The following is a 60,948-nucleotide window of genomic DNA, read 5'->3' as shown; positions in this document are numbered from 1 at the left end:
AGCGCTCATTCACAAAACGCCCCAGGATGTTTCACGTACAGAGTCTTAATACAGTTTGTATGGAAACAATTGAAAAAGTTGTAAAATACTCTCCAAGTCAGAAAGGGGGATTCACAGCCCTGTTTCAAGCCTTTGTGTTCCCAAATATTGTCCTCCCTTGATCAATTTCATATCCTTCCCCAGAAGAAGGTTATGGAATTGCTGGCCACATCCCTCCCCCATCAGGTACAGAAACAAATGATAGTAAACTTAAGAAAAGAACTATACTTCAAGGTAGCCATAGGTCTTTGCGTGAATCAACATGTACGTATCTAGAAAGACTGGTTGTAACATTACTAGTTTTTAAAAGCTAACAAATGAGCAAAGTTACAATATCAACACTTTAACCCAATTTCTGTTTAAAACCTGTTGAAGTAACTTGCCTCTAACACTTCTCTACGTGTTTTACAAAACACTTCCAAAAGATTTCAGGGTTTGTTTTTGCTTTTTTTTTTTTTTTAGTAACTGACAAGGTGAACTGAAGAATTAAAAGCAGTCAAGTGAGCTGCTTCAAGTGACAGTTTAGAGCACATCTACAATTTAAAAAAAAAATTACTTTGGGCACAGTTTTTCTCCCTCCAACCCCAGCAAGACTGGAAACCAATCCTCCTAACCTATGGTTTTTTCAGCCAACTGAAAGGGCTATTGCCCCCCTTTCGACCACGTATTTTTTATAAACTGTAGTGAGATTCACAGTTTCCACGAAGGAGACGTGCACAGTTGCCCCTTCTCTACATCAATCATTTGCTTCAGATCTGTAGTAGTGTAACCCCAGCCAAGATGCCACCACGGGCAACGTTTGTGTCTCTGAGCGAGCAGGCCAGTTTCACAGGAAAGGCAGCCGCACAGTCAGAGGCCCCACTTGAGCGGGCTCTCAACATCTGCTGAACAGGAATGTCAACTCCAGGGAAACAAGGCGTATGTAGATTTACAGCACTATTTTGCAAGGCATAGGCTGTCGGGCATACTTGCAAGGCTTCAGAAACGCTCGATGCAAATGGGCAAAACCTTCAGTTAAGGTCTTTACAGTAGCTTGTCAGGTCTGACGATGATACGCAGCGCTGCACCTCTGAAACAGCACTAACCTCCAGCTGCAACGCACACACAGCCTGTAAACCAGAAGATGCATGCGAATATGGGTCAATGGTAAAAGGTGGGGAAAAAACAAGTCAATTAACTGCAGTGGGTCTTGGTTATACAGCGACAGCACTACGAACGATCGCAACACATCGAGAGAGTTGTAGCAGCATTGTGTGTCCCATGATGCAGCTAACGTCAGATCCAGGCACACGGTTTAGGCAAAGAGCACAGAAGTCCTGAAACGGGTCCCAATATCAGGAACTTCACATTATTTGAATCTGAACAGCCACTTGGTTTCTAGGTTGAAAGCTAACCACCCAGTGCAGCTGCAGCAGGACGCAGTGAATTTAACAGCCCCTGTACTTACACCTGGGCGTTACCGCGTGTGTAGGCTCAGGACCGAATTCAGTCATTAAACTCAGATGAACGCAGCTCTTAATGTGAAACAAGAAGTCTTCTCTTCATTTTGCCATTTGAAATGTTGAGAACAACTGTACTCATCCAAGGGATCCCAAGTCAACTTGGTCTCAAGTAAGTAACACAAATATCGCTGTCACGCAGCAGAAAGGGACGCGCCTCGCTTGCTATTCCATCTTCATGAATGTAATGTCTTCGAACCCACAAATGTAAGGCAAAAATTCGACTGCTGAATTCATTTAGCTGAACGCATGTTTTCTGGCAATCAAACATTTTCTGGTTTACAGTGATACACAACAGTTTTTTTTGGATGCTGGAGATAAAGTCCATGAGCGATACTACTGAAATTTTGGCAAAAATTCTAAAATCAGATTTGTAAACATAATGCTTCCCTTTTTGATTGGCAGCATTTTGAAAAGACAAACACAGTAAGACACACAAAGATTTTGCTCAATTTTGACCACATAACCTGTGTTTTCACATGATAAAGTAAGCAATGGTTTACATCAAAATAAACCAAACTGCATGAAATGAAAGTTTGTGCTGTTTGGTGATCACAGTATTATATAGTTAAATACATCTGTTCTTTGTTATATTCCTGGCACCCAGGACAAAAATCTTTAAATATATATTTCATGTAGGCAATAGCTTCTTTGCATATCTCTCTTCAAAAAATACTTTATAGCAGTATATAAATAGGTAACCTACATGTTTAATTTTATAATCTTGCCCAAAAACTATATATCTGTTTCATTTTTGTAAAGTATCAATTTCCCCAATATTATTAAAGCTGACAAACTATTGAAATGGAAATGCTCTCATCTTCCACAATAGAAGTAGCAATTTTATAGGAAAAACCTACAGCAACACTCGTCAGTTGTTTTAACCTGAGCGTTTGGCCTACTTAGAGTAGCAGCTTTTTTTTTTCCCCATCACGCACGCTCACACCCACACATTCTTGCACACAGACAGTACAAGCACACACTTCCAGACACTGGTAGGCCACGTAGTGCTTCCCAGGTGCTTCAGCAAAGTGGGAGGCAGTGTAGCTAATAATTTAACTACACTAAATACACACAAGCAAACACCTTAAGGCAACCACTGCAATGGGGGGTTTAAGTTGCAGGGGTGAGTTTCTGTTGTAACAAAATGGGCTGTATACAGTACGTATACATGCCTCTGTAACCCTCCAAAACAATGTGATTTTTTTTTTCATTTTGTGCAAATTTCTAAACCTTCTACCATTTAAGGCAAAGAGTTTGCATTAACAAGAAAGGTCAGAAAACAGCCTTATATTTATCCAAAAGCATTTCAATTTGCTACAATATTTTCTTAAAATGTGCACAACTTCATAGTAAAGGTACTGGGTCCCCAGCATTTACTGATAAAATTATTTCAATGGACAAACATAAGTCTTGAAGAAAAGAAGGGACCAGAAAAAGCAGCTTCAAATATGCATATAAGCAACATCAACAACAACAAAAGTAGTTAACTTAAGTCTGCTAATACTGAAACTTCCGTAATGCAAAAGTTTGATACTAATTTTTAGAACCTTGGAGCAACTAATCTTAAGTTTTAAATAAATAAGCTTCAGTTCATTCACATGTCCTGGTCAAAGCAGAAGACTAGTGCCATGACTCTGCTTGCCGTTGGTCAAATTCCCCTATTAGTCTCTTAATATGCGACAGCTTGTTGTGGAGATACTCGCATCTATACTTCTCTTCATAGTAGTTGGGGCTAGACTGTAAAGATAAGATCAAAAGAAAATTAGGGCATGAAAACATTATGCAGAGTTTAGTATTTCATGTCCTTTGCTTAAAAATAGCCCTGAGCCAGTCCTGGAGATTACTGCCTCCCACAAATCTGGTGTTACGCATACCTGTTTTATCTTTCGATACTCTTCTAAGACTTCCTCATGAAGGATCTTCAAGAAAAAAAACATGAAGACAATATGAAGAGCATTTCACTATTATTAGAAAATGCAAGTTTATGTAAAACACTAAAAATACACTCAGTTTTACTCAAGATATTTTCTTATCCATGAGCCACACCACTCTCCTGCATTACAAAAAAAACCCAGCCTCCCATATCACCCAAAATCTGCAATTAAACTGTAAACAGGCAACAAAAGGAGCACGTGTTTGAAGATGCCTTTGAGAAGTCGCTCATGCTGCTGTGCATCCACGGACAGCTCAAACAGGTGGCGTTTGAGGGCTGAACAACTTTTTACAGGGTTTTGTCAAGCTACAAAAATCAGAGCTAGCCGATGCAGGGTCTGAGCACGTATGCAAATTCTGCAAGGTTTCCCTTTGTCTGACTGAGCAGCACCAGGGATTTTAAAATACTCCTGCTCACAAATACATTTACAATCTGGCCAAAAACTAAATAAAAGCAACCAAAAATCCTCAGGGTGCACACAGAATTAAAGAATTCTGATACTGAACATGTAGAATTTGTATGTCCAGAGAAGTCCAGGCTGGAAAGCCAGAATATTAGGTGTTTAAAACACACCTTCTCTGCTAAAACCACCGTTAGGATCAGCCATCTGGAAGATGAGCAAGTTGTGGCTGTAGGCTTACTTAGGTGTATAAAATCACGGGAAGTAGAGGGTCAGGAAAGCCTTGGGATTACAGCCACTGGCTTCCACGTGCTTCCCATCTCCTCCCCGACCCGTGTAAGAACACCCCCTCACCTCGCCAGGACGCTGAGGCGGTCAGCAAAGCCTGAGCCAGTCTGGTACCTCCAGCTATGAGACCGGTTACTCAGTCTCAGACACTGAACCTGGCAAGTCTTTTAAAACCAGGTCAATATCATTTAATAGATAAATACACTGAAGAGTCTCAGCCCGTGCTGAAAACATGGACTTTTGGAAGGGGTAAGAGGGAGATGAAACACAATCTTCACAGTTTTATCCTTCTTTACCTGATATTCTTTGGACCCTGGAGACAGAAGCTTCCGTTGTGCATCAAGCTTCATGAATCTCCTGGTGATACTCTCTATCCGAGCATGCAAGATCCTGTATTCATCATACTCTGCATTGAAGTCATCCTTGTAACTCTGGCGTTGCTCGTTTGAGACTATCGCTATGTATTTTCTAATGGAAAAATAAGCACACATGCAATTTTTCACCAAGGACATTTCACAGTGAATATCGAGCGTAGACACCCAAGCTTTAGGTCACTTAACTATGTGACTGACTTTGCTTCCACATGTAAGCACATGTGCTCCAAGAGAATGCATCTAGGTAATTACAGAAATACAGCATATTTTTGTGACCATTATTTGCTAGTATTTTACTTTTTAAAGTTTTTATTCAAAAGCTGTGTGAAAAGAAGCGTAGCATACTTAGAAAACATTAGCAATCATTCAAATATATTCAAATAAACACATCAGCTTCAGTAAGAGAAGAGAAACTGCTAAATTATAAACTCTTTCTATGAAGGGACAGGTTAATTAAGTTATATTTGCTTTTGAAAATTAATTTTCATTACATTTTTGGAAGGCACTGCATTTACGGAGTTGGATGCAGTTCAGTTTTTTGGCTATATTTGTGCCTATCTAACAGCAAAGCATAGCTAATGATAAAATTTGAATTATTTTTGTGAACACCAGTTCAATTACTGTGCATTCAACTAAGGCAGTTGCAATACAGCAACAAAAACAAACCGCAGAGAAGTCCGAGACTAAAACCAGCCCACCACATCACCTCCTAAGGAGGGCAAACCCCATAAATGCTTAAAGCCACTGATGCAATTGAAACTCTCTTCATTGCCCTTTCCCTCAAATCAACATGAGTGGATTTAACAAGCTCATTATACAAATCCAAGATGAAGTGGCAATGCGAGTGACAGATACCATCCCACCACTCTCACACCAATACCTCTGGTCCTCCTAGCCTAAAGACCTGATTCTCTTTGGATGACACAGGCACTTCCACATGGGAACGAATCCTTCAAACCACCCTTAGATTAATTTTAACAAGGAGTAAAAATTTAACAAGTTGAAAGTCTGTACTAACACAGATGACAACTTCTGTTGGTGAGGTAATCCCAAGCCAGATGCACCTCATTAGAGTACTAGACAGTTTTTAAAAGAAAACCAAAGATGCCCTCCAACGTTTTGGGAGGTACCTGTGAAACGACAGTGTGGAGTACTGGCTTATGCACAGCTACATCCCACAGCAAGAGTCCTAGCACAGGACAAGAGCCCAGCAAAGCACTCGCAACGTAAGTGTGTGGAGCGGGAAGAAATGAGAGCAGAAGCTGGGAGAAATGTGAATCCGTTTTGTTTTTCTAGCTTTTCCTTAAACTTTGCTTGAAAAGCTTGAGTTTCTTTACTCTCATAATCTTTATATTAAGACGGAAAGTATCTTTATGCTAAAGCTGTGATTATACTCGTGAATTACATAGTACTTGAAGATAGGAAGAGAAGCTGGAATAAACTATCAAAGTCCTTTAAATGGAATCACATTGCAAGTGCTCTCAGGTTTCAATCTTCCTGTAACGTTCAGGCAGATGTCTGAAACAGCACGACCTAATTTTTTTCCAGGACACCATGGCCAGTAGATTATCTGTGAGATTGTTCCAGAGGTTGTTCCTCTCACAGAGAATTCTTCATTAAAGTTTTTACTCCCAATCAGAACTAAACCAACTTTATAAAATCTTGCACAAAGGCTTTTGTTCTGTTTTTTTTTTTTAAACTTTTAGCAATAGCTACTGGCATCCAACTTTAATATTAGAGTACATCAAATAACCTTACTTCTCAGTATCACTGCTCTCAGCTCGTTGGGAAGCAGACAGTGAAGAGATGAATTTGCCTTGTTTTCACCCAGCAGAGGCTGGAAATTAAATGTAGGTTTGAGTTCTCAGCCTAACACATGAAGCCAGACTTACTTTCAGTCTTTCCATGAAGCATCACGTCCTGTACTAAACACAATGCAGGGCGCTACCATGCCATCTGCTACCAGACGGAAGATGCACCAAAGCTGAAGTGTTACGGGGAGGCCTGACCTCCCTTCCTGACGTTACTGCTCTGACATAAGTTGGTGAACCTGGCAATTTGCAGTGTTTTAGCAGACTTCTCCCTCCCCTCCTGCACTGCAAATACGACAAGGGGGCTCAGCGCCACAGTCGCACTACTAGGAAGTGTCAGGCTCATCCCGGCTTTACCTATCGCGGTGCTCATTTCAGCTGTGAGCATTGAAGGGCCATCAAAACCTTCTCAAACTCATCCTTCCAGCTGAGGAGAGCTTTAGATTGCTCCGCACTGTGCCCATCCCCCCACAAAAAAAGCATTTTGTTAGAAATTCAGGTCGCACTGACCAAGTTATCCCAGTTATTCCACTGCAGCCTCCTTCGCCTTTCACATTTTTAAATAAAGGCCATCAATAAAACAGTGGGGGAAAAGCCCAGACACTGGGCATTTGCAGAAGCTATTTCTCTGGTTTACAACAGTAGAGAACAATCCTCTTGATAGAAAAGTTTTAATACTCGAAAAAAGTATTTAGGCAACCAAATGATTCTGTTATTACAACTATTTAATTTTAAAGCAAGTTCTTTAATACTTGTCACGGATGAAAAACTTTTTATATAGCGGGTAAATTTTAACTTTAACTTGATTTTTAAATTTTAACTTTAATCTGATGTGTGACAACTTGTTAAGGAGCTAAAATTAAACTTACTTATAAAATTAAACTGTAATTTTATAGGCTGCAATATGCCAGTCATTGTAGGTATGCAGGTTTAATGCATTTTTATCTTGCTTTGTAGCCAAAATTAAGCAGCTAAAATTTAAAATTTGAATTGAGGTTTTTCTATTTTCTCTAGCTCTTTGGTCTGCAATTCTATGGTGAAATTGGATATTTTGCTGTAGCTTCAAGCTAGTCAGTGCCCATTTTACATCAAAGCTTTAGAAATAACTTTGATGATTAACTCCTGTTAGCTCCTATACAGGCTTTGTAATGCTAAACTTTAAAGCCTACTATCTTCCCTTCCCACCTTTCTAGCCTACATGCACTAAGCAGTGAAAACACAGGAAAGATGTTCAAATTTACGTATTCAGTGTTTTAGTATTCAGCTTTCCTCCCGTATTGCCTCACCTCTAAAAAGAAAACAGTGCACATTCATATTCCTTTTTTATTGTGTTCTTGAAGAAGAATGCAATTAAATGTTTTAAGTCTTCTTCTAAAGTATATTAAAAATTCTTTTTAACACTTCTTTTCCCCCGCAATAATTAAGGGACAACCTCAGAGTTTAAAATTGCAGGTACTCAAATACGGCAACTGCTTGACTTAAAGGAACTTGTCATTATTCTAAAATTACATTTTGGTAAATTTTCAATTTTGTAGCTAAATGAGAGGTTTTTATAGGTGATTTTTCAATTGCTTCAATGAGTGGCAAGAGACTCTGAATCATTATTTTACTCACATGAAGTAGTCTGGTTGTTCACTTGTTGATGAAGGACGATCTGTGCAGGCAGTGCAAGTTTCTTTAACTCCTACAGAAAAGCAGAATTTTGACACTTGTGATAAACAGATTTTTAATATAGCCAAACAATACCAACCTGATGGGCTTGAAAAAATCCTTTAGAGTTTTATTCTCACAGTAGATTACTTATAGAGCTTATTCTAAGTTAATAATAGGGCTCACACGACCTTCTCCACAGTAGGCAGTGCCGGGGTTTAGAAAGAGGGGACGGCTACTTTATTCTACAGGTTCTGCGCTACCGCAGTATTAACCCGAGGTCAGCTTTTATTATTTGAAGACATGGTGTGGCATCTGCACAGCAATTCGAGTTATACAGCAACAGATGTAGCTGCACAAAAGAAAACAGCTTCATATCTATCTACCTATCTATCTATATATCTCTCAACATCCAGGTTCCAGCAAGAAATAGAGTAGAAAACTGAAGTTCTTTTCATGCCGTGTTTTTATCCCTCCTTCCCTGCCAATTACAAATATCCAACGTTAGATTTAATTTCAGAGCTCTTCTAAGCAGGAAAGTCAATAGCATTGTATATGGGTTACTGGCTTTCAGGCTTCAATAACCTGCAACAAAGAGTTTCTCCTCATTAAGGTGGCAATACAGGGTTTGAAAGTTATTTGCACTTGTAAATTGTTCTTTTGCTCTTTTAAATGGCATTATAAAAGCACAGTACACTTAATCTCTAATCCCTCTTTTTAAAGGAATATTTCAAGAGCCCCCTATCTTTTTGATAAATAAGAAAAATAGCCACAATAAAGAAAAGTTAGCTGGAACAAGAAGGAACACTCAGTATCTTGGTAATCTCTCTCTGCTTTTCATTTGGGGTTTTATGGCAAGCTTAAAAAACACACAATCCTTGATATTCATTATTGTCTTACATTGCCACTGTTTAAACACAGTATTTCTGCTCAGCCATTCTTAGCAATCTCTAAGCTATCTGAGCTTTAAGTCATGGGCGGGAGAAAAGAGCTATCATGCAATGTTCTAGTCTATTCTTTTGCTTTTAATATTAAAATTATTACGTGGTATAGCAGGAGTATAAAAAGCAGTATAAAAGTGGGAACAAGATTTGAGAGAAATGCAAACAGTCATATTCACAGTCACAGTATGTACTATACAACTTATGTGAACAGTTTTGCTGTAAGCATTTCATTTCCAAAAATTCAAGTGCATTTGTTGGCATGGCTCGGTCCATTTGAAAGCGTCAATGTAAGCACCAACTTGACACGTAGTACAGATTTTTCCTTCCCTAGCTGTTCAGAATTTTGTTACTGGCTTCTGAAGAAAGATACTCACATGTTTATAAATTCAAGGATGAATATTTTCAAAGCAATCCCAAGCCACGTGCGCACTGTGTGGCACGTCCAGGGTAAATGTGAAAAGACTGTCTCAAAGCACCCTTATCTACCAGCACACCACCACTTCAAAGAGGCACCCTGCATACTCTAAAGACGCCCGGGTTGTGATAGGAAAGGGCTAAACCCGACTTCTAATTTGCGAGTCAAACCTCTGAAAATAGACAACACACAGATTTAACAAAGGACCTGAACTCTGCCCTATTTTCTGTGTGTGTATTCAAGCATTCTTTGTGCGCTTCTGTTTAGCTTTTTAAATGTGTACCATTTCTACATCTTTTGAAGTCATTAAGTTCTGCATCTAAGATGAAGAGGAGCTTACAGCACAGTTCAAACCAAAATTCTAGTAAATCACATGCCAGTTTATGTAGGTTTTAGACTTTCTGTGAAAAGGCAGAGCTCAATGAACGTTGCGTTGTGATACATGGTAAAATACATTTATGTCTGATCTATGTGTTTCAGTAAACTAGTATGCAATAAGTACATGTGGCAGGTTTTTATTTTCAGTGTGCAGACTTCAAATTTGCTGATGGAAAAAGTGGAATAAGTTTCAGTAAACAGTCAGTTTACTGGAAATCCAGCAAAAAAAAAAAAAAATCCATTCCTTGTGTTTTTCTAGTACCTAGCTCTTCCTTCTAACCAGTTTCTGCCCAACAGCAATCCATTTAAGATTTCTTTGTTCTAATGATTTGTGTACTACAGACTGAGAATTCCTAAAAATGAACCTAATTTAAGCTAAGGTTAGAGCAGAACAAGTCCAGCTTCTGGTTTTTGTTGTGGTTGTTTTTTTTTTTTTTTTTAAAACTAACAGTTACAATGTAATGCAATAGCAGAAAAAAAAAAATTATTTTTCACAACCAGAAAACAGGTATAATGGCAAGGCACTTAATATACAGCAAGTAAAAAACCAGACCATTTGCATTTCCAGCTCCTGCTTTTATTGGTCGCTTTTCACCAGGGTTACCCATATAATAGGAAAGGCAGCGTATTAATACCTTCACCTGAATCCAAATGGGAGGATGTTTTCAGCTTGGCAGTTTCTTCTTTCCTAAGGTCTTTCTCCTCCTCGCTCGCACTAGTAGTGTCCTGCATTTTGCTTTCGTCCTTCTCCTTATGCTCTTTTACCTTCTTGGGCTTTTGGTGCAACACTGCATGCTTCTCACCGGTGGACTTGGGAGGCTCCACCTGCACCGCGGCAGGCGCTGGGATTCCCAGCGGAGTCTGAGAGGTATATTTTTGTTGCTGGTCCTCATAGATGCTACTGCTATTTTGACTGAAGCTGTCCACCGGCAGGTCTTGTGTCCCCCGCCCCTCAGGGGTGCTGGGGGAGCTGGAGCTGGCAGTTTGAGGAGGGTTGGAAGTGGGAAGGAGTGTGGGAGGCAGCGGCAGAGGAGCAGGAGTGGCGGCGGCGGGGGGCGGGGGAGGCAGTGGAGGGGCAGCAGCGGCTTTCTCGCTAGAGGCGGGCAAGTGGCCACCGAATGATGGCTGGACTCGACTGGTCAGGTGAGATATCCTCTGCTTTTTGTTCATCAGAGGATTGATAAAATCAGAATTCAAAAGCCGTTTCTGTAATAAATAAAAAAAATTACAAAAACTCAGCAGAATTAAGTTTTGCTCCCATTCTGAAAAAGGAGCGTTTCTGAACAGGCAACTGTTGAAAACACGTCTTTCCTATCTAAAAATAGCTGTCAAACAAGGAACTACTGCAGCTAAATACATGGTTTATTTCATTCTTAGTTTCTAATCTTATGATTTAGCGAGTTGCTCTTCAAATCTACAGCTAAAAGGCTTTGGGAGAAACACGCTCTCTTCAGCAGCGCTATCAAAGGCTTCACCAAAAGGAGGTCAGGTCAGTATCGTTTAGGTACCGATTTCGGTTCGGGCATGCCGGGCCAGGAGTCAGCCATCGCTGTCACACAGCCACGCGATTCACTACAGCAGCCCCGAGGAGCAGGCAGCAGTGTGCTTATCAGAGCGCGAGAAGTGCAACGCTGGTAAGAACAGGTGAAACCCCCAGCTTTGCTCCAGCGGTCGTTCCAGCTGTTCCCCAGCTGAAATGCTGGTTCACACCCTCTTCTCTGGCAAGCACACGCTGCTCCTGTTGATGTACAAGCAGCAGCTTGGACCAGGAGTGCCAGGCACGGCTCTGTGCCAGCCTGTTGAAATAAATCCAGACTCTGTGTGTGCAGAGGCAGGTCCCTGGGACCTGCACCGTTTCACCCTCTGACTGGAAGAAAGTTAGGGAAAAAGAGGTGTGCTGTCCCTCCTCCATTTAAACATAAATATCTCTGTGGTGAAAGACTTTCCATACTTACCAGTTTATCGCTGTACACACACAAGTTCTCGTGTTCTTCAGATTTCAACTGCATTTACTGAAGTGCAGTTTTAGTCACAGAAAGTGTCAAACTTTTCCTTAAAGTAATGCCTTTTATGCAGAATTTTCCAAGCTGCTTCTAAAAGGGTTTGCATTGTTCCCTTGTATTGATAAGAGGACAGGACATATGCATTTTAAGTCTGAAAAGGCTGGGGGAAGGCAGATGTACTGCCTGCTGATTCAGATCTGCCTTTTCACACCTGAGCTACCCTGAATCAAATGGGTGCTTAAATGATGCCTATAGGAAAAAAAAATTCCTCCACATGGATCACTGCTGTAATCTGTCCTTATTCTAGACTTCCCTAAGCTTTATATTTAAACAGCAGTGCAAGGATGTTTGTGCATATTTTATGTATTATAACTACAATACCACAAAGAACCTTGAACACATGCAACCATGTAACAAGAAAAAAATACATAACTTGTCTTTAGACCACCTTCCTACGCACCAACATAAGCAAGTTATGTGGCAACACAAAACGGTTTTAAGTATTTAACCGGAAAGTACAGGGTTGTGTAACAATAATGGGTAACCAAGAAGTTCAGCAGGCGAGTTTAGGCTTCTGCAAGGTCAACGCGCTATGGATGGACAGTTAGGATTTAGGCCAATGTGTTGGCTGTTCAAACATAACAGGGGTGGTCTCTGTCAGAGATGTAGGTGTATTTACAAAATGCTGTATAGAACGGCATTGTTTATTTTTCTGAATATTTTAATACACATTCTGAAATGCAGAACACTAAATATAGCAGCCCTTAAGCTATGTAATCGTACGTTTTTTGCAGTCTTTGACAGTGCAACCATCTTTAAAAAAATATAATAATCCAATTACAAATAAATGCTTCAGTTTTTCATGTGCTAAAGACAACATTAGTGCTTCACAGCTTTTACACTAATATAAAGTGTGATAAACCTTAATATACTGTAAATAATATAAAAAAAACCCCAAAATACCTGACAAGAAGTTGATGGAGCATCTTTATTAGAAGTTACAGGAGATTCCAAATGGCTGGTGCTGGTGGCATTCTGAGATGAATTTAGTTTTCTGTAAGGATGACCCAACATTTCAGGTTACAAGGCAAAAAGGTCTATGTCATAGTTCTCTCATTATAGGGAAGACAGACATTCATTTCCCAGAAAAAGTTTTTTAAATGGCTATTTTCTTTCCCCTAGAGACTGAACTTACCTAGAAAGTATTAACTCCAATGACTGTTTATCTATTTCATTGTATCCCGGCCAATCTTTCTGAATTTCTTTAAATACATAATCCTTCAGAGTGTAAGAATTATCCTTTGGATTCAGGTTGGCTACCTACAGGCAGACATTTAAGAAAATAAATGTTCATTATACCTAAATGCAAACTACAGAAATAAGATTGGTACTGCAAAGCTAAATCAAAGCTGAAAACGAAGTCATGCACCAGTTTTCCGGGTTTTTTAGATGTGAAGATCAAAGTAGCTCTCATGTAATGAGCACCAATTTTAGAAAATGTGGTCAATTTGGGATGTAGAAATTTGGATGTAAGAAAATCCCAAACTGCTGCAAGCATGTATGAAATGTTCTCTGTGAAAACCTCCCTCTGCACCATGTATCTGGTTTTTTGTCTTTAGTACAGCACTCAGAATCAAGGCAAACTATGCAAAACTTTAAATCTTCACTGCATGAAATACATTGAGAGGCCTAGTTATTACTTTTATTCATTTTTCCTTTTTAAGAACGGAAGAACACTGTCTCCACATACAAATGCAGAGTTGTTCAACTTCAGGAGGACACCTGCTGTTCTTTTGTCTCACACCGCTATGCTGCGATGGCAGAGCACAGACTGTGCCTGGAACAATGCATGTTTTCCATCATCACATTAGCGACCACAGTATGTCGTCATTTGTCTTGACAAACAGAATCGCTTTTCTTTCTCAAGTGCCTGAGCCACCAGAAACTATAGCTTTCTACCGAACAGTTGTATGCAATAACTTAACTGGCACTGAATGACTTCTTTTAGTACAAAGGTGAATTATTTATCTATCCCATTAGTTTTAAGCCATATCAAAGTTTTACCGATTGGGAAAAAAGTAACTATACTCATATCTAACAAGCTATAACCTGAAAACAAGATTTAGTGCTAAAACGGTTAAGGAGAGGTGTACAGGCCCAGATGCGCGCTTCATTTTGCAGACACAGGGTTCATTACAGCAAACCATTGTCATGAGAAGGTTGTATACAGCTGTATATACAGCATGCCTTGCTGTATACCTTTGAAAATAAAATGGATTTATAACTTCCTTAAGAAAAATACAAAGTATACTCAAAAAGTTAAAATGAGCTAGTACAACCTTGACACCTAAAGTGCTGTTTTAGACTTCGTCACCTGACATCGGTTCAGAGTTTCAGAGAAAACCTCAAAGAAAAACAGCCTCCATCAATTTGCCTGATATCAAATGCTGACTAACTCATCAACACATCACTATCACTCTTTGCAGCTTTGCCTATTTTTCCTCCTAATCATGACAGATAAATACTGCTAATTCATGCGTATGTGCATGTCTGTCTGCCCCCAGCTTAAAAAAAATTAAAAGCAACAAAGATAGCCAGAAACAGTAATTCACTTGTTAAAAACAGAATTAAAGCTGTATTCCAAGAAAGCAAATCTGTGCATATTAGATCTTAGCCAGTTCAGGCTGCTGATTTTAGATTTGTACAAAAAAAACTAATTATGAAGCTAAGAAAAAGATAGCAAGGCTTTTCAGGATGTAGTGCTGCTAACGTGACCATTTCTGAACGCAAATCATACCTTGAGGTTCACATCACATACAGGAAACAGACTCCAAGAAAGTCTCCTTAAACATTGTTAAGCATAATGGGACAGGAGAAAATTTTTGCACCTTTTATCCTCTAGGGAGTTTTGGAATTTTATAATCCATTTGAAGTATAAATCGACTACTTCAATTTGTATGTAAGAACATGACTCTCATTAAATTGTGTATGTCTTCAGGGTGAAAAAAACTACCATTGCACTGGGCAAACAAAGCAACAACACTTAACAAGGAATGAGTTTTTAAAATTCAGTGTAGGACCAACCAAAGCTGTATAAATGTTGAATTCTACTCACTTTAATAGTTTCCAAAACACTTTTTTTCTAGATAAATAGGAAATATGCCTAACTTTACATAGTAATACATAATTCAGCCACAGTATATGGGTGTACAGGGAGTATTTAAAAAGTAAGGGAGGAACCACTGCATCTTACGATACCTTAAGAAGCCTTTTCTGAACTGCTTTAGTAGAAAATTAACATGACACTCTTCAACACAGCACTTAAGTTTCACCTATAACATTATAGGCTTACCAATAATTTTGATGGCTATGATAAAGAAATACAAGTGGAACTTAACTCAAAGAAGCACTGGAAAAGCTCCTGAATAAAAAAAGGTTTCAAGTAAGATAAAGACACAATCCACACGATGGCAAAGAAACACTATGCTCAAAATCGATCACCACCTTTTTCATTTACAATTCGGCTGGAACACCCTTCCCTGGATTGCAATTTTAACAGATCCCAAGAGAAGCCAAATACCATTTACAGGACACCAACTACGTTCAAGTGAAATACTAACCTATATGATTACCAGAGTTCTCTCCTCATAAACTCGTCACAAGAAATATTAAGTACTGTGACAAATTATTTCACACAATTGAGGGAACGCATGGTCAGTTTCTTTCAATTAAGCCATTAAGCAGTTCAAGTAAAAGAGAGAGGAAAAAATAAGACATTAGGAGCAACAAAGCTAGAAATAGTTAATTATTGCCTGCCATTCTAGCAAAACAAAACCACTCCCCAAAAATTTTTTAATATTTCTTTCCTTTCCTCATGTTGAATTACAGTTTGGGGCATCTGTATAAAGTTGATTGAAAAACTTAAACAAGGAGCATTATGCAAGTTGTTTATTATTTTCTAATTTAAATACAGGAGTAACACACCTCAAAACCATGATTAAAAGAATAGCAGGAGAGAAAAGTTGCTGGCACAAACATGATCTCACCTGCTGAAGGATAGTTCCAAGGGAATTCTTGTCTTTTTGGTTGACACCGTCTCTCTGCAAGCGAGCAAGTAACTCTGGTTTCTTGTAACTCTTTAATGCCAGTAAGTGAATCACCCTGTCCCTGTACGGTCGCTGAGAGACAGCGTTGTGTGTGTGAGTCCTCCGTATTGTGTTTGCAAGGTTCATGGGTGTCGACCTCTTCCTCTCAGGCACAGCATCTGGAATGCTTTGTGGTGCTCTTCTGACCTGCACTCTTTTTCCTAAAGCAAGGGTAAAAAAAGGAAGAAAAAAAACCAAGAGTGACATGGGAGGTTGGGAGAAGACAAGAAAGTTGATTTAAAAGAATCTACTAAGCCGGATAAACTCTAAAACCTGTTTTTAGTTAGCATTTCAAGATCTCTAAGAATATAGAGGTAGTAACGATGCATTAGCTAGGCATTAACAAAGAAATATTCAATATAAAAAAAGGCTGGTAAATGAGTGATACCAGTAGGAAGACTTTACCAATTATTTATATAGATAGTGCTTTTATTATTTTTCCAGTTTATAAGCTCAAGCACTGAATACCCAAAACCAGGCTTTTTTTTTTTTTTTTAGAAGAGTACTCTAAAGTGTGATGCAAAGGTCTTCCATATAATTAAAAAATTCCCCACTAATGCCTAGGGAGACCAAGACTACACAATTAACTGCATTGCTGCTTAAAGAAACTACCAACCCTTGGTGTTAATCACTTGAGTTACCGTAAGCTACACCACATTTTAAGCTGACATGTTCCCTTATTAAATAAGCCCAGGTTTGTCAGAAACAATACACCAAAAATTTAATAGTTCTTGGGACCAAGGCCAGAGAACTTTTAAAACATGGCCTGCACAGCATTTTAACTCTATAAAAAGACATGTTTCTCAACTGGAGGAACAATGCAAGTGTTTGCAAGCGATGCATCCAGAATTTAAAAATAACACCACTCAACCTGAATCTCAGTTTTCCAGAAAAAGACCCAAAATTCTGTACTCTGTGTTTTTAAATAGCATTTGATATCAGACAGGAAAAAAAAAGATTTATCAAAACTTTACAGAAAATCATTGTAGTAAACGTTGTTTGCAACCCAACAGAGGATGTGACTCAAACTAGGCATTTTTCTGAAACCAAAGACTCATGTTTGGTACATGAGGGAGACTTAATGAGTATTAGTGAGAAAATCCGGAGCTTGCTCTCTTCTATCAGACACACAGAGAGTTGTGCTTACGTACTGCTTGTCCTCAGGAATAGCAAAAATTTGTTTCCATTTTGCAGTGGAGGCCAAACCTTTACAACCTTTCCACCCTGCACGTTTCCTGGACTTTGCCCTTCTGGTTTTCAAGAACAAATCCAATCGTGCAAACACACAGGTTACATTTTTAGAACAGCATGAACTTGCCAGTTGTTTATTGAACGCATTACAAACGTTTTGACAAGTTAAATTCAATGTAGATACACAAATTCCTGGCATAGTGGATAGTATAAGCAGCATTCAAACAAAACACCTCCTGAAGTCATGTCTCTGAATCACTTAAAAAAAAAACCTAAACTGAACACATAACCAAGCATTAACATGATTAACAACCCCAGCTGTACTGCATGAAGCATGTTGCAAAGTCACCCCCATGCCCTACCAGCAAGTAGACCTGTCCTACCTGAGCCTCCTCAATGCCAGTCTCAAACAAAAGTATCCCCAAACGCCGTAATGTCCTACTGCCAGTCTTCAGACCCCATTTATTTGATGTTAAACATTCACTTAAGTTCTACTCAAACAACTAACAAGAATCACGCAGATCATTCACATGTAAAACAGAATTTCCCCAGAAAGAAGTTTAGAAATAGATGAAAGTGGCTCCTCTCATTGCCGTTGAAGAGCAGTTTAGACAATACGGGGAAGCAGTCCCCACTCCACTGGCCTGGCATTAACCCGTGCCCAGCTCCCTTAGCGTCAAGGCCACACACGGGTAGTTCTGTATCTCCAAAAAGCCATGCCGACGCTGGCTTAAAACGCTCTGCAGGCAGTTAGGGCAGAGCAAGCGTTGCACCATCACCGTCGGGGACGTCCGTGCTGGCGGAGGACTGCAGCCCAAGCCAAGAGAGAGCCTGTTTTACTCTGTGCGGGCAGCCGGTACCACTGGTGCCTACGAGGTGGTGCTCACCTTGCACCTATTGCAGCTGGCTCCTCGGGGAATCGGTACTCAGAACAGTTTAATAATGAACGATACCACCTAAACGCTTTTTGTTTCGTGGAAAATGATGAAATCCATGGGGAGATGCCAATGCTACCTTATTTTAACATTTTTTTTTTTAAAAAAAAAACAAACCATGGTCTTGTGGTAACAGTTGCTTATTAATGAGCAAGACACAAAATAAATAAATTTAATCAGCATTAGCAAGTGTGAAAAGCAAAGTTTTTCATATTAAGGTTATGAATTTGTATATGGACTTCCTCAATGTTAATTGTTTTAGATTACAAATTCAGGTTAATGGTTTAGCACAGTATTTAGGTACTCAAAAGTGCTGTTACAAAACCAAAACATTAGCTACTAAACCAGAGAATTTAAGTGCATGGAGTGGTAAAAACCTTCACCTCAATGGTCAAAATTTCAACCAGTCAAGCAATATGGGAACAAGGAAGGACTGGAGGCTTTCTGGGGGAAAAAAAAAAGGCTGATGTCTGAATGCAGCAACAGGACACCGCAGATTAATATGAGGGTAAGCTACCTACACCCGAGACCTCTGAACACACCACCTCTCCCAAGAATACGCTGAAAAGACGAATTACTGAGTTTGAAAACTTACAGACATCTAGTAGAAAATGAAATACAACCATACCTAAAAATGGTCCACCAGGTTTAATAACCTTTGCACTTCGATTGCGCGACTCCTCTTCTGCCTGGGTCATGCGCTCTCTGGTCGTCAGATAGGAATCACTTGTTGCACATACTGTAATTTTATTCTGTATAAGTCCCAGGCAACTGAGTTGCGAGGCTCCAGAACTATAAAAACATTGAAAAAGGTTGAGCCCAAGCACCAGTTCAGGTTTAGAAGTATGGTTGTATCAGGAGCTTTAAAACCTGTCTTAACAGGTGAAGAAAAACGTTTTCCAGTTCTGACAGCTGGCTAGGGCGTAAATATATTTCGAATTGTCTCTACACATCCGAACTGTACCAGTTTTACTTGTCGGTGTAGTTGCTTTTCCTCACATAACTGTACTTGGCAGGCAGGCTGAGGGCAGCGTTGGTGGCTCAGGGCTAGTGCTGCAATGGCAGTGACAGGGACAGCCCGGGCGGTTACACTGGCACCCTAATGGCGGGCGGCTGCCCCGGCGCCTTCCCGCCGGCCGCCCGGCTCTCAGCTCAGCACACCTCTCCTCTCCTCTCCTCCGCCCGAGGTGGCCCACGGCGGCCCCAGCCCTGCGAGGCCCAGGGAGGGGCAGCCAGCCTGCCCTCGCGGCCCGCGCGCAGCCTGCGTCCCCGCTCTCCCCTCACCCTCCTTTCAAAGACGTCCACCCTCCTCGTCGCCTGCTCTGTGCGTCTGACAGCGCTGAGGCGTGCTTGCGCTTCCCCTGCCTGCTGCTCTGAGGATTCACGTCGGAGGGAGGCACCCGGAGCCCACCCCGCACGCGGGGAGGGACCACGAGGTCCCCTCCATAGCGTCAGGGCGGGCGCTGGCTTCAGGCGGCGTTTCTGGAGGGGCCCGGCCCTCCACGGTCACCCCCTGCCCTGCACTGCGCCCAGCCGGGCACCTCGACCGACGAACAGCGGCTTCGTTTAAACTGGCCCAACTACCGCCGCTCCTAACGAGTACGCTGTGCGGCACCCGCCACTGCGACGGCTCTGACCAGAGAAAGGGCACCGTCTTTAGCCAACCCGAAACACTTTAACCACCCTACAGCTCCCCACCAAGGCTCCAGGAAGGGCCAAGAATCTCGCATCTCAACTTACCACACCGTTTCTGACAGTCACAAGCTGGACCAAGCCACTGACCAATATTTCAAGATGATACAGCTACAGTTTTGTCCACAGCCTAGCAGTACGTATTGACTCCTTGTGCCAAAATCAGCGCATTTACAACAGAAAAAAAAGGTCCTTCTTGCCATTTAAAGCACAGCTTTCACCCGTTGCCCATTTCCTTGAACGTCGTGGCCTTTGTGCGCTTTTTCACCACAGGAGCAGCCGAGCACTGACCGAGACGCTGCGTATCCCCTCCTCGGGCCAGGCGTTTTCAAAATCTGAGCCAGTTTTGAAGCTAGACCTGCCTTGAGCGCAAAATTAGACTAGATAGCCTGCAGAGGTCCTTCCTGGTTTTAGTTTTCTAAACGACTCTGCGTGTAACACTACACAAGTTTTGCATTGACTTTGCAGGCAGTTTGCACAAACCGAGAGCTGGCTACAAAGGACCTCGCGAAAGCGAGTCTGAATTAGGTTTTGAAGTAGATTAGTAAAACCACTTTGAAACTACCTAGGCATGCTATTCAGAGCTAAAGCAGCTTAAATATAATCTTCCTTATAAAATGATTCCAGTTTAATTTAACGGAAGGCGCTCCTTCCCAAAGAAGAAAGTGCCCTCGGAGATGCTCGGGAGAGGCAAGCCAGGCGCGGAGGCAGGACCTCTCACTGCCGGCACGCACTCCTGCCGCTTGCTTTGTGCCAGCCTCGGCAGCTGTCTGGCCCCTTTCAGATAAGAGTTTAATAAAAAAAAAAACCAAACCAACCCCAAAAAGCCCACACTGCCCCAGGCTCCCCCAGGTCTGCCACTAAACCATTTGGCTTTTTGCCAATCCCATCTGTTAAGCGAGTTCACTGAAAGTGAAGAGACCAAACACAAGGGCAGGAAGAGGAGGATGAGGAGGCTGAGAGATCTCCTGTTAGGCAGAGAGCTATTAAATCAGCTCATTTTCTCATTGCTCCCCAAACCTGCTATCTAGACAAGTCTCTGTTTTGAAATGGAGGGCAGAAGCCCTCCTGTGACTGAGAGCCTTTTGCAGACGTGTCGGTGTGCCTGTTTGCTATCAGCTTCCCAGATCAACACAGAAACTCTGCCTGCGATGTCCTAGTTAATCAAATGGGACAAACAGTTATTCAACACCACTGGACTACCTCGACACTACACTGAACATAATATTCTAGAAGCTGAAGCAAACTTAATGTAAAAGCAAGTATTTTCTTGCCTTTTCGGTATACGTTAACACTGTTCACTTTGACTCAAATGACCAGGACAAGGCGCTGCTGTATTGCATTTGGGTCTGAAACACCATCGTCATGCAATTATGGATAAGGTCACCGATTTATGTGGTTCTTAAAAATAAGACAACTATCCATCATGGCCAGCAGGCTAGCATGCTGCCAGCCATAATCATATTTACATATGGTTGTAGAATGGATCTGGTCTAGCTTGGACGATGCTGAACTCCAAATGCTTTTAAAAATAGCACTAAGAGGTGAGAAAGTACTCAAAAGGTTACTTTTTTAAGAGCAAAAGCAAAAAGAATTCTATGTACAAGCAAGTATTTATAATTAGCCAGAAATCATGCTATTGCTAGGAATTAATTTTCTACTGCTTCATCACTAGGAGCATGCTTCTGTTAAAGGTTTTCGCCATATGCTCAAAGCCACAGAATCTACTTAAATTTGCCATGAAAGAAAACGTTAAGTAAAACTTACCTTGAGTCCGTTTGCTGGACACAGTCAAAGCTTCCCTGAGGATTATCTTTGCCAACATTTGACAAGTAGAAGTTAAATCTATGCACTTCATTTGGCAGATCAACTTTGGGAATTTTAATAAGCTAAAAGGAAAAAAAAAGTTTATGTAAAAACTTCAATCTACACTCCTTTGCTTGCGATTAACTAGGACTGTAATTTTAAATGAGAAACTGCATTTTGAAAGTTGTGATACGATTTCAGTCATGTCGCTGAACAGGCTGCTTTGGCACTATTCTCCCTCTGAAAGCAGCGCTGGCGATGTGTCTGTCGCAGCAGTAACTGCACTGGAAAGGCTACGGTTGCTCAGCCTCTAACGCAGCAAAGCATTCAAGTGGCAAGTCGTCCTCTCCCATTTAGAGGAATTAATGTGCACGTGCTTAACTTTAAATGCAAGCGCCTGAATATAATCAGACAGACTGAAGCTCAGCTAACAAAACAGATGAGAGCAATTCACACAGACCACATCAGACACTGCCCTGACTTCGTGATTTATTCGGTCCTAATGAAGCACATACGGGAGTCAGCTCCAATTAGAAAAAAACCAGCAACACCCAAATTACAAGAGTAAAACTTCTTAAACTATAAAAGATGAATTTCAACTCCAACAGGCGCTAAAAGCCTTTTTCTTTTACTCAGCTCTAGATGCAATTATTTGCATAAATGTGAAATGTAAATAGCTTTTTGTAAGTTTAGTCAGATGTAACAAAACTTGATTTCCTTGGCTGAACTAACCATTTAGTACAGAATGTGCCGCATTCTACTGGAGCTTAAAAATGTAAATATGAGAAATCGTTAAAACGTTTATTGGCATAAGCACATTTTTCAATGTGCTGCTATACAAAACAATACTGAAGCACAAAAAACTACAGCCATCCAACTACTTTATTCTGAAGGTAAAATTAGCTTGAATAAATCTAAGAAACTGTTCGTCTGAAATTTGCTTGAATTTTTAATGGAATATTAAATACAACTGACAAAGAAAGATATTTAAAAGCAATATTCAGCAGTCTCTTAGAAATCTTTCTCTCAATATTTTGCTTTGAGATTGGCCAGTCTTCATAAATGTCAATATCATTTGCACAAAGTGCTACTATGAAACAACTCCATTACCATTTATATTTTAATCATCAGTACTGGCAGAGCTTACCAACAGCTTGGGACAGTGACTGGACATGAAGGAGAAAGACAAGTCACCTGAATACCATATTCTTTTACTTAAGCTTAAAGTACTAGTGTGCTTAAAAGAGCAATCTGTGCATTTTATATAAGAATGGAAGTCGGCTAAGTTACCAAACACATAATCTTGGATTATATATGCAACTTTACCTTTTAACGATTATGAAGATTAACCATCAGCCTAAGAAGATGGTAGGAGCCCAAATGATAGGAAAATTGATCTACATTCTATACAATTAACTACCACTGATTGAATGTTTCAGCATACTGGTTTTACTATAAATACAGCAGGTGTATGTATATGAATTTGACAACATGAATTCAACCCGCTGTAGAAGAGGTAATGTTTCTTAGCCTGATATCCTTTTTGGAAAACCAACAAATATATACTATGATCAATCTAAGGCTGGCCCTCAAGACATACAGCTGAGCAGAGGGAAGCAGGTAACTGTTACTGTGTATGTTTGGACTTTATTCTCAAAGTTTATTTTGAGCAAATCTTTATTTTCCATTGATCAGCCTAAAGAATGTATATGCATGCAATCACCTTAAACATTAGGAATTTCTGTACCCTAATATTTATATTTAAAATTCTGGAAGAATTGCCATGGGTATTAAATCACAGAGTGGCTCAATGTGTTTTGATGCAGTAACGTGAAGACAGAAGCTGGCCTTAGAGCACATTTAAAAACATGTTCGTTGCTGTTCCACGCTCTTCAGTGAGGTCTTATTTCTCCCAAATATTGAAAAAGACACTGATAAAGTATGGAGAAAAACAAGTCTGCCTCCATTCAGGCAGATGCCTATGAAGTTTATCACCAACAATGATTTCCCAGGAGCAAATTCCAATGGAAACACTAAATATTTTAAAGCTCCCCCCCCGCCACATACAAACTCTGTAAGGAAGACACCGATGATGATGAGGGAAACAGCTACTGCAACCATTGTGACAGGTTTCTTTGCATGAGCAAAGAAAAGGTCTAGAAATTTACTTTCACTCTCAAATTTGTAGGATATATTTTTCACAAATTTCAGAAGAACTAGATGACCATTCCTCAGGGCATTCATTAATTTGGATGAAAAGACAACAAGAAGGGTGGGAGAATATTTCTCTGCTAGAAGATTTCAAATGTGGCAGTGCAACTAAGCTGAGAATAAAAATTTAACTCTCGTCCTCAGTTCCAAATTTTTATTATTTAATCTGTAATGCAACAGACACAAGCCTTTCATTTTTGTTAACTTTTTTTTTTATCCATTCAGAAGCAAATTTAGTGAAGTCTGTCATAATTCAGATAACTTTAATAAACTTGGGACAAGCTCTGAGGGAAAAAATGCATTTTAAGTTATAGCAAATGCAATTAAATCAGCCAAGCTTATTTCCCATATTATGGTTCAAAAGTGAAAGCCCAAACATTTATGAAACGGAATGAAGAATAATTATTGAATCTGCAGGTAATGCAAAGCTGGCAGGGACAAAACGCATGAGGATGGAGTTAAAACTCAAAGCGGTCTTGAAAAACTGGAACGGAGGTCTGCGTATACTACCCTTCAAAAGAGGCTGTGCGAGGTACCTCGTTCTGAAGTAGAAACCCAACACGGGGCGGCAGCTGTACAGGAAACCATCTGCCGGTTACAGCTGAACTCCCAACCGACAAGCCCGCAGTATCACGCCTTCGCGATACTGGGGCGCACCGACGTGACTGCAGCAACACGAAACAGCCGGCTGAACTGCAGGACGGTGACGTGAGACTTGCGCGGGGGAGCTGCCGCTCTCGATCCGCTTTCCGGCTCGCCAGAGGTTTCCACCACGTCCGCCCCCTCCCACCACCACGTCGCACACCACTGCTCCAGGGAAGCACGACGCTTCAGCAGCCAGCCGTGCAGCGCAAATCCCAGCCTCTGTCCTCTACCAAATGCCACCCACCAGCTTTGTCCTGAAGAGATTTCAAGGCCCCCTCCTTGCTTCTTTGCAAAGACGACCTCATGCCCTGACAAATCAAGTAAACATATCTTACAGGGGCACACTTCTAAAGCATGGGGTTCTTGCTAGGCAATATGCAGTCTAGAAAGTATTCCTAGGACATTAACGCATTTTCAGCAACCTAGGGAAAGCAATACTTGAAGCGGATAAACTTGCCGACAACACCTAGGTTTGCAAAAAAGACTGTCACCTCAAACACTTAGGATCAAGTTTTACTGCTGTTGACATATTTGCCATTTCTTTCTGTACCTTGCAAGACAAAATAACACTTTGAAATAGTTTATAGACTCAGCAACTTCTGCAAATAACCTTACTGTTTTGAATAAACAGTCCTGTTTTTACACTCTAAATTTGTATTATATGGTTCTGAAAAGTTCAATAGGCAGTTCAAGGATTTTTGGCTTAATCAGAATTAAGATACTGCATTTGGCTTGAGATAAGCATAGAGGCAAAAAGTTTGTTTTTCCTATTTGAGCGATACTTGCAGAAGAAGGTCAAGGAGCCTCTATTAAGAAAGTACACGTGGCAATCACATTAATCCATAACAGAGAATAAACTTTTGTTTGCATCAGAAAGCAGCACTGCAAGCCCGTTGTTAGCACGTTTGTTTCAGAGAAGCTGCCAGACAGGGCAATGAAAGGAGACGAGAAAGCTCTGAAGAGAAGCTGCATGTTTGCACACCTTACCCAAAGAGGACAAGGGAAGAGGCCACTCTAAAACCAGGTGTATACGGGCAGAGTTCACAACAATCTCTTCCCTTGGTTTAGGCACCATCCTAACAAAGCGAGGCATGCGTCTTTCCCCTACCATGGCCCAAATTCAAACCTGTTAACTAGTGTGAGTTGGCAAGTCCGCAGCCTATACACTTCCCAGAATATGTACTAGCACGGAAGGTAGGGCGTCATTTTCTTCTCACGCCCAAACACATTTATCCTTGCACATATTTCTTTCCCCATTTATGTGAGAAGCCCGTCACGTGAAACACTCTCTCCACCACCCGAAGACGCGACACATAGGACGCCCGTGCTAAGCCTTGTGCCAGCTCCCCCGTACATCCCACCCAACACGTGCAGCCCTCACTGCTCTTCCCACTGCCGCTTTGCGTGCAGCAGTCTTCAGGCAAGTGACCCAGTTCCAGCTAACACCAAGCTCAGGTCTTAATACCCGTCTTACTTGCTACCTTCTAGCCAAGCCCACAACTGATAAACACTCGAAGAATATCACCAGTCTGTTTCACAAGGTAACTTAACACAGATAAGTTGTGATGGACGAGGATTTACAAAGCGGTAGATAACACCTCCTCGTGCCTAAAAGTCTTCGCATCCCCTCGATGCTATCAGTACCACCCACACGTGCTTCTCCTGCACGGTCAGGAAACAGTATCGGGGGAATGCAGGCACTGAAGGGGAAAAAAAAACAAGCTAAAATGCACCTAAGGCATGGACAGGTGAACACTCAACAGTTTTCCCCACCAGGTTTGAACAAATTTTCTGCTCTCTGGTGACAAGCTGTTTGTTTCAAACCCCTCCCTTCTACATTTCCTCTTCACTTTATTTCACAAGTGCCTTCTCACACCTCTTCACTATCTGTACCATCACCCTCCTTTTCTCCTGCTCAGGAAAAAAATTTAGAAAAACCCTGTCTTTAGTGAATCCACTGATTAACAGACTTTGTCAAAGGTGATGTGTGAAAAAGGTGGTGTCAGAAGCCACTGCAGAAGAGTTATTTTCCAGTTCTGGAAACTGAGGAATTGCTTGTTTAGCCTACAGAATTTGCATTATTTTAACAGAAGCATGCAGGAATGACCATTAATGTCAAATGCATCTCTCTAACGGAGATGCAGAAAGCCTGTTTTCTAGATCCACACTGAAAAGACAGGAGTGGCTGAGCCGATCGTTCTTAAATGATGGCAGCTGCAGAAAATTTGCTCCTTCTGCCTCTGCTCTAAGCTTCCATAAAGAAAAACAATTTCAACTATGTTTATATACAATTCAAAGACAAGTTTAATCAACCCCTAGAATCTTCTCTCACTGGCAGATTTTCACCTGTTATGTAGTGGATGATGGGATAAGGGACATCCTGCTTTCAAGTGCCTGAATCTCCAGCACTGATGTGACTTTTTAGGACACAAATACTAGGCGAGACTTCAACAACACTAGTCTCAGTTCAGTATGACAAGGTGTGCTCTTAAAACACAGTGAAGCCAACCTAAAAGGTGGCTGCCAGCAAGAAGCCTGGCTCCGCGACCATGTTCCTGGTGCTTCTCCTGGGCCAGCCAGGGCATTTGACTGTGCCAGTCCCGCATGGATGCGGAGAACTAGCTTTGCAGAAAGCTACAGAAGAAATTAAAAAAAAAAAAAACCAAGAAAAGAAAAAAGTTTTCTTCTAGGCCATCTTCATGAACAACATCACTGCAGTAAACGCACAGCGATGGCATTCGCGGAAGGATCCTCCTTTCCTAGAGCATCGCTAGCTAAAACACAACTGCTTTGGGGCAGTTAGATTGAGCACCAGAGAGCAAAGAGAAGTCTGAGTACAGCAGTGCACAGGACAGTAAGGGTACCAAACCTATTTATCTATACACACTGAAACTTAGGAAGATTCTAGCTTGGATATGCAAAGGAAATCCCAGGAAGGCTGGACCGTGTTGGTACAGGGTCCTCTTGAATTTTTTTTTAAAAAAAAAAAAAAAGGTCTTAGCGCACGATACAGAAACAAAAGTGGAAGAACAGATGTTATGTAGAGGGTAAGCCTTAAAATTTTTATGCTTTTGAAATTTGAGACTTCAGGATAAAATGGTGAAGTTTTCTTAATTTAAGCTGTTTGGAAACAAAAGGATGCAGAGAGCACTTCTAAATCTTCTCAAATGAAAATAAGCTGTTTAAGTGACCAAAAAAAAAGTCAAGAGTTAAACCAAACTTGGATGAACTCTGGCAAACTCAGATTAAGCGGCTGTGCGACCTGGGGAAAGCCAGGCAGATGAGGGCATCAACAGAAGCATGCTTTGTGGCACACAGGGGTACCCTGTTCCTGCTTTTCACCCCTCTGCAGGGGGAGTTTTCCCAGCAAAACCCACGGCTGCAGACCCTTGCGCGTGCACCAGCACACCGGTCTGACACACACGTGGAGCAGCGTGCTGTGGTTTGCCCTGGCCCCAGTATCACCACTGGCCAGGCTGGAGCACTTCAGGACGAGTGTTGAGCGCTCTTGACCCTCTGTAGCCTACTTTAAAATGTCATTTTACATTCTACATCCTCAAACTGGCTTGCAATTTCTTGCCATCTAATGGATTTAGTAATAGAGAATATCCACTAGAACAACTCAGACCCTTGACTTTAATCCCTTCCTCTTGGTAACTGATTTCCGGATCTATCATTACCCCCTCTCGCTCTGACATATCATCCTTGTTGGCTCTCTAACTTAAGAGCAGTTTGCATAATTTCCTCCTGAAGCTCCTGTGTGGACTCACTCCAATTTCGTTGGCTCATAGCTTTTTGTCACTCCCCTTTTCCAACATTCCTGCTGATACTATGTGCTGTTTTAGTACCCTCAATTCAGGCCAGACGTATTTTGCTGTCCAAGCCTGAGTCACTGAATCTCTTCCCTTTCTGAACACATCTACTCACACTCTCCTCTTGTTCTTCCACAGTACAGCATCAGATTGACATGAGCACCATATTTTTAGGTGCTTCCAGCAGATGTGTTCAAGTCCTCTCCCTCCTTTGTCTCTTCTCAGAATCGTTCCAACCTTACCATCTCACCAGTGGTTTTCCCCCAAAGCCTTACTTTTAAGGATAAGATTTGGTAGCTCACGAGCCGGAGCTGGAATCTGCTTCCTGCCCTGTGCAGGCATCCACACCAGCGCCCAGCTCACACCGTAAGCCTCTACAACAGGATTAAAGGATTTAAAAACTAACAGTTGCAGGGCCCCCAAAGTTAGGCGTCTATTATTTTTTTGAGAGACATTTCCAGTTAATCCATTTTCTAAGCTGAAGTTTACTCACAGCTTCTTTAGAGCAACGCTTCATTTGCCAAGAGGCAAACCCCTGCTACTGGGGAAGGGCACAACTCTGCTCAGCAGGGACATTCTGCTGTGTTTCATCTGATTTCCACTTTTACAAATCCCAAGAGGGACAATTTTTGCCATAGCATCATTTGGATCTTTGCTACAGTGGCTTCTGCCCAGGTAAGCTTGCTCCCAAGCTTAAAACTTTGCTCCTTTGTCTGCATTAATGCAGACATCCAGCCTGCACCTTCAAGGAGACAAAAATGCTCCAGAAACCTACTTGACCAATTTGAAACTTCAAAAAGCTGCTCTTAAACATGAGAAAAATCTCAGCACTGACTTCTTTTGTCTTCGTTTTAATACTAGGAGTCTTTTTGCAAAATGCTGTTTTCCTCAAGTACTAAACCTCCTCCTCCTTCGTTATAGCTACGCTACAGAACATAAGCAGCAAGTGCCCCTTTCAAAAAGGAAATGGAGATGCCTTTCTACAGCAATAATGTGACTACACATTATTGCAAAAAAATTTAAATATTTTACTACATAAAAGCCATTTCAAATGTATACATTTTACTGATTACGCTGACCTGGAGAAAAATGGATAACCTTAAGGGAGAAGACTTTCTTTGACTTTTAGCCTTCCCGCCCTCTCCTTCCTTTTTTCCCTCTGGCCTTTTTTCCTAAGAGCTTCATATTTGCTCCCCCAAATCCACGCAGTTCACCTTTATGCACCCGTCTGAACCCCAGCGCTGGGCACCGTGCTGGTTTCATTGCCACCCAGCAGGAATTTGTCACCAACCTGCTGCAGAAAAGCTCCTCGCTCGGGAGCTGCAACCGCTGTCCCCGACACCCACGCTGCTGCACCCTCCTCCGGCACAAGGACCAAAGGGTTGCACAGGGCCAGAGAGCAAGGCAGGCAACAACTGCCCCTAAGCGGAGCCGGAGGGTTCAGCTTGCTGCTCAATGCCCCCCAAAGAGGCGACTCACGGGAGGCGGGCGAGATCGCGCTGGCTGCCCCCACGGCAGCCGGAGGCACGTGCATCGCGGCAGGAGACGGAGGACGTCGCCAGCTGCGGGTACGGTGCACGCTTCGCAAATTTTGTCTCTATGTAAGAAATGTATTTGCAAGTTGCAGGACACGGCAGAGAAAGCTAAAAATACAGGCGGGAAGCCATAGCAAGGAAAGCCTGCTTGTTTAAAACTTATTATCACTACGGGAAGTACACTGGACTATAAACAGACTTTTTTTTTTCTTTAAACATATTCCTGCTGTGTTACAAGTCAATTGCCAATATTCACATTCCTCAGGGCTATTGTATCTAGCACAGCACAGCTGCTACATTTTCCAGGCTGCCTAGGTGTACTCCAAAATGTTTAATTACAAGGTATTTCTTAAAAATTAATCTGTATCACCATAATGATCCATTTCTTGCAGTCCCTCAGTATCCTGCAGATATCTCAGACACCACCTGATGTTACCGTCTGGACTGTTTGGGAGTAAGATGTTCCAGGAGGAAAAGTTCTCCCTCCGAGGGGCCAACTTCTGCTTTGGTGCAAAAGTTTGTTTTAACAATCATAGGTATTTTATTAATTCACAAATCACAGAGTTCTTAGCTGTGTTTTGTGCAAACTGTTCCCACGCTGTTTCAGTGGTTCTTGTACTGATGAGCATCTAGAGACTAACTATGCAGCACGCACAGATGATGTATTATCACTCCGAATGCGAACCATCTTACTGCATCACTGGATTTGCTCTTGCGCCTTCTGACACCATCTATATACTTTCAACACTTTTCAGATCCCTTCAGAGCAACTCTACTGTACAACAGAAAAAAAATTAAGCTTGCTTTTTTCTTTTTTTTGGCAAAGTAACTGCAGAACGCCTTTGACACCAATCTTAGCTTCTTGTTAAACATACAGATGAAATAAAAGCCCCTCCCTTGCCTCTTCTAGCGTAAGCCTCGTCTTCTCAATTCCCACATCTGACGCAACTCTAGACCACCCCAAGTCAGAAAGCTCCTTTTATTTCTCCACACCAGCCTTTCCCATCATCCACAGAGGACTGGGACTAGAATGTGTGTAACTAGAGATGGAATATTTAAAAAAAAAAAAGCTTTTTTTTTTTTTTAATGCCAGTATTTTGTCCTCAGCTAGGAGTTAGACAGTTGCCTGAATTGCAGAGGAAGTACTCTCAAGAGACAAATAAAATCACTATTTGTTTTCAGAGGCATTTAAGGAAACATCTCGCTGTCGTAGGTAACCTGCAACGCCTTGGCACTGACGAACGCACCTCGAGCGCTCTTCGCCCCAGAGACCTCCAGCTAGAAACCAGTGAAGAAGAGGAAGGCAGGCCTTCAAAGAGCCAGGGCAGTCCTCCGCCATGCAATTGGGGTACTCTGGAAACACTCAGAACACAGCTGCACAACGTATAGACACAACGAGCTAACCATTCCCTCCCACTAGTAAATGTCCTGTTTTAACTTACCATCTGCCTTAATGACCTTAAATTTCTGTCCCTGTTGCAGAGACTTAGGATCTAGGAATCTCCTGCAATAAATTCCTTACTTTGCATTTCCTTAATTATGGACAGATTTGAAAGTACCGTAAAAGATTATTGGTTCTGCAGCAAGCAGCAGAGTCCCTGCAGATCCTTCCATCTCAGAGTGTGGCAGCAGACCTTACTGTTGAGTTTCATAATGAAAAAGCACATACCTGGACTAACATTTTAACAGAAACACGGCTGACACCATTGTAAGTTATCATCTGGCTCTTCAGCAGTCTTGTGACCCCCGGATTTTGACAGCTTTCAATAAAACGCCCTGGTTTTTTTACAGCTGAGAAATAAAGTCTCCCCCAGCCTAGTAACATCTCAAACCTCACCTGCTACTGCTTTCAAGCTGTTCCTAGAGAACATGGGAGAAAGCAGCACGTTGACTTTTGCAGAGAAAGGGAGGCTGCAGGGTAGATAAAGCTGGTAATTTTTCTTTCACAGCGTACTACTTGCAGAACTTCACGCCAACAGCTAGGTTAATTATTTATATTCCGAGAGCTTATTTTGAACTCAGCTCCTGCTCCATCCCTTCCAGCGCTCATGCGCCTGCTGCCACGGCCGATCGGTGGGGCCGGCCGGTCCTTTTTACTGGATTACTTCCCAGCCAAATTAGCAAGTACGACTTCCCTCTCGATGGCAGCATGAATTCAAGTCGATCTCTGCTCCCAGCCGCTCTCTCCCGGTACAATTATTTTGGCTGACCATCTTAACTAAGATGGTTATTCATTCTAGCAAGGCAATTCTTTTGCCGGTACGGTTTAAATATTTGCCAGTGTAGTTTAAATTGCGAATAAGCTATAAGAAAAAAGGATTTTCTTAGAAGCGCAGTGTTAAGAGGCTTTTGTCTGCACAAGTAGCTTTGCTATAGATACGACTCTCTCAGCAGCTGAGTACTGTTCAGCCAAACTGACGCTGGACCAGGACTGCAGTCTCACGCTTTTGGGCAGCAGTGCCTCCTCACACCAGCGTAAGGACCTTACCCATCCTTCTCTCATCCCTTCCCGGCTACCTCTACCCAAGCACCGCACAGCTACATGGAAAACTGGATCAGTTAATGGATCTGAATTAAGGCTAACAGCATAAAAGGCACAATCCATACTTCAGTCTTTAAAAATGAGTCTTTAGCCATCCCTTAAAGTTCAAATATTAAACCCAAAACCTTAAAACGTTCTACTTGGAGATGATAGCCTGTAATTTTGCCTTCAGCTTTAGTTCTCCAATTTGCACCACTGATTGATTGTTTAACAGGACCTGTGGCCTTTAGGAGGCCACATTTCCTCATATTTTCCTTCAAGAGGCCTGAAATATTCCGTTTCATTAGAGTTTCAGAAAAAGGTCAGGAACCATCAGTAGTCTGTGGTATACAAAACCCCACCCCTCAAAACTGCAGTTCTGCTTCACACCTTGAAACCAACCAAAGTCCATTTTAAAATACAAAACTTGCACTGCTCAGTTGATGACTTACAAGTTATTCCTATTGCTTTCAAATTTAGGCTAAAAGGTGACAAAAGCAAGATAAAAAAAAAGCATACCTAAAGCACGATTCTCTTCCACTTTCAGCTACAACTCTTAAGTAAATATACAATGAAACATATCTGTTACTAAGCGGATCTTAAGAATGTCTGTAGGAATTTTTTTTTTTTTAAATAAGTGAAAGTGGTTAATCTACATTGCATTTATTTTCCAATATAACAAGAGAACAAATACTTACCCCTTGGGATCCTTGAAACTGAATTGAAGGTTGAGAAGAAACACGATCCTACAAGAGAAAGAAAAGTAGAATGTAAGCAAAATGAGAAACCTCTGCGCTCCGGCAGAAGTTACTTCGCTGCAGAAAGAGAAGGTGGATGTGCCCACAGCAAACCGGAGGGCTCCTCGCGCCCGAACCATGATGCAGACCCCGCCGGCAGCAGCGGCCAGGGCTCCGGCAGCAGCACCCAGCGTTTCCTCCGCTCAGCACCGAGGAGCCCGAGAGCTGGTGCTTTATCGCGCCCCGCAAGGACACCAGAGCGCCAGGGGGAGTCCGAGAAAACGCTGGAAGCGGTACAACAGTATTTGCTGGCACGGAAAGGAAAAACAACCCCTCCTCTGCCCGAAGTACCACCGAACATGGGAGTCCAAAACAGCGTGCCTTCCCCCTCCCAAACGCTGCCCTGCTGTCCTGCTCGCTTACGGATTGGGATTGGCTTCTTTTCTGAACAGACTATTCAACGACAGCATTTTTACACGTACTTGAGTTCTGGATATCAGCTCGAGTTGCGTGATTAACACAGGCAACCTGCCTACTCGAAAAGGTCTTGATAATGATGGCTTTTCTCGTTAGGACAACGCTCAGGCCCCCATCGCTTCCCACTGTCACAGATGACCTGCTCTTTGCCCGGACCCCCAGGCACGCACCAGTACTGCCAGGAGCACTTGCAGTGCTGGAAACCAGGCCCCCCACCACAGCACCTTCCGTGCTGCTCCCAGCAGTGCGGACAGCCCGGCTCTCCCCCGGCAGGCAGGGAACAGCACCCCTCTTCTGCACTTACACCTCAGCTAGCACGTGTCTTAAAGACAAAAAGAGATTCGGTACAATCAAACTGGCTCCAAAAAACTTCTGAGCTCCCCCAAACTATCCTTGCTTCTTCAAATACATATCTGCCAAGGGAAATAGGCAATATGGCCAAAAATAACAAAAGCCACCTGCACCTTGTCTCTATAATTTCACAGCGGCAAGCGCAGCCTGTTCCTGACCTGCGAGGATGGAAGTGTCCTGCACTGCTTCTGTGCTGACACCGCAGTCCATGAAGACTTGCAAATGTTAAGGGGGGAAAAAAAAAATTTAAAAAATCAAGGAGCTTGCTAGTTGGAAACTACTTTTCTCTGTTGCAAGCTGGCTTCTGGTCAGATCTGCTCCTCGGCGCAGCCCAAACAGCAACACCACCAGTGCCAGCAGGAGCCCACTGATAAGAATATCCCATTTTAGCAGCAATGCTGACTTTGCTCAGCTTTACTGAATCCTGAAATTACGCTGCTGGACACAAAAACGTAGGGCAGCTATGCTGACTAGCTCAATTTGCTAGACTTTGTCCACAGGGTGTTACAGTTTGCCAAACCACTGCAAACTCTTCTGCTAAACAAGTTGCACCAAAGGATGAAATCCTAATGAATACAGACTTTATTCCAGGAAAAGCAAGTGCTTACGGACTTAAAATTTACGTGCCCTTCAGGAGCATTCAGGACTCAGCATCACTGGAAAGGCGAGTTAGCTCTGCCTCCTGTCCTCTCCTCCCTCCAGCCACAGGTTCCTCCTCCTCCACTTGCACTTGTCTTGCCCTTTTGCAACAAAATCCATCTCACTCATCCAGCAGAAAACTCCCCACACCGGGCTTGGCGATGAGCTGATGCTGCTCACGCAGGTGCCAGCGAGTGCTGGAGCTGCGGCGGGCAGGCAGCAGGAGCCTGCGACTAAGCTGAGCCTCACCGGTGCTCAACATCGCCTGTGAGCATCACCCAACGCCGCGAAATCCTGGAAAGCGGCTCAGGCAGAAATAATACTGCTGGAGAGCTGGAGTTTCCACACAAGTGGCCGCAGGGTCTTAAAAATGACTATGCTTGTTTTTCCACGATCGGAAGCTTATACACTATCTCAAGTTACCCATATACAACCTTAAGCCCTGAAACGGCTTGCTGCAAATTTGTCTGCTCCACGAGCCTTACAACTTAAAGCTGGAAAATTTTAGAAGTGACCCGAGATTATTAATGTACCTGTCTGTTTATCCAGCACATACAAGTAAACTCATTTGAAAAATGCAGTGGGTTACATATGCAAAGTCCAGTGCACAATTATGAATCCTAACCCTTGTCTGAGGTTTTCCAGAATGAAGCTTAGTGCTCTACACAGAAATTAACATATGAAGACACTTCACAAAACACAGGCGATGTTTGTGAAGCCGGACAGGTGATGCGATGATTGCATACGACCATGCAGCAGCCATCACCTTCTTATAGTGGCTCACAGAATTTGACACGAGCTGGCTTTCGATCCGGAGAAACCGTGCTGGCTTCACCAGCCACCTCCTCTACTGCAGCACAAGGAAATGCCATAAAGAAAATACAAATTTAGCAGGGCATCAAGCAGAAAGGTCTCACCTACCCGCTGGCAGGTGGTCTGGAGCAGCAGGCGGCTGCGGCAGGGACCTTGGCCCTCCAGCCAAACCCTCTGTCCCCTCCCCGTGTCCAACGAGCCGACTGCTTTGAACAGCCACCACATGGACCTCAGGCTCCAGGAACAGAGGTGGGAACCGCTTCTCCAAACCCCGCTTCCCTCTGATCCCCCAGGATCAGCCAGTTTTCCTGCGTTTCTTTTCTTGCAGAGAAGAGCATGAAGTTTTGCAGAAGCGGCTTTCTGCGGGAGCCCAGGAGTCCCACCACGCTCCCATGCCCATTCCCCTCCCACTCCCCACCACCCGCCTTGTTAGGAGTGTTACAGCGTGCGTCCCCCATAAGCCCTGTTCCGCATCCATTCACACACTTGCTGTCCACGAATTAGTCTGGTCCCTGTCTGAACCGCCGGAGTTGCCTGCCCCCAGCCTCCTATGACAGCAAAGTGCCGTAGTGCACCATCCAACAGGTGAACAGACCCACCTGCTTTACTTTTATCTGCTGGTTCCATCAAGTGCCCTCTCGCTCCCGTCTTGCAAGATACGAGCAGCATCAGCTCTACCGTCACGTCACCTACAATTCCCCGAGCCGCAGCCCTGTACCCGTCACTCCCCAGCCTCCACGGACTCTGCTTGCACGGCAGCTGCTACAGCTGGAGACAGCAAGCAGAGGACAGCTCTCGCATCCCTCACAAACCAGGATTGCACAGGGGACTTGGAACGTGGGTGCCCGAGAGCTTTACACAGCACCAAAGGGACCTTCTGCATCACCCTTAATGCCCTCCCAGATGGTGCCCAGCTCTTTGCTAGATTTTCTGGCTGCTGATGCACACTAAACGAATGCTTTCTGAGGACTGGAAATTGCGACTCCAAGATCTCTCATTTTGTAGTTGCAACTGCCTAATCCAAGTTTCACGTCACGCAGAGCTGATTTTTCCCCTACATGTTACTTTGCCTATCGTGAAAGCCGTATGTCACCTTTTTTGCCACTGATCCAGATTGGTGAGGTCTTTCCAGAGCTCCTCAGCATCACTTTCTGATCACCTGAAAAACCCGAGTATCACTTCCAAGCTTTGACATCTCACTATCTTCTCCAGGCCATCACTGAATACGGTAAGTGAAACTGGCTCCAGGACTGACACCTGGGAAACCTCCCTGAAGAGCCACCACTAAGCCAGACCCATTTCTGCACATCGTTCCTCCGGTGCCGATCTGACCAGCATCACCTCTCACCTCACACGTGAGCTGACCCCTGCTCCCAGCCCGCCCTCGCCAGTTTGGCCGGTTCAGCCCAAAACTTCTGGAACAGCACAAACTTGAAAACCCCATGATCCCACACCCGGGCATAAACTCCAGAGTCCCGCCTAGTTAATCCAAGGAAGTGATCCTGGAAAAACTGTCAGCGCCCCAAACAGCTGGGGCCCATCGCCTCTCTAAAGAGTAGGAATAATCAAGCACCAACACAGCTGAAAACCAAGCTACAAACAGCTCCAGGCACACTTCACTTAAGTAATTACTCTTTATTTGCATCTGAAGCTTTTATTTAAGATAAGGAATAAGTTCTCCACAGGACTGGTTAAAAATAATTAACTAGAGGAGCTGTGACATTCGGGTCTTAAATCTCTAATTTGGGGGGCAAAAACTCAAGAACTAGCTGGCTTGTCTTCTCTAGTTTCACTATTTTGCTTAATAGTCTTTAGGCAGGGACTGTGTCTGCTCGCAAGACTCAAGATCTGCGCACACACATGGCACACTGCAAATAACTCAGATACTTATAAGGCACCACCCTTGTATATGAAGCTAATTATCTACTGTTTTTCAGGCATGTTGACTCAGTGAGCAGAAGATGCCTTCATATCATTAGAGATTGTAATGTATAATAAAATTTTTCGTATACTTCGATAATTTTTAAAGAGCTATGTATTACGTAGAAAGAGGCTAGGACAAGATATCGGTGCTCTCTAGCAATGTCAGCCTAAGGATTTCCCCGATCCCCTCCTCCTCCTTTCGGCAGGTTGTCTTCGCTGCTTCGGGGCTTACAGCGGCCCACCGAGCCCAAAAAAGTTATTTGTCAATTCAGAGCATAGCCATGTATCAGCACAACTTATTCTGAGGAATTGCAGAGGTCTCCTCGCAAGGCGAAGAAAAAGCATTTGGAAGGAAAGGCTACCTGCACGGATAAAGTCCACTGAATTACTACAGACGGCGTATCACTGCCACGGAGGATCCCTCCTGACGTACACACTCCATCGAGCACATCAGCCACATCACGCTTCCCAACGGCTGCAAGGACCGAGGAACCGAAGCAGCCAGCCAGGCTGCACTTAACCAAGTTCAGATCGCCAGCTCTGGTCTCCAAACGTGTAATATATTGAAACAACCACGTTGTGGGGTGGCAGAGCCGTTTTGATACATGGATATGGAGATACAACAGGAATTTAGCCTCCTTTGCTGTATCCATTCCAATTAGTTTTGGAGTTGCATTGTTTTGTTGGTGGTTTTTTTTAAATATACAGTACGTTCACAAGATCTGGACAGTACTCAGTAAGCAGGAAAACCCAAAACATTTAAAAAACCTTAGCACACGGCTCTATGACTTGGTTACTATACAAACCCTGAGACAGCACTCGTCATTACACCAAGAGTACTTCACAAATACTGGTGCATTTACCCTCCTATTTGCCATAAGCCGGCTTTACTACCATTTTACAAGCAGTAACAGAAAGAGGTGATTACGATCTGCATTACCTGGTAATTTGGGGTGTCAGATGTGAAAAATCCAAGTCCTGATTTTCACTGAGACTCGCTGGCACTCGATATTCCCACCCATAGCTCCTGGTTCCCTTCACGGTACCCGTGACCGGTGCACAGCAGCGGCAGTCTACACGAGGGATGCTGCCAAAGGGAGCACTGCACTGTCCAGTGCCAAAAGCAGACTGGCACCGGGACAAGGTAAGGAGAAGCAGCGTGCGGATGCAGAGGGGAACGGGCCTCCCTGGTGCACCTCCTCAGCTCGCCCCATCTCCCGGAGCCACAGCACTGATGTTGCAGCCAGACCCTGCAGCAGCCTCGGGAGAAGGAAAGCGGTGGAGGTGCCGGCTCAGAAGGTAGGGCTGCCCTTCCTAGGGAAGCTGACAAATAGATCTACTTGGCTGTATTGGAAAACAAAGTTGTATTCTTGCTGCATGGTTCAACAGCCCACGGTGCCTAAAAGAGGAAGGTCTGGCTCCTTTCTCTACCCGTTCCCTCCAGCACTTGCAGGTCTCTTCTATAACCTCATTCAACCTGCTAACCTAGAAGAAGACATCCCCCCAAAATAGTTAAACGGGTAGTTTTCTCCAACGGAAAGAAGTGGAATAGGACTTTCCCCTTTCAGGAGTCATAAACCTCAAATCAGTTCAAGCCATCTCAAAATTTCACTCTGGACGTTCAGCTCCGTTGTGCCTCTAGTGATCAGCTGTGCAGGGTACAGGCAAGGCACTGCGACCAAGCCATCACGTTTGCTAGGACAGTGTTTAACTGCCCTAAGTTCTTCCTGCAGTCCCATGTCTCATCAGCCAAAACCTTCTGACATCTGAAACAGGATACACATCTTAGTCACCTCATACCAGACCTGTGATTTATCCAGGGCACAGTCCTGTGCGCTAGATGAGGTAGGAATTCTGCGGGAAGGTAATGCATCAATACCACTGGAGGAACTACAGCTACCACCCAGCTACTCCAAAGCAACTGTAGGGATTAAGATTTTTTTCCCCACTAACAGATTTGTTTGAAATTGGACTCAGAAGTTAGCAACAACACAAAAACACGCAGTAACATCACCCAGGCCTTGCTGCCACAAGAAAACAGGTTCAAAAGAGCTTGCCATCAACCAGTCATTGATGAAAATGCAATTATAATGAATACTTGCACTGCTCAAATCGATTAACTCTGCATATCAGATACATCATATATTAAGATACATGCAATCTTAGATTTCAAGAAATCAAACAAAAATAGACACACAACTTATTATCAACTCTCCATCAGTATATTTAGACAGGCAACTTGGAGGCAAAACCACATAGGTCACATAGGCACATCCCTTCTTTTGCACAGAAGTGAACATCACTCCCCTGCAGTTTGGGTATTGGTGGCAAACACGCTAGTTGCAGATTCTCATTTATATGCCGACGGCAGAACGGAGCGACCTGGGCTCTCCCAGCTCCACTGCAGGCTCTGGAAGTGTCCTGCAGGAACCAGACTCTCCTGCACACTGCTGTTCCTAGGATGATCTTCAGTCTCTTCCCTCAAGCTCTTCCAGCCGTGCTTTTGCTCACTGCTAGCTCATGTCACCCCATTCCCTTCCCTGGGAGACGGGAGGGATGGCAACCAGCCGATCTCAGCCCTTGGCTGCCCACTCAGAGCTCCTAATAATTCTTGCTCCCAGTCCTCTCCATCACTCCCAGTTAACCCCAGTCTGCTTTTCTCTTTTCCTAGGGCTTATCTTCCCAGTCTTCTTGTGTCATCACCTTTAGTTCCCCCTCCAGCCAAGTCCCACATCACTTACTCCCCAGCTGCTCATCTAGGGCAGCACCTCCCCACCGCAGGTGCCAGAGCCCATCCTTATATACCTTAATCTAAATCCAGCACAACTGTGGGGACATGCAAGCTACAGTTCTGAAAACACTAACAAGGTGTCCAGCTTAGAGCTGACCTCAAAAACAAAAAAGCAAAACCTGAGACATCTGCCCCATCTGTGAGCAGAAGCGCATCCTCACTCCCAGCAGGACACCGCCAGAGCTCCCTAAAAGGCCAAACCTTTCAAACAAATGAGTTTCCTAGCCCCCAGCCCAAACCCTGGCCATCTGAGGCAGACACAAACCATGGGAAAATTCGAGCCTGGTAAGTGAAATATGGCAAAGACCTATGACTCCATTTCAATTGCTTAGAGTGGGGGAACATCAGGCAAAGATCGCATTTCATATGCTTACTGACTCAGCAGCTCTGCAGCTGGAACATCCCAATGACTGTTTGAAGAATAAAAACTTAAATGCAAAACAGATTCCTAAGAGTCACAATTATCCTTTGGTCTGAGAAGTTCAGACTTTATAGACCAAAACCTTTGCTTTAACAGCATGCGGAATAAAGTATACACCTCCAGCTGCTTTCATCTGGAGAAGCACAGCTGAAACATGACTGTAGACGAACATTAATCCTGCAAAAAGCCACATCAGTTGAAGGCAGCACTGTCCCCACTGCTCTGCAGACACCACTCAATGCAGTATTCTCTCATCTGCTTCAGAGTAGTCAGCAGATTAGGTCAGGCCACCACCAGCGAGAGTGAAATTATATGCTGTAGCCAAGCCAGATGAGAGGCTCCATGTGCACGAAGGTAAAATGACCGTTTCTCTTCAACCTGTTCTCTTTATACTGCTTCGGAGGATCATATAGTAAGCCAACTTTACAGCTAAGTCAGCAAAAAGTGATTTTTGTTTTTTTGCTGGGCTGTTTCTGCACAGAGGGTGGAATGCTATAACTTGCATGCTATAACTTGAGCTAATCTAATCAGTTAGCTGCCACTGAAAAAGGGAGGTTCTGCTCCCACCGCTTATCCTGGCCACGTGCTCTCTATGCCCTCCCAGAGTGTTAGCTCTCATGCTTTTCCATCCAGCACTAAACCAGTATGGAAAAAAGAAATAAAAGAACCCCACAATTAAATAAATTGGTTCAAAAAAGTCCCAGAGGGCAATACGAGGGATGGAGGGAGGTGATGTACCAGGGCCAGCAAAGCCGCGTCCAGCAGCAGCGAGATGCCAGAGCAGCTGAGCCCCGGAGCGTGGTCCCACCGGCAGGCACGGCTCTGCCCGAGCCTCGCTTTTAGAGCTGCACCCCGACATCCTGCCTGCACACGGGCCACGTCACCCTGCGCTTCTCACTGCTCTCTCCTGTGGAGCAGCTGCATCTCTGGCCTCCAAGGGCAACACACGGCACTTAACCAAACTAAAGCCCAGGTATTACTCCCTGCTAAACAGAACTTGATTTTAAAAAAATTAGCCATGCTTTCAATTAATACTGCCACAGATGATGCTCAAGGATCTTAAAGCATGCTGCTCAATACCGCTGAAGGAAACCTAGGCAAGAAGAATGTCCTCTACCATCTGAATCCAGCCTACCCCAGGCCACGATGATGGAGCGCATAAAGTGAGTAGGGAATCAGGATTTGTCCTCACTTATGCTAAGCTGCCTGCCGAAGAGATACAATCTCTATTCTGTATTTCTGAAGGTGGAGGTGAAGTTGGGTGTTTTTAACTTCAGAACTTAAGAGTCTTTCGAGTTTTCTTTAACTGTCATGCCAGCTAAGAAAATCCTTAGCAGAGGTAACAAGGAGCGATTTATGCAGACTGTTTAAATTCGAACATTAAGCAATCAAGTATACAGAGCCTGATTACATGCTGCCTAGGTTCTATAGGTGATGGGATAAGTAGGTCATCAGAGGGTTATCCTGATTTCTCACCTCTACATGGTTTCTGCGATATTACTTGTGTTACACAGATAAGATCTTCCAGCACAGAACAGAGGCAGCAGCAGAGCTGTAGGTTACCTTCCTCGCATTCCCCTTATTGCATTCCCCAGTTCTCGGCAATGCTGATTTTAAGCCTTCATTGCAAATTTTTCAGTTGCACAGTCAGAAGTGAAATGGGTCAGCAACGTAGCTGAGCATTAAACTAGAGAGAAGGAAGGTATCACCAGCTACAGACCATCCACCCTGTCCTCCTCCAGCACCGGACAGACGTGTGAACTAGCAGATCACACCCAGACCTATTTAAGATGGAGACAACAGAAAGAGATGGTTTCTTCTCCCGCCCTCATTCCTCCCCGATGCTGATATTCTCGTCAAATATTAATAAAACAAACCAAAAAGCATCTGCAATACGATAACTTCGAGGATCACTTCCTGAATAGTGCCACAGGAGGTTTTTCTGCCAGTGCAAAAGTTAGAAATGTGTGATATGGCTGAACAGTTTAAAAGATGACCCTTTCTAAACCCAGAAATTCCAGAGGCTAGAATAACAAAGCTTGAAGTTTTTATGTTCCATCACTCTTCCACTTGCCGCTGCTCAAATGGCACATTCAAACTCCAGCAGGACCAGGTTACGGAAGGCAGACCTGCAGCAAGCGTCGGAGTCTCATTTACAGTCAGGGAAATGAAGAAATAGTGAAATAGAGAAAAGAATTTCAGCTGTTTTCTTGATCATAATGACCACAAATAGCTCTTTATTCAGTTTGCCATATCCTGATGACTAGGCACGTATTATCCATTTTTCATGCAAAATTACGTTAACTTGGAAATTGATCCTGGTTTAGACAAAACCACAGGTAAATAATTGACCCGAGTTGTTTCATAAATCAGAAATAATTAAACCTCTTCCAAGACGTATTTACCCGCAGTAGAGAGGACACTTTTATTACAGCCAGCACAACTCCCAACTTGTCATGTGTCCGAACAGGCAGAAGCGGCCGGTCTCAAGCCCCAACATCACGTACCGCACCTCCACAAGCAGCGCGCAGCCTTTCGGACCTCCGCGCCCGCTTACAGCGCGAAACAGCCCCGGCGAGGGGCTCAGCCCCGCGCCCGGCTCCCCGCGCAAGGGCAGCTCCGCTCCCAGCCGCGCCCCGCCCGCACCCCGCTGCCCTCCTCCAGCGAGAACTCGCTGCTCCGCGCGGCTCCCCGCGGGCACCGCAAACACCCGACACCCAGTCCCCTCCGAAGGCGGCCCGGACGCCGCCTTCAGCCCCCGCAGCCCCACGGAGACCCCTGCCGCCGCCCACCTGCCGGGCTGCTCCCCCCGCCGCCCCGGCGCAGCGGCGCTTGGCAAGCGCTCGCGCCAACAGCCTGTAATGGTAAATTCATTAATTCCAGCCAGGAGGCGCGCCGAGGAAAGTTGACGAAGTGTCACAGCGCGGAGAACATGCAACAACTCCAACTTCCACCGGCCGCCGCGGACCCGGCCGCCGGGGGCCGCCTTCCACCGGCACGGCTGCGTCCCGAGGAGCCCACGGAGCACGAGTGGGGACCCAGTCCTGCCCGGCGGGTCCCGCGGGGGGCGCCCGCCGCACCTGCACGCCCGCCACCGCGGGTATTGCGGGAGGGACCCCGCGGCGGACGGGAGGGGGGGGCGGGAGGCGGCCGAGGCTGCCCGGGCGCCCCACGCGGGGACGCACGCCCCGAAAACACGATAACCCCCCGCCCCGCCGTGCAAACCTGCAGAGCCCGGCGACCGGCCGCGCCCCCCGCCCCTCACCTTGCAGCCCTGGTAGCTCTCCAGCGCCCGCAGGGCGGTCTCGGTCAGCTTGACGTGCAGCACCGTGGCGTTCGGCGCCTCCCTCCCGCAGGACACGCCGTACCGCTCCCCTTCCCGCAGCTCCGCCATCTTACGCGCCCCTCAGCCGCCGCCGCCGCCGGCCGCTACGGCCATCCCGCCGCCGCCGGCCCCGCCGCGCGCAGCCGCGTCGCGCCCATTGGCCCAGCGGGGCGGAGCCCCCGGTGAGGGGCGGGCCGGCGCGCGACGTCACTGAGGGCGCTGGGCGGCGGCCGTTGGGGGGCGGCGGCCCCGCACGGCGGCGGGCGCGGCCGCGAGGCAGCGCGGGGGTGCGCGGGGGTCGGTGAGGCGCCCCGGAGGCCCCCGGGGCCGGCTGGCCGCCCGCCGCCGCGGCCTGCGGCCCCTCCGGGGCCTGCGGCGGGGGACGGGAGCCTGGGGGCGGGCAGCACCGGCCCCGCGCCGTGCCGGGCTGCCCCGGCCCTCGACAGACGAGCCGGCGGTCCTGCAGGCGTCGGGAAGCGCGCTGCCCTGTAGCGGCGGTGTTGGTGCCCGGGGTCGGTTTGCCGGCCTCAGCTGCTGCGCCGCTATCGCCGATCACCGCTTTAAAAAAAAGACAAATACAGTGGCCATTGAAATTGTCGAAGCAGCTTTCTAGTGTGAACCAAGGGTAGCTGAGCACCGCTGTAGAAAACTGCTCTGCGTTGCCGTCGGCGGGAGGAGGAGCAGCTTCGTACCGCCAAGCCGAACAGCAAGGTCTAGCCTTCCTGGCGCGGGGAAGTGCGGCGGTGATCGTTCCAAATTTTATCTGTTTGACGAAATCCTCCTGGCTCGTTTCTCACCCCTTAGTTTCCTAAAAAGAGGCAAGGCGACAGCACCCAAAGGCTCCCACATGCTCTGCAGGAGGAGCTGACGTGAAAGAGCAATCGGTTTAGCGCTGACCAAAATTACAGGCTGATAGTTCTGCTGACTGCAGGTTGCCATTTAAGTTACTTACATCCATGGAAAATATTTTATAGGCAGCCTAAAATAGTTTTACTTTAATTTTTCCTATACCCCGTCTTACTCGTGCTCTACGATTCATCTCAATCAGCTGGCACCATAAAAACCTTGTCCAGTCTTTACAGGGTTAGGATTTAAAAGCATGCGATTTAAAATGTGTTGACGTTCATTTTGCAAAGCACATTTTCCGTGTCACAAATTAAAATCTTGTCTTTACCCTCAAGGCCGTGTCCATATCTGCCCTGGTCTGGTCTCCTGGCTGCCATGCTCAGGTCATAATTTACTGTTTCGGTTTTCATCTCCACCTGTTTTGTTCTTTTCCTCCACTAGTACTTGCTCTTTCTTCTATACTGCCTTAGACCAAAATATCTTTCTGATACATACACACACACACACATTTATGTCTATATATACACCCTTATATATGGATACATACATATATGTACATACACATATATACACCCTCAACACAACCCCTTTTCTTCAGGTCATTTCTCAATATATACCTGTGTAGCTTCACTTTTTTGTGATGATTATTCCCTGGTCAAACTAAGCAAATAAAATATATAATAAGAAGAAAGCTAATGGTAACAATCTCTTGACCATATAATGCATAATTCTGTCCGTACTGTGTCGTTTGTTATTTAGGGAAGGCCTATAAGTCAGTCCATAAATGTTATACCTATAGGTGTGTCTGTGCAGTGTTCTGTTGCAATCGGGTTGCCTGTGTATGTTTCTTTGCAAGACTGGTTCTCTGGAATGTGAATCCTTCTTAGCATGGCTACTTTATTACAGAAGTAATAACATCTCAAGGACCAGGAGGGTATGGAGAGCGGACTTCAGTGATCTGTTCAAAACCCCTCGATGTGTAGGTCTTGAAGTTTTTACCAGGTCATAATACATGCAGCAAGCAGTAATGCAGAGTCTGTACAAAAATAAAGACAAGAAAATAGAAGGAAAAACGTTTGTATGAGCGCCTTGAAGAGATTTCATGCTTTTAGTAAGCCAGCGCATTCATCCTCCCCTGAGCTCTCTGTTCCCTCAACACATTCTGCCATTGCTCAGCCCTTCAGAGAGTTTTTTGCTTTCCTTCTGTTTGGTTTTTTTGGGGAATGTGGTAATTTTCTCTGTATTTTCAGGTATCAGGTGAATGAAAAACTGAGAAAAGAGCAGTCTGCTTCAGCTCCCGACTGTGAGGCTTTTCCATCCGTTTCCCCTTCAGTAAGCTCCCAAACACATCACTGCAGGAAGAAGGCAGCAGATCCTCTCCCCCGCCAACAGTCCCAGGAAGAGCGGAGAGAACCTCGTCTGTGAGACACACAACTAGGAGCTTTAGTAAAACAAGCCAAAGGTTTATAGTGGAAAATAAACACTTTCGGCAATTGCAAAAGCAAAGCCTAATTTATGCTTATGTCACCCACTTGCAGATTTCTTTCTGCTGTTAGTTTTCATATGTGAGAACATGCAGAGTGTAAATAATCTTTCACAGGAAATGAAACATTTCTGGTCATTCAGTTAACTTAGGATCTGGTCCAGCTCCTGTTATTATCACGATCAAAGTGAACAAGGGTACAGTATGAGACTTGCAAAAAAATAACAGCTTAACAGGCTGGTGACAGTATCGCAGCTTGCTCTTTGGTTTTACAAAGTGAGTTCATAGGCCCAATTCCTGAAAACAGCCCCAGAAGAAAACCCTGCGTGCGTCCCGCAGGAATCAACAGCCTTGCATGCTCCGTGCTGCAAATTTTTGCGTCCTTAGGTCTTGCCTATATAGGGAAAAACCTGTGGTCTTGTCGGTGTATGAAGTTGCACCTTTTTAGTTAAAGGTGATTGCACGCTGAGCTACTTAAACTGGTGCAGCTTTGTAAGTGGACACCTTTAGGCTAATGACAGAGGTTTTCACAGTAAATTGTTTAAGCTTATCTTGCAAAAGTGAATTAAGATGTTGACACAAACTGCTTTAGTGGCAAATGGTAAGTGAAATAATTTCTTCCACTGGCACAGGTAGATATGGAAGAAGGCTTTTTTTTTGTTCACTAGTTTGAAGTGCAAATTCCATGCTCATATGAGCTTTAACATTTGTGCAGTTTCTAGATCTTCTGATAATTACAGTTTTATCAAACAGCATTCTGCAAGTGTCAAGGTGAGAAATCTAATTTCATTTTAAAAAGCTTAAACTATTGCTTCTTTCTATAGTTGCTTTCTATAAGCAGAGGCTAGTGTCTATACGTAAGATTTGGGAGCTTTTTTGTTGTTGTTTAAAGTGGAAAGGGAGAGTGTATGAAGGAAAGGAGCTGACTCTACTGCTAGTTTTGTATACTATTTCCTCTTCCACAGTCTACTTCACCCTAGAAGAGCTGCTTGGAGAAAGGAGCTGTAAAATAAGAAGCTTGGTAGCTGGGCAACGGCGTCATTCATCCCTCGCCTATTGAGGTGTGACAGAGCAGAGTATGTGCCAGAAGGAGGCAGGGGGTGCATATGGAAAAAACCTGATTCAGAGGTGCACAATTATACTCATAGAAAATACAACCAGCAAAGGGAAATGGCAGATAAATGCAGACTATTTTCATTCCTTCTACTGCTTTTCTTGTATTTCATTCCATACTGAAATGAGCAAAAATACTTTGCAGTTTTTTGACACTGTAGCACATTTATATGCACACACAAAATTAAAGAGCAAGCGTTAGCAATGATTTTAAGGCACATGGCATGTTAGCTTGCACGCCACTATGGCACGTGGTTTAGTTGACAGGTGGTAGGAATTGGCTATCATTCCTTTGATGCCGTTGCCGAAAATCAGCATTGCTTTGCTCTGTGTTCAGGAAGGGGGGAAGGAGATAGTGATGCTTTGGAAGCCCTTCATTTCTGGCAAGGGTTCCTCCAGAGCCCTGCGCTGGTGAGCAGACGGCGGCTCAGCACCCCTGAAGTGCCGCTGCCGCAAGCGAGCGGAGCACCGGGGACACGGGGCGGGCTGGTGGGTGCCTGAGGACGGCGACTAATTGCAAAGGACTCCCACAGCTACAAGTTTTTGTCATGATCTTCCTCCTGCTGATGTCAACGGCAGGCGGTCCACACGCTCCTGTTCAGCAGGATCAGACCTCACAGGTGGTGCCATGACCCAGCTTGTGGGGCTTTGGGGTTTTCTTTTTTTTATGCTTGGTAGTTGATGGTACTACAACCAAAGTTCAGATGGTTTCAGTCCTGCACGCTCTTATTTTGGGGCAGAATCGAACCCACTGAAACATGTGGCCAGCGTGGATAAACAGGAACCCTCACCTTCTTATGGCTAGCACTTCTCTAACGAACATGCTTTTAAAAAAAATAAAGCAGCCAGCATTTGGGGAGAAACAGTCAATTACTGCTGCAAAGCAGCCAATTGCATTATTTGTTCCTTCTTTAATGCACTGTGAGGTCTTTGTAGTTTATGGAGCAATGGAGGCTGCAGTGATAATTCATGCTGCTGGAGGAGTGGTGAATGATGCGGGCGTATTTTGTGGTCTGCCAAGAAAAATCTCCATTTCCTCCTTATACAGGTTAAAAATATACTCCCACGGATAGTGGAAACAATATCTTTAAGTGTACATAAGAAATGGTTGTACCTAGTTTTCAGCAGTCTTCGATAGTAAATTAGTTATAAGAGTGTCAAAATGTTGCTTTAAAATTCAGGGCAGTATTAACTTTTTAATCTACTGAACCACTTATGTGGTTCTTGCACTGCATTCATAAAATGTCACTGTAAGTTAGTGAAATACTGTCTATTGTACAAGCTATGCCAAATTACATATTACACAGTCTGTGTTCTTACAGCCCTAATCCCTGTTCTATACGGCGGCGTTCGTTGCTGTAGCAAAACGTGGAACCTTCCCGCTCCTTCTCGTGAACCCCACTACAGGTATCATATAGCGTCCAGATGCATAATTCCTGCGCAGTCCTAGTCCTTTGTACAGCTGCCTTCTACATCTGCGTAGAGCCAAGGTTGAGCCTGCATAATTTCTGGCTTCTAGATTATTTTTACTACTACTCACTAGCTGTGTGGGACTGAGAGGCGTATCATTTTCAAATTGCCCAGATGGATTATTTAGGCATATTATTGGTCCATACGAGGCACGGGAAAGATGAAGAAGCATTTAGAAAGTAGAATTATTTTATTTAACCTCTATGCAGTTTTAAGCTAATGGCTGTTTTCCATCCGTCCTAAAGCTGTGCTTTTGCCTATGTGTGTTTATGTGAGAGTGTGTATATATATATATGGTATTTATTTCTGTGGCATATATACCAAAGCATAGGCAAGATTTCTGCTTTCAAAAGGCTATTGAAAATACAGAAGAACAGAAAAATGTTTTGTGATAACTTAAATCACTGTTACTTTTTCCCCTGTAATTCAGCAGAATTGTGAAACAGATATATACCTGCACAATGTATGCTGCAGTTATTCTTAACTCCTGTGACCTTTCCTGCCATTAAATACAATCCTTTCTTTATCCTGCTTAAATAAAAAAAAAACCGTAGGCAAAGAATTAGTTGGATATACACTGTCTGTGTACTGGCGACATGCCGTGCAGGCGTGGTAACTGCTAGGAAGCACCCACCGCGTACAGCATGGCATGCCGCCTTTGTTTTAGCAGAAGTTGCATGGCTGCGGTGTGTTTTAGATTCCCCTGGATAATGTGAAGTTGCTAAGGTAACCGAGATTTGGACGAAGAAGTAGGAGAACCAATCAGTAATTCATTTGGCTGAAGGACATTATTCACTGCTGTAATCAATTATACACAGACATAATCATGTCATGACAATCTGACATTTCTAAAGCAAATGCTGTGCTTTTGTTAAGAAGTAGCTTCAGATGCAAAAGGATGAATGTGTATGCTTCTCTGAAATTAGTGATTTTTAACTAAATTATTGCTTATTATTGGACAGAAGGGATAACATTGGGGTAATTTATTCTGTATACAGCTGAGACAGGAAGAACTATGATTTGACTTTATGTTAATACTAATGTTTGGAAGAGGTGAATACAATGACACAGTAGTTCACAGAAAGATCTGTAAGATTGTTTTTGTGGTTGTTGCTGCTGCTCTGTTTTATATAAGTTTGTGTATTTTAGGCCATGATCCCAAAAGACCATTTCTGCTGATAGTTCAGTAAGCACAGAAGTGTTTGCAGGATGAAAGGTAACTAAAATCACGTATGTCTAAAGCAGAAGTGTTAACAAGTACTTGCTGTCTGCCATGGGAATTTAGTTTAATTAATGTGGTGGTCTTATTGTTAACATGCTCTTTCTCTCCAAGTCTCATTCATTTTCTTGGTCACTCATGGAGGCATGAAATTTGTTCCCCTGGCTGGAGCACGGAGGGTTAAGGTGTTTTTACTGGGTAAAATAGCCATGTTGCTTTCTTCATGGTCAAAGAAATGGTCCAAAGCCATGGTGGATGCTTTGGACTCCATTGCAGGAGCCCGTTGCTCTTCACGCTGTGGTCTGGGTGTCTCGTCCCCGTGCGGAGCCCAGGTGGGACCCCCCGCTTCAGCTCCCGGTCCTGGCGCGGGCGGGCGTTCGGAGGCACCGGCCCGTGGCACGAGGGGCTCTGCACAGCCGTAACGCCGGCATCAGCGGGTCGGTGCCTGCAACCGAAGCTGTTATCGGGCGGGTTTCCCATGCCTGAATTCTGTGGCTCGTGAACCACAGGTTGCAAAGCACCCGTGTTTTGTCCCTCCGTTCTTCTCTAGAAAGCACAAGTTTTGCCCAGAATTCAGTTTTTAAAACAGTCCTGCCTGGGCTGGGCTCCTTTTCCCCTGTTTCTCAAAGAGAAGGAGTCAGTCCTCTCTGTCCTTCCCTGCTTTCTGGGCACGGGGCTGTTGGCGGAGCGCTGGAGCATCACTTCAGAGCAGATGGCCGTCTAGGAGATGGCTCTGGTTCTGCGCAGCTCTTCTAGGAAGAAGAGCTCATATGCCACGTGGTGGTTTGGAAACCTTGCGCATTTGTAACAAAAATTAATCTCATTTAGTACATTAATTGCTGTTGAAATAAATATAATTTAAACCGGCGTATGCTGGTGCTGGAGGTTTGCACCAGTTAGCCGAATTCATCCTTAGCCCGTGGCTCTGTGTAATACTACATCCAACCCTAGGAAGCCTCACGCTGGACGAAAACCACTCTGCTTCCCTGGTGAAACACACTAAAACTAAACATAAGATCGCTGTGATGATTTGAGGGAAATCAAATCTGGAAACCGTGCCAGAAAATTGTGTTTTCTTCCTGTGGGACAGCTGGCGCGGGTGTCCAGCAGCCAGCGTAGAGCCAGCGCCAGCCGGTGCGGTGTCTGCTGGCCGTGCGTCCCTACGGTGCTGCCAGCACTTGCACGGAGAGGAGAAGTGAGCAATACAAATTGCTGAATACAAACCGGCCTGTGCTCCCAAATTATCTAGTGATTTTTAACTAAATTGTTGCTTAGTATTAGATAGAAGGAATAGCACTGGGATAGCACTGCTCCAGGCTGAGCAGCGAGAATGCTGCAAATACTGCTTTTGTGTTTTCTGGACTATACTTCTGCTTCACCCAGGGCAAGTTTCTAGGGTCGGCTTGTCCACGAGGGCTAGGAGAGAGTGCAGAGCACGGGCCACGCTGCCTGCTGCGGATTTTCCCACCGAGCGGAGAAGAGCTCACCTTCAGCCTCTTCACATCCTCTGTCCTGCAAACAGCACTGGTCATCTTCCCAGTGCCTCTGGATCCTGTCTCGAATTTCCAGACGTAAAAATAGGCACAAAATTTAATCAGAAGCAGTCTTGTTATTTCACGAAAAGCAGTAGAGAGGACAAATCTAACTTTGGTTTCCATTCACTTTAAAAATATGAGTAATAATCTGTAATATTCTTGGTTTCTCTCATGAATGAACTCTTTGTGATTATACTTTCTGTAAATAGCCAAGTACAAGGCAAATGTTATTAGAAGAAAATAAACATGGCTTTTGCTTTCTTTCCTTGCTTTTGACTTTAGAGATGAAAAGAGACTATAGTTGCATAATTTTCCCAAAATGGGGAAAATAGGACTGTGATAGTGAACTGTAAGAAGTAAATTTTTTTCCTTATGAGAATGACTCCTGATTTCCAATTTTTCCTCTTTATTTTGAGGTTATAGAACCAGTAAAAACTTCCAGATTTCATGAAGTTTCTTTTTATATCACTTTTTATCATACTCTGTATCCAGTATCTTTTGTTTCATTGCTTGAATAAAATATAGACAGTTGTGAATATAAAGGATTTTTACTCTGCACTACTTTTGCATAGTTTGAAACACACCAGCCTTGATGTGCTTCCTTATGGAAGAGTTCAGCCGCTAAACTTATTCCTCGTTAAAATATATGGTTGAGTCCTTATTGTAGTTTTAGTCCTTATTGTAATTTTATTCTATAAATAGAAATACAGCCTCTTTGCAATATAATACATCTTATATGCCTCTGTTATGCTGGAGAATCATTAAACCAATTAGAGACATGTTCTTCCTGACTATAATTTCTTTGAGACTTGCAACCTGTAATTTATATGTAACTTAGTATGTAGCAAGACATTTGGGTTTTTTCCTTCTCCTTCCCTACACCATTCTTAAAAAAATTGTCCCAGATGTTTCAACACAGCTTTTGAAATAGGGACATGCAGCCCTGGGTTTCTTTACAAAATTGCACTGTTAACTGCTGTAGTAGTAAGATTTGTTTACCCTGTTTGCTAGAAATAGTCACAAGACACCATTCAGACGCCTTCAGCTCTGTCAAAATACCACAGTTACTGTAATTTTGACAATTAGAATTGTGCATCCCACTTTGCTATTGTTTATACTACCAGGTAATTGTTAGCTGGTCACCCCTTCCTATTTTACATCGCGCTGTTTAAAATGTTTCTTTTTTTTTTTTCTTTCTTGTGTTTTAAACTAGCTTTTCCTTTTCCTTTTTTTTTTTTTTTGTCTTCTTTTAATTGTGAGCTTGGAGTTTTTTCTACTTTGTTGAAGGGAAGTTTAAATTTAGACATAGGCTGGAACTGCTGAAACCAGCTTATGTATGTTCAGTTGGTTTTGGTTTACATTTGCTCTGTAAAGCTTATTCATTCATCCAGAACAGTTAAGTATGACTTGGAATGTTTGCCTTCCACATTAGTTTCCAGTCTTTAAATTTCTGTCACGCATTTGGAATGAGACATGAGTCTTGGTGGAAAATTCAGGTACTCCATGTGATCCATTGCATTAGACAGTTGATTACACTGTATTGTATAAATAAAAAATGAATAAATAAATGTCCACACTCAAAAACACGAAAGGAAGGAAAAGGTGCCATATACCAATATCACTACGATTTGCTGCTGGGGTGAAATTCTGATTTCACTTAAACTGTTGGAAAAGCTGCTGTTGACTGCAGAGGAACGCAGGTTTCATCCTAGGGACCATGAGGACATGGCAAAAGGAAATAAACCCAGCTCTCTCCACTCTTCTCCTCCCACCCCTGACCCTCCGAAAAAATGCTTTCTGGCTCAGACTGAAGCAGAGCCAAAGGCAATTTAGTTTCATGATGAAAGCAAAGTGAAAATACCCAATTTGGGACTAGGGTTGCAGGGATGCCTAGTGTGAAGGAAAACTGGCTGGTTATTAGGAGCTGGTAGATGCTACAATTATACAAGTATATAATAGCAAAAAGAGTGGGGCTTTGTTCCTGCTCCTGGCAGTGACTTGCAAGGAACATAATTTCTTGGCACATAATACTGATTTACCTACCTTTGTAGTGTCTAGAATTGCTCTAATGGAAATTATTCTGCAAATGCAAAAATACAATTACTATAAAATGTCTGCCTTATTACAAAGCTAAACAGGAGAACAAGAGGTTGGGATTGACTGTATTGTTGTGCCTTACAATAATTAATTTATCGTTAATCCTGAAAACCTTTTCATGTATGGCTTGTCATTTCTGGGAGTAGTTTCATTGCTGGAAAGCCATTGAACGTGAAGCCCACAATGGATTAAGTAGCGATTAGTTCTCCAGATGGTACGAGAGGATCATGAAGAAATGGCCAGCCTTCGGAAAGGGACTTTCTGGCAGTGCCATGATTATTCCTGACGGACCTGGGTTGCTCGGGTGGTGTGTGTGCTGGGGCAGGGGGAGGGCTGGTTCACAGAGAAGGACCGTACCTTCACAAGTGGCCTGAGGTTTTATTTGGCAGATAATTCCAAGAAAGGAAAATGCATGCGCCCTTTTCTGTTAGGGTATAAGACGTCCCTTTTAGGCCACTCTGCAGCTTACACTGCTGGATGTCATTGCTGCGGCACTGTAGGAACTAAAAAGCAGCTTCTTGGGGAATTGCCAACATGAACAGAGTAGAAAAATTAATAAGCGGCTGCCACTGAGTCATCCTATCTGCTAGCCCTCCTTTAGTATCCTGAGGCAAGCTCTCCGCCAGACTGTTAGACCGACATAGTCCCCAGAACTTTGTTGGACCACTTCCTTGGAAGGGCCTTGTATAGAAAAGTCAAGCTTGCAGGCTCCCGTTTAAGAGCCACCATATATATATATTTCTGTTTTCTGGTTTCTGTTCCAGGACACCCGTGGAATAAACCTTGCAGCTTCGGTCGCATAGTAGTCCCTGTGGCATCTCATTAGCATCTTTCTAAGTCCCTTATTGTCATTGAAACCCTTAATGACTTTGCTCAGGATTTCATTAAGTTAGGAGCAAATCTAATTAGCTTCTTGGTGTTAACCAGAAGGGGCCTGTAGCTCTTTCTCTGGACCAAAGACTTCACTGACAAGATAAAATTAATGTCCTCACCTTTCAAGGACACCAGGCATGTGGGGGACAGATGCTGCCAGGCACTGTCCTGAAGGAATCTTTGCAGAGAGCCCTAATTCCTGGGGGGGATCCTCCTGCCGCTGTCGGTGCCTCCGCCAGGCACGCACGGCCTGATTTCTCCATTTGAAGCTTTTCTGTGTGGAACAGACAGGCTCCCCAGCCCGTTTTTGGGTTGCTCAACCGTCCCGCCTGTGTGAGCAGACATGCCTCAAATCTCCTTCCAGCGCATTCTTCAGAGCAGGCAGAAACTGCTCTTTTTTCAAAGTTTGGGGCTTTTTTGGTGCAAGTTTTTTTCTCTCTGACTGGCATTATATTGCTCCTAACACTACATGATCTGCCTATAATAAAGTTTCCTTTCTGGATACGGTTCAGCTGCTCCTAGAAAGGCTGCATGGGGCGAGCCCTGCCAGGATGCGCAGCTACGAGGCTTTGTCCTGACTTGGGCTGCTCTGAAACAGCTCAGTGATGTCCACATTGCCGGAGAAAAGTCCCCTGTTGCTAATGAAATGCTAACTGAAGCATGTGAAGCTGCAAAGTACAACCTCATGTTATTAATGCTGTATATGACAAGAGCAGATATATACACATACATACACCTAATTAAGTTTTACCTGAAAAACGTGGTGGAGACATGAATTGTCAGTCACATGAATTATTAGCCACTTACATCTGCTTCCTCCAAGGGAAACACAAATACATGTTCTCGTGGTTGGTTTAGCCACAGAAGCATTGATCCTCCCACACTGCTGTGCCTCAGTGATGGTGTGACTGCGTGGTCATCCAGATCAGCTCACCCACCCTCCCGAAAACTTACCTTTCCAAAAGTGCTAGTTTTCACTTAGGTCAGGAAGCTGAGTTGGGTGATGTGCAGGTAAATGATTGCTAATGCAATCACAAGCAGAAGGGGTGGAATTTACAGCTGGAGACTGGGCAGAAAAATGCATCCAGCCCTTTTACTAAAAGCCCTTTCTTGGGTTGGGTTGAAGTAACGGACAAATCTCAGCCACAGAAAGAAGCAGGTAAGAACAATAGCTACAACACTTGACATGAAAGCAGTATTGAATAAATGAGATAGAGCATTTGTACTTTCTCCCGTGATGCCACTTCACTTTCTCTTCCTTGTGTTGTTACTCCTTATCGCAAACGTGAGCTTCCAGGCTTAATGCATTTGCAATCCAACATAAGAGCTTTTGCAGAGCCCTCTGGATCTTTGTATATGAAAGAACTAACCTGGGTGTCTGTGGGAGCATAATAAGCCTAAAAATGTAGATTGGTGTGAACAGACACACAGACCTTGGACAGGTACTCTTGCTTCAGGGAGCTGCACTTGCATGAGGGAGTCATGGCAAGAGACACGGTAGAGACAACAACGTGACGTCCTCCATTGCTTGCAGGGAGTGCTGAGTCTGGGTGCAATACCCTCACCGAGCCAGAGTGGCCTGTGAGCCAAAGCCTTTTCTGATGCTCTGCCAAGCTTACACCCCATTATCACTGGCAATTGCATCAATAGGGACTAGGTTAACAGAAGAAACCCTCCCAAACTTTAGTGTTGCTATCCAGAAGAATGCATTTGGTGCAGAGCTGGTAGCCACTGGTTATCTTTTCAGCTGATCACTTGTGCAAGATCCCCTGTAAAACGTCTGGTGCAACCAGTTTCCAAGGTTGTATGAGGTATTCTGGCAGATGTCTGGCTGTAGCCAAAGAGTGACCATTGGTTTGGAATGCCATCCCTAAGGTTTTCATAGGGTCCTTGCATAGGGTTGAGACCACAAGGCACGTAGGAGACACTCTGGGAGCTCTGGCAGCAGCTCACAAGAAGGAGACAAAGTTGGTTCCTACTCCATGCTGGGATGGGACTGTGCTGGCTGCACCTGGGTATCCTGGGTAAGCCGTTGATGTTGAAAGGAACTTCTTCCTGCAGCTGGGGTGTGCTTTACCCAACAGCCCCCGCTGATCTCATGGCATGACCCCGTCTGAACTACTGATGAGCTCCATAAAGCTCAGGACCCTGCCAGTGCACCAAACGGCAGCAGTCTCTAAGTCGACATCTAAGGTTTCCAGGCAAACCCCTGGAAACACTTCTGCACCTCTTCCAGGGAATAGCAACTGAATGCAGTTACGGTGGCAATAAAGTCAGATTCTTGCTAGCCCACCACCATTTGATTGCTTGCAATAATTTCAGATGGTTTCTATTGATGTGGCATGGGATTGGCAGCTGTAGGAAATATCTTTCTTTTAGGCTTTGTAAGATTAATCACAGTGAAATTCTTTCAGGAGAAGGCTGAAGTGAAGTGTGAGAGTGATTCAACAAAACTTGGCAATATTTTTAATAAGGACAATGGTCTTTCTCTAGAAAATTCAATCATCTGGATGCTCAGATTCTCCAAACCGCCAGCTATTCATTAGTATTTTTAACAACTAAATCCTTTTTGGAGTTATGAAGTCTTCCTTCCGTCAGCACATTGTGATCTCGTGATAATAATAAATATAAATTTTATATTAAAAGTTATAAAAATTAATATAAATATTAATTAAAAAGATGGCCATCGTTTGCAAATACAGGAAAAAATGTAAGTACGATCATGAACCTTTCAACTGTAAAGTCCTCCTTTTGGGAGCTGGTGCATAACTGTAGCTGAGTGAAGTCAAAATAGCTGTTCCTTGGAAACCTGCAATAGCTTCCACGCTCCTCTGTGGATGCTCCTCATCTGAGCTTACAGTAGCTACACCACAATGAAATTCCCACGTGACTATTTGTGGGCTGAGCCTTTGTTTGAGTGTGAAAACATCGGAGCATTAGACCAAATCTTTCTTCTAGTTTTGGCCTCTAGATTACAGGTTACTTTGCTAGCAAATTATGGACCAGTTAGTGATGTTCCAGTTAGTAGGTTGAAAGTTAAGGCATTAATTTCTTAATATTTTAAATAAACTCAACACAGTAGGTAACAGCAGTGCAATTGAACAGTGCAAGGAGCTGACAAGTGAGACACCTCTGAATATAGACACGTCGTAGGGAATGTCGTGTCTCCTTGTATGAGTTAGAGCACAGCTCCTCGGCTCGTTTGCTCTGAGCAGGAGAAGAGGAACCTCTTCTGCCCCGCTAACCCACGTGCACACAAACCCACCGCGTCCCACGATGCCCACACGTCTTGAATCCTGATTTCTCCAGTCTCTTTGCAGGGATGAGTAGCAAATGCCTCCATTACAACCTTTTTGTCTTTTCCCTATAACTTATAGTAAAACCCATGGACACGTATTTGTACCTTTTCAAAGGGAAGTAGCATCATGATTTACTCGGGTGTGTCCGGCCCCAGCAAACGCACACTGCTTCTGGAACGAAGTTGAGCTGTGAAACAGTTAACATTATTGCCAATTAAGCAGTCGTGATCAGACTTCAGAGCTTAAATCCAATGTATGGGAGAAATCCACACAATTTGCCGCTGTTGTTTCAATCTGCGGGACTGCCAGATGAAAAGACAACAGTGCTTCATTCTGCATTGCCATCAGGACTCGGGTGCTGCAGGCGAAGGGCTTCCAGAGGAAAGTTGCCCAAATATCTGTGGTGAAGCTGGCAAAGGCCGTTTTCCCAGCAGCCGGTCCAGTAACGTGTCACATTATTACGGCTTGGTTTGAGGTATGGGAGAATTTTTATGGCTTGCCTTTGGGGATAGCTGAGGGCTATTATATTAGCAGCTCTGGGCTGAGGGATTATTGAACTAGCACTGTCCCAACAGGTAATGGACCATAGCCCACAGTTTTTGCGCTCTAAATACAAGATACAATAAATTAATTTCTTTTTTTTTTTTTTAAATAGGAAGGATGGTAGGGTATTTTGCAAATGTGCTGCTACGTCTCCCATGAAGTGAGCTCTGCTTAGACAATACGTAAGTGCTTTACCTCTTTAGCCCAGCCATGGGCCGATGCCCATCCTGCTTTCTCACGCAGGATGGCGTTGTGGGATCCGGGCCAGGGGCGTAAGCTCGTTCCATACACACATCTCTTTCCTTCTGTGCTAGACGACAGAGATCAGTGTGACCGTGGGCTGCTTTGGTTGTGCATAAAGGCGAGGCCTCGTGATCTAACCGGCAATTTAACACCGTTACAAATTAGAAGTAAGCAAATCCGCTGTTTACACTAGAAAAAAGAAAGATTTTAAGATTATCCAGCAGTATAAGCATATAGGAATAATTCCTAAGCACCCTGACTGTCTCCCAGAGAATCATATTATACTGATACTGTATTATTACTCGTTATTAATCTTGGAAACCCACATCTACAGTGTCTGTTGCTGTCCCTTATTCTGGGATACCTGCAGCTCCATCATTAAACTTCTGCCCGTGGCTCAAACTCCCCCGCTCGAGAGCGAAGGGCTTTTTCTGGCAGCGAGGAAGCCGTTGGCTCGGCCGTCTCCCTGGCCCCGGCGCCGCGGCTCTGGGGCACTGGGCGGCACAGGGGGGCTGCAGGGCTGCGGCGGACGGGCGCGGGGTTGCCCGGCCACCCTACCCGGCTCGCGGTGCAGGACGGGGACCGCAGAAGTGTCTCTCGTGCTGAGAAGGGGCAGCGGGAGAGCGGCTGGGTGGGCGGTGCGGCCCGGGGGGTGGCTGTGAGCAGGGAGAGCCCTGGAGCGGGCGTAGGGGCGGTGGGTGGGATGCAGGGTAGAGCACCCCTGACTCCCCGCCGCTCCCCTGCCCTCCGCAGCTGCCTCCGGCTCTGGCGCGGTCATAACGTCAGTAAAAGTCTCTGCATTCTGCCTCCCGTCCCCTTGAAATGCCAAGGCAAATGTCTGTATGTACCATATGTATGTACCATATGTATGTACATACGTGTGTCATGTACCGTAACGTACTCCACTGAGTTACAGGTCGGTTTCTAGGCTGCGTGTATGGGCTGCGTCTCCTTTGCACATCACAGTTGTGTGAGCTGTGAATGTGTGAACCACGGTTGGAAGGAGTGGGGTCTGCACTGGTACACGCGGGACAAACGAGCAAATTGAGAGCAGATGTAGCATTTAGAAGAGCAGATAGCATGGAAAAACAATTCAAGTTTAAGTGACATATTTTGGTGTATAGAAAAGTTACACATACAAGACAACTGTATTTCAGGGCTAAACAGAGCACATTAGAGCTTATGCATCAGCAATGTTGGTTTAGAATGGATTTCAAAAATCAAAATTGAAAAAAAGAAAGAAAATGTACACAAAAAGCTTGCTAAAACAACTTCATTGGATTAATCTAGAACAACAAAAGCCAGGAAACGGAGAGTTAAGATTAACTTGTTTTGTTTTGGCTAGAGATTTCAGTAGTCTCCAAACAGCGGGTGATCTCACATACCACATACTTCATGCTGCAATAATTAAAGACACACAGCTAAGGATGGAATTTCAGCCTCTTACTGAAAAAGAAAAAAAAAAGAACAAGAAAAAAGGATAAAGAAAAAAACCTGACTTCTTGTCTGGTTATCTTTTTAATGGTGTACTATGACTTTTGCAAGTATTTCCATTGTGCTAGTTTGATCCCTCATGATATATGTGATTTATGGTTCATTTGGAAAAAGTGTAAAATATTAATTTGAATAGCCTCCTTGCTGCGTTAAGGTTTTGATTAGCTTTTTAAAGGCTTGTATTGCTTTAAACTGTTTTGCACATCGTTTTTTTAAAACATGCTGGTATAGTAATTTATTCCAACTGCCCATGAGGGTTTGGATTGCAGCGTGCGTAGCGGCTCTTAAAACAAATGCTTCAGAAATCCTCGCGCAGTTTGCGTCACGACATGCACAGGAGATAAGTAGCAGCTGTATTGCAGCCTGGTGAACAACCGGGCAGCAGCTTGCTGGAAAAAACCATTGCTAAACATAAGCTTAAGAAAATTTATTTGTATTTTTATTCCTTTCAGCAAGGAAAATGGTGACGGCGTTGCTGAGCGGATGTTTGTTTCGGTGTTAGTTTTTGCCGTAGCCCTCACTTGTGGTGGTGGGCGGCTGCGGCAGGGGACGCCTCTCTGAAAGGCTGTCGTGGCGGAAGGAGGGGGTAGGCACGGCCGCGGTGGTCCTGCTCCCCCAGGCCGGGGAGAGCCAACGGGACGGGGCAGAGCAAAGCAGAGACTCACAGAGGGCTGTGCCTGGTGCTGCCGTTCTTCACGTCTCTTTTGAAAGCTTTTAAGAGTGGTAAGACTTTTCCGTTTGTGTTGGAAGAACACGTCCCACCCCGTCCGTCCATGGTCCTGTTTGTGAGGATGGAGGAGAAGCTCTGGGAGAAAGTGATGGAGTGGGAGTGGTGATTGGCAATAATGATGTGTATCTGAGAAGAGAAAAACCCAGCAATCAAAAAAAAAAATTGCTATGATTCACACTCTATGCAAATGAACTGACCTTCCGTTTATATTCATTTACATCCCATTTTATTTTTTCACAGTATTGCTGAAACTGGCAGAAGTTGCTAGAAGAATTTACGTTTGCTCTCCAACTACA

The 60,948-nt window shown here is 44.0% G+C and overlaps 1 protein-coding gene across 3 annotated transcripts; it reads right to left on the bottom strand.

Annotated features, from left to right (window-relative positions):
- Positions 1–472: 472 nt before the first annotated feature.
- On the bottom strand, positions 473–43,851 carry ELL2 (elongation factor for RNA polymerase II 2). Of its 3 annotated transcripts, none has more exons than XM_075137158.1 (12): positions 43,648–43,851; positions 32,929–32,976; positions 21,468–21,589; positions 18,637–18,800; positions 15,784–16,043; positions 12,933–13,057; positions 12,701–12,791; positions 10,370–10,940; positions 7,962–8,031; positions 4,459–4,630; positions 3,416–3,460; positions 473–3,278 (listed from the first exon to the last, which is right to left on the bottom strand). In XM_075137158.1, exons 1-12 carry the CDS (start codon positions 43,774–43,776, stop codon positions 3,162–3,164), a joined length of 1,914 nt encoding a protein of 637 aa, XP_074993259.1. In that variant the 5' UTR covers positions 43,777–43,851; the 3' UTR covers positions 473–3,161. The 3 variants fall into 3 exon arrangements, with proteins under 3 accessions (XP_074993259.1, XP_074993260.1, XP_074993262.1); XM_075137159.1 differs by having other exon boundaries at positions 10,376–10,940; XM_075137161.1 differs by lacking the exon at positions 18,637–18,800 and having other exon boundaries at positions 43,648–43,839.
- Between the last annotated feature and the right edge of the window lie 17,097 nt (positions 43,852–60,948).

Source organism: Calonectris borealis, chromosome Z (genome assembly GCF_964195595.1).
Source record: "Calonectris borealis chromosome Z, bCalBor7.hap1.2, whole genome shotgun sequence".
Classification (NCBI taxonomy): domain Eukaryota; kingdom Metazoa; phylum Chordata; class Aves; order Procellariiformes; family Procellariidae; genus Calonectris; species Calonectris borealis.
This window is presented reverse-complemented; position numbering and strand designations above follow the sequence as displayed.

Bases quoted from the DNA above. Each gene is read 5' to 3' on its own strand.
- ELL2 (XM_075137158.1), bottom strand. From the start codon at position 43,776: ATGGCGGAGCTGCGGGAAGGGGAGCGGTACGGCGTGTCCTGCGGGAGG. The intron at 10,941-12,700 runs GTATTTTGGGGT...TATTTATTACAG, and splicing joins CTCCATCAACTTCTTGTCAG to AAACGGCTTTTGAATTCTGA. The intron at 8,032-10,369 runs GTATTAATACGC...GCTTTTCTGTAG, and splicing joins CCATTTGGATTCAGGTGAAG to GAGTTAAAGAAACTTGCACT.